Raw genomic sequence first — 53,427 nt, 5'->3', positions numbered from 1 at the left:
GTGGTAGCAGTTTCTTTTTAAAGTGTTTTTTACTTAGAAATATATCAAAATAATTTTTTTTTATTTTTTAAAAATTATTTTTGATATAAGTACATCGAAATAATATGAAAACACTAAAAATATATATTAATTTAAAACAAATAAAAATAAATTTTTTTATTTTTTTTTAAAAAATATTTTTAAAAGGTGGTGACAACCAGTCAATACAACGAGACTACCAAACTACTAACGCAGCTGCTAACAAGTCAACTTTGCAGGTGCCAGCTAGCCTTATTTAATGGGTTGGTCCTATGGAGTTTGCTTAATTGCAGAGAAGTCCTCGCAACTCTACTATAAAGTAGGTGATCATTTCTTGCTTATAGCATCCAGTTTTAAGACAAGAATAGAGAGAAAAACAACATTGAAATCTTGTATCTTTTTAGGTGTTTTTTCTTAAAGAAAGATGGAGAGAGATTGAGTCATTTATAATTTGCGCTCCTCCATGATGAAATATCCTTACCATCTTCCTTGTGGAAGTTCAACCATGTAAATCTTTGTGTTGCTTTTTGTGCATGCCCCTTTCTTTCCTTTGTCCCTTTCTTCTTTGTTTGTTACCTGTTTTCTTGTTGTGACTCCACATGATCCAATGTCAAGCTCCATAACACCAACCCAACACGCAGAAAAAAAAATGCATGTTGCCGTCTTTGCATTCCCTTTTGGTTCTCATCCTCTCTCTCTCATTGATCTAGTGCTCAAGTTAGCGAGGGTTGCCCAGGAAACGAGGTTTTCCTTTTTTAACACCGAAAAATCCAACAATTCGATCTTCTTAGCATCAAGAACCAACCTACCTGATAACATTAAAGCCTACAATATAGCGGATGGCGTGCCGCTGAATCATGTTTTCTCTGGAGATCCAATAGAAAGAGTCGAGCTATTCATAAAGGAGACGCCGGAGAATTTTCAGACGGCATTGGACATGGCAGTGGCGGAAACTGGCCAAAAAATAAGTTGCTTGCTAACAGACGCGTTCTTGTCCTTTGCTGGATCAATCGCTGAGAATTTGAGCATTCCTTGGATTCCTGTTTGGGCCCCCGTGCCTCATTCCTTCTCAGCACATATTTATACTGATATGATTCGCCAACGCTACGCCCATTCTCTGATTCATGATGGCAGCAATAGTGGCAGAGACGGCAACGATGTAGAGCTTGAAGAACAAACTTTGGAAGTTCCAGGATTATCTGAATTTCACTTTGCAGATCTGCCTGCTGAAGTGTTACCAAGAGATGCACAGGAAACACTCTTTTCTTGCATGTTAGGTCAAATTAGACACATGGTGCCAAAAGTAGATACTCTAGTTCTGAACTTTTACCAGGAGCTCTACTCTGAACCCCTCTTAAACGATCTCAAATCCAAGTTTTCGAACTTGCTTAATGTCGGCTTTATTAGCCTATCCATGCCACCACCACCGTTGCCACCTTCAACTGAAGATGCCACAGGTTGTCTATCATGGTTGGATAGTCAAAAGGCTAAGTCTGTGGCGTTTATCAGCTTTGGAACTGTAGTGAATATCCCTAATAGTGAGATAGAAGAGCTAGCAGAGGCTCTTGAAGTCTGTAGAATTCCATTCCTTTGGTCTCTTAGGGACAACATGAGGGATTGCTTGCCGAATGGGTTCCTAGACAGGAGTATCACGCATGGAAAGGTGGTTCCATGGGCACCTCAGATTCATGTATTGGGACATAGCTCAATTGGCGTGTTTATGACACATTGTGGAGCTAATTCTGTGTATGAGAGTATTGCAAATGGGGTTCCAATGATCTGTAGACCATTCTTTGCGGATCATAAGTTGACGGCAAGATTAGTAGGGGACGATTGGAGAGTTGGTGTGAGAATTGACGGGGGTGTTTTCACAAAGACTGGAGTTGCCAAGAGCTTGGACCTCATCTTGGAACGTGAACAAGGGAGAACAATTCGGAGCAGAGTCCAGGCCCTTAAAGAGCTTGTATTGAAGGCATCTGCACCTGGTGGCCGTGCTACACAAGATTTCAAGATTTTGGTGGAAAAGATCACATCGGTGTAACGCATCTTGTATGGTAAATTTGAAAACATTGTGGAAGGCATCTGAGAGTTTCAATAATGATGATCATATCATGAATATCCTTCCATGATGAAAGTGTTAAATGTAATTTGTAATGTTGAATGTCTTTTATTATTAGCTTTTATGGCTCTTGTTCTATTGGTCTTCTTTAGATTATGAAAGTCTAAGTGTTTCTAAACTTCATTAATTTAGTTCTTGTTATGTAATCTTTTCCTCTTCTGTATTTTGTAAGTGAAAAACCAGAACAAAAGAGTAATAAGATTATTTCTGGTATTGAGCTGTAACTCTACCATTTATCCTTTAAATCCTCTTTCTTCTCCGTTTCCACTTTTATTTCCAACATAAAGAACATTTGATCATTAGAATAAGTGGATTGAATTTTGAAATATCCAACCTGCCAACAATGAAAAAAGACAAAATTATTATCGGGAAATGATAAAATTTGTTCCGGATTTGTGTTTATTAGAGACCACATCAGCAGGGTCTCTTGCATCTGAAACCAACGCAACAAATAAAGAGCATGGCCAGCATCACGTTGTGTGGAGTTAGAGGTAAGTTGGTGCTGGCGTTCTTGTTGTTGAATGATAGAGAAAACTCGAGTAATTGTGGGGATGGGATCGAGCAACATGATTTGATCCCGTATGGGAGAATAAGAGTCGCTTAAACCCATCAGAAATTGGAAAACACAGTCACGTTAATAGCGTTCAGATATAGTCTTCATGGTGCCACAACTACAAGATGGTATGGGATCATAAATCAATGTTTCATCCCAAAGGGTTTTGAGCTTGCCATAGTAAACACTCACAGGATCAGTATCTTGTGAGAGGTTAGCTAAACTCTTTCGTAGCTGGTAAATACGTGGACCATTTTGATGAGCGAATCTGTCTTGTAGGTCAAGCCAAATGTCTTGAGCACTATCGACAAATGCTATACTAGACTTAATAGAATTGCTGATAGAATTCTGGAGCCATGAAACCACCATATCATTACATCGCTCAAACAAATAAAAAAGGGGATCTTCTTGATCAGTTGGCTGGCTGATAGCTCCTGTGATGAATGCTAATTTATTTGTTCTTGGCACGAAGAGCTCTTCGCATTGCACGAGACCAGGTTGCATAGTTGTCGCCAGTGAGTGAGTAAATCTGTGACCAGAATTGTTGCTGGATTGTCACTGGTATCTAACCGAAAAGGATTGCTGTGACTGTGAAGATTCAAATACTGATCAGTATTTGGTGTATGGTTGGTGTTTGGGTTATGTAGTGTGTTTGGGGAAGATTGATCTTCTAATGAAGTATCCATGAAGAAAGCTCTTTATAGCTCTGATATCATGTAACAGTTTGAAGGAGAAAATAAATGATTAAGAGAGCTTTTCACGAAGAGATTTAGCTGTATTATTCACATTCAGCTTAATGCATAATAGTCATGTACAGTATTGCTTATATACAATTTTACTTAACAAACTATTTTGTCTCTTCTGATAATTAATCAAAACAGAATTTACTCATAATTAATCAACACAGAATCCATTCGGTTGCAGCACGTTTATGCTACTGGTAGTCAGTTTGTTTGTTGCTTGGTTTGCGTTGCACGGCACACTGCATGGCATGTTGTTGGTGATGTTTGTTGCTGCTGTTAATCTGCTGGTGTGATGCTGGCCATGCTCTTTATTTGTTGCGTTGGTTTCAGATGCAGGAGACCCTGCTGATGTGGTCTCTACACTACATCCCATCCTCTTCCTTGGATCATCGACACAGGTGCAACAGACCATATGGTCTGCTGCCCCTCCCTTTTTACTACCATTATTTCTACTATCTCACATCCTGTTGCTTTGCCAAACGGAACACATGTTCCTGCTACACACATTGGCACCATCCAATTAACTCCATCTATTTTCCTCACACAAGTTTTGTGTGTTCCTTCTTTTAATTTTAATTTGATCTCTGTAAAAAGGCTTACGACTACTCTTACCTGTTCCATCATATTTCTCTCTAATCTCTGTGTTATTCAGGACCTTTTCTCTTGGACAACGATTGGGAAGGGTGAAGTGAGGAATGAACTCTATCATTTTGTCAACACCAACGTCCCCCTTTCTCTCCTGGCCAGCACATTATCTCATTTTTCTAAAGAATCTGTTGCAGCTTCTGTTTCACATCACCATACTACTGCCAATTTATGGCACTGTCGTCTAGGACATCCATCATCTCCTGTTATGTCTTTAATTCTAGATCCTGTAGTCAAGACCAACATTTCAAATAACAGTCAACAACCTTGTTATGTTTGTCCCTTAGCAAAATTTCATCGCTTGCCTTTTTCCTATAGCACGCAGCATGCTTCTCATCCTTTTAAAATTGTGCATTGTGATCTTTGGGGACCCTGCTCCATGTCTTCATACGATGGTTTCAAATACTTTCTCACCTTGGTCGATTGCTTCACTCGCAGCACATGGCTTTATCTCCTTCCTACTAAAGCTGACACGAAACATAACATAGAGTCTTTTGCCAACCTGGTTGAAAACCAATTCAATTACAAGATTAAAATTCTGCGTAATGATAATGGGGGGGAATTTCACATGAAAGAGTTCTTCCATACCAAAGGCATCATTCACCAAACTAGTTGTGTCGAAACTCCTCAACAAAATGGGATTGTAGAACGAAAACACCAGCACCTCCTTAATGTTGCCCGAGCTTTAAGATTTCAGGCCAATCTCCCTCTTCAATATTGGAGTGACTGTGTCTTGACTGCCATATACCTCATTAATCGCACACCTAGCCCTTTGCTTAAAAACAAAACACCATTTGAACTCCTATTCAACAAATCACCCTCCTATACACACTTAAGAGTTTTTGGTTCTCTTTGTTTTGCTTCCATTCTCTCCCGCCAGAGAACTAAATTTGATTCTCGTGGTCGCATTTCTATTTTTCTTGGCTATCCTTTTGGCATAAAAGGTTACAAATTGCTTGATCTCCAAACCAACACCACTTTTATATCTAGGGATGTCAGCTTCCATGAATCCACTTTTCCTTTTCAATCTTTACCTCACCTCTCCAATAATACATCTGACAGCACAACCTGTGTTTTTACTAAGCCTTTACCTGACACTTTAGATTTTCCTGTCATTCCTCCTCCACTTACACCAAATAATATACCTGTGTCGCTCCCCAACACAAACTCACCAGATATAAACGATTTTGTAATCTCCACCTCTGACCCCTCATCTACTTCTCCATCATGCACTCCTGCTATTTTGCCTGATGGCAACCCTCGCAGAACTACAAGGGTCCATCGAGCACCACAATATCTACATGACTTTCATTGCAATCAGTCCTCACTTACTATGCCTTCTCAATCATTGTCCAAGTCTGAGCCTCCTGCCACTGGTAATCTCTATTCCTTGGCCAACTTTATTTCTTATAAACAATGTTCTCCATCATTCACTGCATTTTCTAGTTCCATCTCCATTCATGTTGACCCTATCACATACAACCAAGCCATACAACATCCTGGCTGGTGCAGAGCTATGAGTGATGAATTATTAGCCTTGGAACAAAATCACACCTGGATTGTCACGGACCTACCTCCTAGAAAATCAGCCATTGATTGCAAGTATGTTTACAAATCTAAATTCCATGCTGATGGCACTATTGAGAGATTAAAAGCCAGACTCGTTGCCAAGGGTTTCACACAGAAGGCAGGTATTGATTACACAGAAACCTTTTCCCCTGTCGCCAAGCTTGTTACTATCAGGGTCTTACTCTCCATTGCAGCAATCAAAGGATGGTTTCTCTTACAATTTGACGTCAAAAACACATTTCTTCATGGTGACTTGAACGAAGAAATATACATGCGCAAACCGCCTGGTTATTCTGTAGGTCGGGCCACTCAAGTCTGCAAACTTCTCAAAAGTTTATATGGCCTCAAGCAAGCCTCACGCCAGTGGTATTCTAAATTCTCTCTTTCTCTCATTGCTTTTGGTTTTACACAATCCAAAGCTGATTACAGCCTATTTACTAAAGTGGATAACAATTCGTTTACTGCACTACTCATTTATGTTGATGATATCATTGTTACTGGAAACTGTTCGGTCTCTATCTCCTCCCTTAAAACCTTCCTGCATCAGCAGTTTAAAATCAAAGACCTTGGCTGCTTACGCTACTTCCTTGGCTTAGAAGTTGCTCGATCATCCAAAGGTATTCATTTATGTCAGAGGAAGTATGCCTTGGATATTTTGGCTGATTCAGGAACTTTAGCCATCAAACCCCTCAAGTTGCCTCTCGAACAGAACTTTAAACTTAACAAAACCTCTGGCACTCCTTTATCAGATCCCAGCTCGTATCGTCGTCTTATTGGATGCCTTTTATACCTCACTATCACTAGGCCTGACATTTGTTATCCTGTCCAAATCCTTAGCCAATATATGGATACACCTACCAACATCCATCTCGCCACAGCCCATCGTGTTCTTCGATACATTAAAACTGCACCTGGCCAAGGTATTTTCTTGCCTTCTTCCTCACAGTTTCAGCTTCAAGCCTTCTGTGACTCTGATTGGCTTCCTGCCCTGACACTAGAAGATCAGTCACGAGTTATTGCATATTTCTTGGCGACTCTCTCATTTCTTGGAAATCCAAGAAGCAATCTGTTGTCTCCCGCTCATCAGCTGAGGCAGAATACCGCTCTATGGCTTCCACTTGCTCAGAATTAACTTGGCTGCATTATCTTCTTCAGGATCTCTCTCTTTCACATCCCCAAGCTGCTCAACTTTACTGTGATAACCAAGCGGCTCTTCACATTACTGTCAATCCAGTCTTTTACGAACGGACAAAGCATATTGAACTAGACTGCCATCTTATTCGTGACAAGATACAAGCTGGTCTCATCACCACTGCTCATGTTGCTTCCCAACGACAACTAGCAGACATTTTTACCAAAGCTCTTCCTGCTTCAGTTCTACAACAACATCTTTCCAATATGGGAATAGTTAATCTCTATTCTCCATCTTGTGGGGGGATATTAGAGACCACATCAGCAGGGTCTCCTGCATCTGAAACCAACGCAACAAATAAAGAGCATGGCCAGCATCACACCAGCAGATTAACAGCAGCAACAAACATCACCAACAACATGCCATGCAGTGTGCCGTGCAACGCAAACCAAGCAACAAACAAACTGACTACCAGTAGCATAAACGTGCTGCAACCAAATGGATTTTGTCTTGATTAATTATGAGTAAATTCTGTTTTGATTAATTATCAGAAGAGACAAAATAGTTTGTTAAGTAAAATTGTATATAAGCAATACTGTACATGACTATTATGCATTAAGCTGAATGTGAATAATACAGCTAAATCTCTTCGTGAAAAGCTCTCTTAATCATTTATTTTCTCCTTCAAATTGTTACAGTGTTACGGTTAAAGAAGGTGTATATGGAAATTTCATAGGGACTCTGCGTGTATAGAAAGTGTGTACGGAAACTCTATAAATCATTTTGGAAAAAGCATTTTGAAATCAATGCCTTCAAAAGTATCCAAAGGCCAACATGACATTGGGTGTTATTCCAAAGTCGCGTGGGTGTTTGATGTTCTTACAGGAATTTTGAGGAGTTAGTTCAAGTACTCGATGAAACACTTGAATGCATTGATACTGATACCTACGAGCTTGATGGATCTACCATAGACCCAAAAGCCACATGTCGCCGTTGATCTATTGCCTTCTGCAGTAGAATTAATTCCATGCTACTGCATGAAGTAATTGTTGTATGAATTTCTAACAAATTCGTGTAAGAAGTGAGAAGCTACGAATTAATGAACAGTCAAATAACATCACAGTAGCTAGCTAAAAGAAAACCCACTCTAACTTTTCACTGCTCTACCCTCCCTTCTAGTGGACACTGCGTCATTGCTCAGGGAATGGTAGTTTTTTTTTCTTTATTATTAATATATATTTTCATCATCGAGTTTTATTTTTATTTTTATTTTTTTACTATTTGATGCTCACAAGTTATGTTTGCATGGATTTTTATGTTAGTTTTTTTTTTTTTTTTTGCATGTTCTTCAATGTGTAAAGTGTTTAAAAAATATTCTTGTATTAAATTAAAAATCAATATTATAAAATAAAATTTTAAGTTATATTTTAAATCAATACTCGAGAAGGATCAACTGATCTTACATTTATTACAAAGAGTGACATGTTCGCAAATCCAGTTGCATCAAACAAACACCAATTAATTACCTCTGCGGACGTGCATTTTTCCTTATTGTATGGAACTGATGATGTCTGGAACTGGTAAGGACATGGAACGTGGCAAGATGAGTTTTAATTAATAATCGTCTCGTAAATCTAGAGATTTACTCCAAATAAACTATGATATCTATGATAAATCATAAATATTTAATTAAACTATGTAGAGTTTCATCGAGTAAAGTATTTACTAGAGTAAGAGAAAATGTTAAATTGTATGTTAAAAAAACAATTAAATAAATTAAAAGTTGATAAAGAAAACATGTAACAAGTTAACACACGTGGAAGCCTGAAATGCTATGATCATTAACAAAAAAATCTAGATTGCGATAAGATACCGAAGCTTCTCTTCCACGAGATCCAACAACTTCATTATTTAATTAAATCTAAATATAATCACAATCATTCTCTAATCCATCACAAATCCTTAAAACATAAAAATACCTCATATAAAAAAAAATGAATTTATCACATGGTAACCACATTATTATTTAAGAAAGGTTGAGAGTATGATATTAATTATTTTTAAAAATATTTTTTATTAGAAAATATATTAATATATTTTTATTTTTTAAAAAATAATTTTGATATAGTACGTTAAAAATATAAAAATAATAAAAAATTTTAAATTAAAATAATATAGTCAAAGCCATGTATGTTTTTGCATTTTAAAAATATTTTTGAAAAAATTTGAATTTTTTTACTTTAATTGAATATATTTTTTTATATTTTTAGATCATTTTAATGTTCTGATGTCAAAAATAATTTTTTTAAAAATAAAAAAAATATTATTTTAATAAATTTTTAAATAAAAAAATATTTTAAAAAACAATAATAACTCCACTCTCAAACACCTATAACTAGTTAAAGGTGTGTTTGAAAGTGTGGCGTAGTAGTTATTTTTCAAAGTATTTTTTACTCAGAAATAAATTAAAATAAAGTTTTTTTTTATTTTTTAAAAATTATTTTTGATATTAGTACATTAAAATAATCTTAAAACACTAAAAAATATATTAATTTAAAGCAAATAAAAATAAAATTTTTTAATTTTTTTTTAAAAATATTTTTAAAAGGTGGTGCCAACCAGTCAATACAACGAGACTCCCAAACTACTAACGCAGCTGCTAACAAGTCAACTTTGCAGGTGCCAGCTAGCCTTATTTAATGGGTTGGTCCTATGAAGTTTGCTTAATTGCAGAGAAGTCCTCGCAACTCTACTATAAAGAAGGCGATCATTTCTTGCTTATAGCATCCAGTTTTAAGACAAGAATAGAGAGAAAAACAACATTGAAATCTTGTATCTTTTTAGGTGTTTTTTCTTAAAGAAAGATGGAGAGAGATTGAGTCATTTATAATTTGCGCTCCTCCATGATGAAATATCCTTACCATCTTCCTTGTGGAAGTTCAACCATGTAAATCTTTGTGTTGCTTTTTGTGCATGCCCCTTTCTTTCCATTGTCCCTTTCTTCCTTGTTTGTGACCTGTTTTCTTGTTGTGACTCCACATGATCCAATGTCAAGCTCCATAACACCAACCCAACACGCAGAAAACAAAATGCATGTTGCCGTCTTTGCATTCCCTTTTGGTTCTCATCCTCTCTCTCTCATTGATCTAGTGCTCAAGTTAGCGAGGGTTGCCCAGGAAACGAGGTTTTCCTTTTTTAACACCGAAAAATCCAACAATTCGATCTTCTTAGCATCAAGAACCAACCTACCTGATAACGTTAAAGCCTACAATGTAGCGGATGGCGTGCCGCTGAATCATGTTTTCTCTGGAGATCCAAAAGAAAGAGTCGAGCTATTCATAAAGGAGACGCCGGAGAATTTTCAGACGGCATTGGACATGGCAGTGGCGGAAACTGGCCAAAAAATAAGTTGCTTGCTAACAGACGCGTTCTTGTCCTTTGCTGGATCAATCGCTGAGAATTTGAGCATTCCTTGGATTCCTGTTTGGACCCCGGTGCCTCATTCCCTCTCCGCACATATTTATACTGATATGATTCGCCAACGCTACGCCCATTCTCTCATTCATGATGGCAGCAATAGTGGCAGAGACGGCAACGATGTAGAGCTTGAAGACCAAACTTTGGAAGTTCCAGGATTATCTGAATTTCACTTTGCAGATCTGCCTGCTGAAGTGTTACCAAGAGATGCACAAGAAACACTCTTTTCTTGCATGTTAGGTCAAATTAGACACATGGTGCCAAAAGTAGATACTCTAGTTCTGAACTTTTACCGGGAGCTCTACTCTGAACCCCTCTAAAACGATCTCAAATCCAAGTTTTCGAACTTGCTTAATGTCGGCTTTATCAGCCTATCCATGCCGCCGCCACCGTTGCCACCTTCAACTGAAGATGCCACGGGTTGTCTATCATGGTTGGATAGTCAAAAGGCCAAGTCAGTGGCGTTTATCGGCTTTGGAACTGTAGTGAATATCCCTAATAGTGAGATAGAAGAGCTAGCAGAGGCTCTTGAAGTCTGTAGAATTCCATTCCTTTGGTCTCTTAGGGACAACATGAGGGATTGCTTGCCGAATGGGTTCCTAGACAGGACTATCACGCATGGAAAGGTGGTTCCATGGGCACCTCAGATTCAAGTATTGGGACATAGCTCAATTGGCGTGCATATGACACATTGTGGAGCTAATTCTGTGTATGAGAGTATTGCAAATGGGGTTCCAATGATCTGTAGACCATTCTTTGCGGATAATAAGTTGAATGCAAGATTAATAGCGGACGAGTGGAGAGTTGGTGTGAGAATTGACGGGGGTGTTTTCACAAAGACTGGAGTTGCCAAGAGCTTGGACCTCATCTTGGAACGTGAACAAGGGAGAACAATTCGGAGCAGAGTCCAGGCCCTTAAAGAGCTTGTATTGAAGGCATCTGCACCTGGTGGCCGTGCTACACAAGATTTCAAGATTTTGGTGGAAAAGATCACATCGGTGTAACGCATCTTGTATGGTAAATTTGAAAACATTGTGGAAGGCACCTGAGAGTTTCAATAATGCATGATCATATCATGAATATCCTTCCATGATGAAAGTGTTGAATGTAATTTGTAATGGTCAATGTCTTTTATTATTAGCTTTTGTGGCTCTTGTTCTGTTGGTCTTCTTTAGATTATGGAAGTCTAAGTGTTTCTAAGCTTCATTAATTCAGCCCTTGTTGTGTAATCTTTTCCTCTTCTCTGTATTTTGTAAGTGAAAAAACAAAACAAAAAAAATAATAAAATCGCTTCTTGTATTTAGCTACAGCTCTACCATTTATCCTTCAAATTCTCTTTCTTATCTGTTTTGGCTATTGTTTCCAACAAAAAGAACATTTAATCATTAGAATCGTTGGGTTCAGTTTTGAAATATCCAATCAGCCAATAATGAAAAAATACAAAATTATTATTGGAAAATGACAACATTTGTTCCGGACTCGTGTTACTGTTAAAAAAGGTATGGAAATTTCATAGGAACTCTGCGTTTATAGAAAGTGTACACGTAAACTCTATAAATCATTTTGGAAAAAGCATTTTGAGATCAACGCCTTCAAAATCATCCAAAGGCCAACATGACATTGGTTGTTATTCCTCGGTGTAGCTATTTTTTTTTAACTAAGAATTAATTGTTGTATGATTAAGTAATCATGCTATTTAGATGGGAAAAAAAAAAACAAAAACAAAAACAAAAACTTGACCGGCTACAATCACCATTTAAACATCGAACATGAAAGATGAAACTTCCACTGCCCGTAACGAGCACCAATCCTCACCATCTGATATTTTATGCAGCAAATTAACTTACCAAATATATTTGTTTCAGCGTTTCTAGTAGCGGTCTCGGTTGTTTTCTCTTCTACCTTTTATTGGCGCCCAGTAACACAGCCACCAAACCCGAATTCAAAGTCATATCTTTCTCAGTCATTGAGATGCATATGCTGCCAGCCTATATGAATACGACTGCTAACTGGAAAGCCAAGTTCCACGTCCATAACCCTAGCACAAAATACAAACTTCTTTACTCGAGAATTGAAGGATCAACTTTATTACAAAGAGTGACATGTTCACAAGGTCACAGATCCAGTTGCATCAACAAAACACACCAAGAATGTTAATTATCTTATTGTTGATTCTCATGTAAGCGGGCTGGTGATGTATGGAGCTGGAAAGGGCAAAGAACATGGCAAGATGGGTTTTAATGACATTGAATGCCGGGGTGCATTATAAGCTGGCTGGTGTGATTCGGCCATGGGACTGGTTAATTAGGGTTTCCTGCGGTAATTAACATTGAGGTTGGGCTTTCAGGGAGTGGTGATCAATCTGGGAACTTGATTGGTGGAGTTAAGGAATGTGAAGGGTTTTGGGTTGGAAATACTTTTAGTGATGATATATGAATATAAATTTCATGTTGATATGCTTTATTAATTGATTAATTTGAAATATTATTTTTAGACTTCGAGAATTGGAAATGTTTTAATAGGAAAGATAGTGTGTTAACTTTTTTAGTATTTTTTTTTTTCAATTTTCAATCATGTCATATTTGATTTCTGAAAAATAATTTCTAACTTTATTTCTCTTTCTTTATCTGTTAAGAATTGTGTTCTCGTATTTTGTGCAAGTGAAGGAATGCACAATCAAGAACAACAATGCTAGGTATTGAAGAACATGAACTACGCATAAGATGTTTGATAAAATATCTCAGATATTATTTTATTAACTGCATGTCTTTAAATATATGAGAAAACTTAACAAATTTTTCTAGTTAACAGCCACTAACTATAGTGAACAATGTATTGCTACTAACTCAGCAATAATTTTAAAAAAACAAAGAATTTATTTTAATGAGATCAAAACAGAAATTAAAGGAAAAAAAAAACAGACAATACTTGATTAAATAATAATTAAACAAAATAAAAAACTAGAGTTAAAATGTAAATTTTCTAACACTATCACATATTTATAATTTAAAATATTTATTCTATGCATCAACAATTTCAACATGAATCACAAATCCAAATGGCCATGCTGACATGGGTGAGAATTATGACAGTGGTGGTGTCATTTACGGGTGATTTTCCCCTTCCATCAAACCTAGGGTAATTGAAATCAAAGTGATGGGCAAAGCACATCATCATTTCTTTAGCCAATCTTGGACGTCATTATAGGCTAAAGATAGAGGTAATTGCGAGGATAAAAGCTCCTCCACATGGTAGAAATTATATGGAGTTGGGTGCCTGAGAATGATTTGAGTTTGTTGTGGCTGTGGCCCATGACATCAATTCTCTTCTTAATTAATTTGTAGCCCCTAGGTTCCATGGTGCTGAACCTTTATAGAGGTGGTCATTGAGACTTGGGTCTTTACGTGATTATGCCTGTGCTCTTGGGAACCCAGAAATCACTGCCTGCCAAAGTTGATAGAAATCTGAAATCGCAACTTACATCCACCATGGCAATTAGCATGGCTGGTTAAGAGCAAATATCTCATCTTCTTCTTCATCAAGACGATAATTAATTGTTTTAAAAGAGAGTTATTTAACAAGTACTTAGCATGCCCAAGACCACCACTCGCAGAGTACTGTCATCTGTCTTCGTCGAGGTGGTGTCGTCACATCTTCATCAAACTATTAACAATCATGTTTTTAGTTCTTATCACCTCTATGCGTTTTTATCTGCATGTTTTGTTTCCATGGCTTTTGCCCTTTTCTCTGGCTCCTTCAAATCAAGTCAAAAGGAGTTCACGCTATTATTACCTCATGTTCTATCGGACAAGTACTGCCTACCTACAAAATCCGATGAGATACGGGGAGTCAAGCGATGGGATGGCGTCTTAACCATCTATCTATACAAGTATATACATGTAGAAATTAACCTCGTATCTAAACTGAAGTCAGGTTGAAATTAATTTAAATGGATTAGAAAATAATATAAGTTATATTTTTAAATTTTATATAATAATTTAAATTGTTTTACTTGAACTCAGTCTATCAAACCTTAATTTTAATGCAAATACAAATGTATTAAATTAATCATGAACTCACAACTGTCACGCTGTTTTAGTGGAAGTAGAAGTAGTGTTAAGGCATCTTATAATCACACTAATTTATGGCTTTATCTGCCCTTTCCATGTTAAAAGAGATTGGATCCAAAGGTTCTTGTCGTCAAATTTATGAGCACCCACATGACACGTAAGTGTTATTACAATTTAGAACATCAACTTACATTAGTGCCAAAAATCTGAAACATGAAGGTAGACAAGTTACAACAAGAAATTAAAGCACGTCGGGCTGGAGTTATTAAATAAGGTAAGATGGCAGTACATAATTTAGCTAATCCAAATCATATTTATTTGGCTCGGTCCCTAATCAAATCAAACCCCATCTCAGTTGGGTCGGTTGCTTGGAGTTCATAGTGGATGCCTTCAAGCACTCTCCTTAATCCATCCTTGGAAGTTGCATAAAGCATTTTTGCTCTGATTCTTGATGCTGTTGGAGCCCTGAAATTAATCCAAATTAGCTAGATTCGTTAGCAACCCAATAATTGTTAGTGTGAATAGAGAAAAGTATACATAGTGGGATGTTTCATATCATTACATATACTATGCTTCCAAAAAAACCAACCCTTTTGTCTACATGTGAGACTCAAGTCACCATTGACAACATACCTAAATATTTTAATTGTCGAAAAACATGTGGAGGAGACGTTGATCATCAACCCACTTGCTTCTAAAACTCTGAAAGCTCCCTACTGATTAATCAAAATCAAAATAATTGTCCCTCCTATAGCTAGTATTATTGCCAACATTGACTTGCCACATTTGTCTACATTCAAATTTGAGAATATTGATCCACGGTACTCATTGTTAATCATTTCTTAACATGGCGAGGCAACAAATCAGATCCAAGCCTCGTTCTTTTTTCTTAATAATTGGTATATATATGCTCATAGTTGAATTCTTTTCTGACATAAAATGGGGACCCATTGTTACCTATTTGTGTGCGAGGAGGAAGCAAGACTCTTAAAATACTCAGTAATTGGTTGTGTGTGTGATTGAAAAGGGGCAAAAAAGTGGCTCATGTCGATCCTATAGTGATGATAATTCATAAAGAAAGAGTCTACAAAAGGAGGGGACGGACCATGCAATGAAGAAGATCTTGCTCTTCCGGCAATTATCAACAGTGACAAAATCGAAATCAAAGACAGCATATCTGCAATCATCATCCGGTAATGAAGCAGCAAGATCATCATAGCTCTCACCAGGGCCACCAACCTTGTCCACGGTGACCAACCTTGACTTCTCATCAATCTTGAACACTATGTACCTATGAACTCTCTTCCATTTCATTTGATGGAATGAATTCTTGCACTCATCAGTCACCCACATGCCTGTTGTTGCCTGTCATTACCATATATGTATACAAAACAAAGACACGGATATATGTTAGGAACATTGACATCTTACGGTGAGGAATAGAAGGAGGAGGAGATGTTGCTATACCATCTTGAAAGCCATCGCCATTGCTGCTGAACTGGAGGAGAAGTGCGAGTATTGTTTTCTCTAGCAAGACTAATTGATGGTGGTATGGGTTTAAGCATGGGGGCATTGGTCTTTATATAAAGATGTTGCTATTGAATTGCCACTAGTGTTTGCAAATATTACAACTCTATCCATATACTAGATCTATATATATGTTCGATGACCAAATTACTCTATCCATATTTTTTTTAATGAGTAATTATTTTTAATTTAACCGTTTTTATTTCATTTTACTTAGACTATGGAATTAGAATTATATAAAAAAATGTGCTTTTAAAATCTTTTGAAAATGAGATTTAATCTTAGTTAACCTTATAAATTAATCTAAAAATATACATGAAGAAAATTCATTTCATTTGTTTATCCCACATTTTAACCGGGAGTTACTTGGATAATAATCCAAAACCTTCATTTAATAAAAAATTTTAAAAATAAAAAATTTATATTTGCTAATATATTTTGTAAAATAAAAATTATTGGATCCGCTTAAAAAAAACTCCAAGTATAAAATGAAAATTTTTCAAGGTCTTATTTATCAGATATACATAACAAAATATTTCTTAAATATTTTAAAATATTTTATTTATAGTTTTGTTCAAGACTTTTATTTACCTTAAACCAACTCTGCACTATATATTAGTTGAAATGATTTGGAATTGTAAAAAAAAAAAATCACTTATTTCTTTAAAAAACAAAAAACAAAAAATCTTACCCTACGTTTGTATTTTAGACAAGTTTTAGTTATTCTCTTAATATATTAGAGATAAGATAATATATTTTCATATAATACATGTTTTAAAATAATAAAGATTCATTCAAAAATTATTTAGATGCAGATTTATTTTATATTTTTATTTTTTTTCTCTTCAACAAAAAATGTTTTTATCCTTATTATCTTTGTTTGTTTGTTTTTTAATTTGAAACATTAACAAAACACTATCTTAATATAATATAAAACAGTTTTCTCTTTAAAAAAAAAAAAAAAATAGCATGAAATAGTTACAATTTAGTTCATGTCTTGCTACCGGTATTGTAATCAAGTCCCTTGTTTACCTTATATAAAAATAAGGATGATGCAACTAGAAATGTGAAAAGAGATTACTTATAGAACATTTATATATAGAAATCAGATTAATTCGAAAAGAGATTAATTACTTATATTTCATCAATGGAATAATCAAATAATTGCCTCGAGCAAAGTTGGTTTTACATCTCACGCTAATGCGAAAATTGAGAGGAGAACTTATTATGTATTCCGTCAAATGAGAGATCCAACGCTTGTTTTACGTGAAAATCGTTTATGGATCTCATCACTGTGAAGACATTTTATTTGGTAATTGAATAATTATTTTTTTCTTGATGTGCGGTGGAGGGCACAGCTACTGGACTGGCTTGGGACTGATTTTAAGAGAATTGTTTGGATTATTACATCAACTGGGATTAATTGTTATTATTATTATTTTAGAGTTGATGTAACCATTTGAAACGAGTTTGTCAATCAAGTTTGATCTTCTTCTTTCTTTATTCAACTGAAAATCCTATTAGAATCTGAATTTAGATTATGATCGGACTAGGCTGATTAAACATCTGTGGTGAAGGGATTATTTGGCAAAAGAATTGAAAATTTTGACCTTCGTTAGGCTTGCTGTAAAAGTGAAGTAGCATAGCTACAATTTGCATTGTTCACCAACTTGCTCAATTACATGACCGGTTACATAAACTAAGAAAGTACTTCTATTTCATTTTATTTTTGTTGAAATAGGGTCTTAAAGCCCAAAATTCATTAAAACGAGGATAAATAAACCATATCAGATCATAATATAACATCGAAAAAACCCACAAACATGTCATTAATTAATTAATAAAAAATCTCAGTTCAAAATTTTTTTCATCAAACTAAAATTAGCTAACCGGTTCGCTGGCGATTTAGCCTGCAAAAATACATGAGATATCGTTACTTCTACTATGCTTTACTGCATATGAACATAAGCTATGCAAACAATACGGTGGTCCCAATCTCGGATCACACACCCACATCCCCTTCTCCCTATCTTCGTGTTCCTCAAACTCTAGTCTTTGCGTGAAAGCAAAGGAGCGAAGAGGATGGAGGAAAAGAACCACAGAAAAGACTCTGAAAACTAAAGAGTAAAAGCTTTTTGGTGCGAATGAAAGCGTGAAACCATTGACCCTCGGAGGGTTTTCTAACTTGTCTGGTAATTAAATAATAATAGTTCCAAGTTATCATCGATCTACGTTGTAATTTAATCTAACAGGTATTTGTTTAAGATCCGATCAGAGAGAGGTTTATGGGCAAATTCTAACCCAAGAGTAGCATGAACATTGATTGAAAGTTTTTTTTTTTGGTGGTGAAAACTGTGTATGCAAGTTGAAGATTTCATCTCTCCAAGATTTTGAGTTTTTCCACAAGCTTGTCTAACAAAAGTATGGCAGATATGATCAACATTCCAACAAATCATCCCATCAAATAGTATAAGCGTATGCTTATCCAAGATTCCAGATAAAGATGGCTAGTTTGGTATTCGAGACAGTACAAACACTAAAATCTTCCAAAACCGCAAGCAAAAGAAGAAACGGACGTTCAAAGGGAGACATGCCCCTCATGGTGTGGCCCTCTTCTGTGGAAATTAGTAACTCTTCACATGTCCCATAACCAGTAGCCATGAGTTATTTGTTCATAGAATGTCTAGTCATTACTGCTTACAAATATGGGGAGGGCACGGTGTGGTTATGGAATGGTTACTAGCTGTTCCAGCCCCATGAATCCCTCGCTTAGTTCCTGGCTTCTTCTTAATGGAACTACTCAATTTGGCGGAGCACCTAAATCCTAGCACAGGGTTATGAATTCGGCGAATCTCGCAGCCACCCCTGAAAAAGATGATGGCCACGCCTGGTGAAATAGAAGATGGACGTGAGTGATTTGGAGGTGTTTAATGTGATTGGCAAGGCCATTTAAACATCAATGCCTGATGGAAAATATCGAGAAGATGGACGTGAGTGAATGATATAGATTGCTAAGGTAAAGGAGCTAATCTGATATCTCAATTAATTAACTTATAATTCTCACATCCAGAATAAACCTTTTGTCTATCTTTTATGCATCTGGCAGGAAAATCACTAATGGCTCATTTCTTGGATGTGATTGGACTAACAAAGAAAAAAAACTAGCAGTTTCTGTAGAGGCTTAAAGCCGATAACAGCTCTGCCTCCAGTCTTGCTAACAGTGGCAATGCCTCTTCCCATACAAATTCTGAACAGGGCAATCTGGCTTGTGCTATTGTTTACCCTCTGTCAAAGAGGGATCCGGGCAGACTCTCACCAGATTATTTACCTGGCCGGTGACATTATTTCACACAATCAGGATAGGGGGAGGGAAACGAATAGGCAAGATACAAGTCAGTGTGACATATATGAAAATGACATAAAGCAGTTTCAATCTTGACATTAAGCCCTTGTTTCCTTCCCAATCAGCAACCATAAAGTGCGCCGCAGTACACGATACCAATTCTATTGCATAACGTTAAAAAGCATAATGACAGCAATTCTAACATCCTACTCCAATATCCAGCCTATTCAAGTGACAATCATTAGAATTGGAAAACCAGTAGTAAATTCAACATGTGTTTCTATCAAGTCTGCTTTTCATTCATTCTCATCAGTGCAATGTGGTTTGTGTCACCAGCACAGAAGCTTTCTTTCATGAAGACATGTCAAGCACGTTTCACTTGTCATCACTTGGTGGCTTATCTTCATCCTTCTTTTGTCCGGACTGGTAGCAACGAATAAAAAGTCAGACACATGCATTGCAAATGTTTGACATAATGAACAGGCTAAATAAAAAGCATTGCTCAATTGAAATGCAGGTTATGTTGTCTGAATTTCATGAACACACCTCAGATTGGCCTTGGAAAGATGCTAGCAGCTCCTTCACTGAGGGATCGTTAGGGTCAACTCCTGGAAGCTGTTAAGAGGAATTAAATGTCAGAAAGAAAACAACATGCGCTGAATGTGATTCATCAAGGAGTTCTTTATAGGCAGGTTCAAAGAATACTTACTGATGCAAGGACAGATGACACAAAAGACTGATCCTCCAGTGCCTTGCTCATGTCTGACTGACTTGATGAATCTTTTGCGGTTTCCTGAATGGACATCTGAAGAGCTGCATGCAAGAGATATTCAGTGGATCAAAGCAGGTTCACCAATTAAATTTAAAAATCATGGCATCGGAACAAAGTTGACAAGTGTTTGAGCACTGGCACACAGCATGGCAAGGCTAAAGAAATGTTTAATGTCAATTTCCCTGTAACTAGGTCAAAAATGATGTGTTTACCTATAAATTCGGAGCCTGAAAAAGAAAAATCAATGAACAATCATAAAAAAAAAAAAAATCATAACTACACAAATACCAGGAGAAGTTCCAGAAGAAATGGAATAATTGCATATATTTTGGGTGCATTGAAACTTGCTAGTTGATTCAACATTGAATTGCATGCAAATCCCATAATTGTTGGTTTTTTAATAACACATTCTCCTTCCTGAATTCTCTTACCCGCAATACAAGTGAAAAAGAATCATGAAATACTGAAGTAATATAAAAATCAATGTCAATATATCATACAAGAATCAGTCGGAAATCAAATTTAGCTTTGAGCTCCCACCCAAGTGTTCATGTAGCAAATAATACATAGGAGCACTTTTGTATATATGAATTTAGAGAAGCCATAAGCAGAGAGAAATTTGACGCATCAGCAGGCCTTTTAAATGGAACAGAACCTACCCATAGCCAAATCTTGATCATCATTAGTTGCCTCTCCCATTTCAGAATCACGGACAGAGGGATCGGATACAGGGTTTTCCATTGACAGTGCAATAGCCTGCTGAAGCAATGCATTCACTTCATCCTATCACCACAACAGTTAATTGTCAAAGCTAAATCGAGAAACCAGAGAGATGCACCCAAACAGAAAGCATAGAGCAAGCTTTGTCCAACAGGAGTGCTGACACACAAATACAAAAGGTATGCGTCAAAATGAAACCAACCATTGGATCAGCAGCACTGTTAGTTGCTTCAGCAGCCTTGTCAACCATTGTTGTATCCTGTGATTTGGATGATGGTTCTTCTCCTTTTTCTTGTCTAGCAGCTTCATCGGCAGCCCTTTTTGCAGCAGCTTCTTGCCTAGCTCTCTCCTCTTCCATAGAAACTCTAAGGGCAAGAGCAAGCTCTGGATCTAAATTAGGATCTACGCCAAAATCAAAGTCACCACCACCAGCTGCAGCTGCTGCAGCCGCTGCAGCAAAGCCACTTCCTCCTTCCCCGTCTCCAGTGAATACAGGTGTGCTGCCAACGTAGGAACAAAAAAATCATATCACTCGAACTACATTGTAAATGAAGTAAAATATTATTGATCGGTCCAATATCTTGCGTATCATTATGAGATGAGAAATATCTGATCTAATCATATACAATTCAGTTGCTTATTATCACAAGTAAACAAATTGTGAGCAGCTCTTCAATTATATGTGAATTACTTCAGTTCTCCATATCAAATCCACAGTTATAACACATAACATGTCTATTGTAACAGATCACCGTTTCAAATCAGTATATTCTGAACCATTCTGGTAAGGAAACAATAATAAATTTGCACACTTATAACTGTAGCCTCAACTAGTAAAGAAAGGAAGCTAGAGTATCATACTTCATCAGAGCATCAGAAATAGCAGTTCCACCAGGCGGAATGTGAACTATATGGCTACTGTCATTGCTATTGACAGCAGCGAAGAGAGCCTCCAACTTCTCCGGCTTCCCATCCTCTTCTTCGCCAAAATCAACAATATCTAGAGATACATTGTTCTTCTTTAATTTCTTCCCTATGGTCTCCAACATTTTCTTGTCATATTTGATAGGACTAGAAAAACATTTAGCAAATAAGAAAACTTAGATCATAAACATAAAAGAACAAGCTAATCGCAGCAAACCAACTAACAAGCTTACCTTCCGGCAAAAACTATTATTCTTTGCTGCTGATTTTTGTTTTGACGATGCTTAAGAGCTAGTTGTGCAACCTGAATTCCTGCTGATAGATTCATCTCACCACCCACTTCAAGACCTAGATAAAAATGAAATTGAACAGAGAGACTTTAATATCAAATAATTGGTGAAAAATGCAAGAGAATGCTTGTGAATTCAACTGAAAAATTATCACCACCAACATTCTTTAGAGTTGGTTTAAGGTGTTTTTCATATTTAGAAAGAAGCTTTGCTATTCTTTGTCTCCTATACACAGTTCTAATCGGTGCAATCTATCACGTTAGCTATAAAATTCTAAACTTTTACCATCACAATAAAAATAAATCAGAATTAGATCATCTCCAATAACCATAAAAGACTCATAATTATCAAAACACGTTTACAAAGTAGTGATCTTTTCCATTCACAGTGCATAAAAATTTCGAACTCGATAATACCCAGTAAACATAAAAAGTCTAAATTATCAAAACAAAGTAAAACCCACCAATAATTCAATCTAAGAAACAAATCTAAATCCACAATAATTTCAAATAAAAATTGAAGGATAATGGGGCATGGTATAAAATAAACGCACCGTGCATACAAGACAAAATCTTGCCCAGATCACTAGTAAGAGTAGTCAAAACCCGAACTTGTTTGCCGGCCATTGTTAATATCCCGACTGTATTCTCTGGATTCGACTTCAATTACCCAAAAAATCCCAGAGAAATCAAAACCAGATTTATCAAACAAAAAAACAAATGAAACCCAAAAAGAAAATCGTTAAATTACTTGGGTTTTAGCGCCGCATAAGAGATTAACAGCATCAGCTTGAGCTTGAAAGCGAGAAGGAGAGTAATCGCCGTTTCGCATCCATTCTGAGTTGTCGATGCATATCATAGTCGCCTAAACATCGTCAAAACCAAACAAAAAAAAAAAAAAGCAAAATTATTTGTCATGTTGAACATGATAATTGTTAGATTAACAACAAATGACTACTTTTTTAGGGTTTCAACCAGTTTATTACCTCGAGAACCATGGTTTTTGTTACTCTCTGTGCTGTGCTTGCGCGAGAAGAAAAATCGGAAGAAAAAGCTCTTTTTTATTTTCGTTTGTTTTCTTGCTCACAAGAACTTTAAAATAAATTTGATGTTTTTCCACTTTATTCTCCCTGAAGCCTTTGTCTAAGAGAAGACGGGATGCAGAGTAGGCCCAAAGGCCTAAAGTTGCATTTGATCGGTCGAAATTCAAACTATTCGTTAGGCTAAAAGGCCCATTCATAAGGGCCCGATAGACTAGAGAAGGCATATCTAGCTACTAGTTTGGGCACATTAAAAAGTTATTAACCCGACCGTAGGCTGATGCAGGAATCAGCCCCCGGTCTAGTGTTTTTTTTTTTAATAATTTATAATTAACTTGGTTTTACATGGTTAATCAAGTTAAAATTTTGATTTAATTTTTATTAAAAAAATAAAAAAATATATTGTTTTAATTTTAAAAAAATAAAATTAAATAGCCCAAGTTAATTCGTTACAGAGTTGTGTCATACCAGATTTTAATAATTTGATACAAAACCCTTTTTTTTATTGAATCCACATTGTTGGAAAAAAAAACTCGAAATTCTAATTTTAATTGAGAAGAAGACTAAAGTAACATTTTGTTAGGTGAAATTTAATTGAATTCATGCCCGGAGGACTACCAACATTTCTAGCGGGATCATAGTAGACAATTTGAACTTTGTCAGGATTTGTCCAGAGCTAGATTTTAGTCAATACGCTGTTAGGTGGGATCGACGAGACATGTTTTGTACCTACCTCTTTTTGCTTAGAGTCTAGAATAACTTGTGTACGAGGAGGACAAATCATGGTGGATTTATGAAAACTCCCACCATTTATCCTGGAAATTCTTACCTGTTCTTCACGCCCCTTTCTCGTAACTTGCTCTATGTGCCCTAGAAGCTAAGGCAGGAAGAAACCCCAGATCTCTTTTCTGAATTAAAGGAGCCATGGAAATATGTTGCTTAAGGCCTTTGTGAGTCTGACCATACGGAGAGCATAATTCTGCATGTATAAGATTAGCGAAGACATGGAACAGCGTTTCCCATTATGAACAAGGAATAAGGAGCAAACAGACCTGAAGAACGTTCCTTTTTTCTTACAACGCTATCACCAGGCATTGGGTGCCCTGTGTTTCTCAGAACAAACATAAGAATAGATAGAAGCATCAGACAAATGCATGGTACAAGTCCACGGTTGAAAACCATGGCTACCGATTGCCTTCAGGACCACTAGAGCCATGCACAGTCTAAAAGCATCAGAGAGAGCACTTATCATGAGCTTACACCCCAGTTCGAATGAAACATGCCACCATAACATGCTTTATGAAACCACATTAAGACCAGGTCATAGGGCATATTAACATCTTTGCACTTTGACTTGCCTGGAAAATCCAGCTCTTTATTAAACAAAGTTCATAGCAAATGGAAGTTATGCACAATCTGCCAGGTGGCAGTTATCAAATCATACAGACAACAAATGACACACCAAAAATCATGAAAGATTAGACAAGGATATTTTGTTATACAACAGGAGCAATGGGAGCAATAGGCGGCCTATGATTTCTACTAATAGGCAGCTGACTGTAAACCTCATGGACCTCTGTTCTGTAAACCTCTCCTCTATCCCTATCTATGGCATAGCATACATAAACAGTCTCGATCAAATTGTCCAGCACATGAACAAAGAAACCCAGCACAATAATCAGGAGTGCCCATGCGAGAACTGCTACAACGTATGAATAAACCCCCATACTGCTTGCACCTTTCAGGATAGCGCAGACCTGTTTACAAATTCAGAATTACAAAAAAAAAAAAAAAAAAACAATTGCATTAGACCATTAGATCAAATCATCTTGATATAAAAGGTCAGCCTTTTCTTTCAGCAGCAAAACAAAAGATAACTTCAACATGCAAGCACATGGTAAATTACTGGTATGGACATACATGCAGAACCTACTCATGGTAAATCACCATCAACTAGGAACTCTGGAATACAACAGGAGCAAAAGGTTAGAATAACTACTCACCACAATTGCATATATTGCTGAGAGTACGAATGTAATTCCAGCCAGCAAACGAGTGGAGACGGTTTCGACAAAAACAGCTGATAGCAGATTACGTTTTAATAGTTCATATGTCATCCTTGCAGAAGTGCAGTAGGCTTCACCGGTTATAGCCACGAAGTTGATTGTGAACTTGTTAAGAAAATCTACTGCTGAAAGTAATGCTTTGACACAACACCGCAAGACAAGGTTCACCATCCCAGGAACATCCTCTTGTCTTGCACTATCGACAATGGCACGCACAAAGCGAACAACACAAATAAGCAGTCCAGATAAACATACAGTGCCTGACGAGGGACCAAAGGCATGTCTGCAAAATTTTAAACACAAAGGTCAAAACAATAATCATGTCATGATGATGATTATAAATCTCTAACAAACTTTCATCTTGAGCATGTTAGGAAATGTGCCCTGAGATACTAGTATTGAGGACAATAAGAGGATATTGCAAACAATTATAAATTTATAGAGATTAATTGGAATGCGAAATCTTTATCTAGTTGGAGGTACAGAATTCCGGCCAACAAAAGAAAATCTTCAAGCTGTCCTATACTCCTATTAGCTAGGTGCAGGATCAACAATCAAGACATTCAAGTCATCGAAATCATTGACAACCACCACTAACAGGTGCCTGGCTCAATAAGGACTCCTAAGAGGACTCCTTGAAATGAGAATCATTCCAAAAAATTATAACCTATTGGCATATCCCAGAGTCCAAAAATTCAAAATGAGAATAAAGAGAACCGTTTGTAATATAAACCACATTCCAAAAACACATGCAATGTTCACGTAATAAGTGTAACAAAAGAATAAGTAGCAACAGATCACCTCAAAGAACTTCTTATACTTCTTCTAGGTTTTGCATCCTCCTTCGTGAAGTACCACTGTGCAACAGTTCCACTTATAACATAAACCTGAGCTTCAACCATAATAGTCAAAGACCACAACATTGTAAGAATTGCCAATGTGTAGTATGCTGGCACCCAACTATCCTGCTTCCAAACACACTTATATTCTCCATTTGATTCCTTAGGCACAATTTTCCCATTCAATCTCGCAAACACTAAAAATACCACTATTGGCGCATAATAAACCACTAATCCAAGCGTTAACAACGGGATCACCACAAACAAACCCAAATTCTTAGACAAAGCATCAGAGGCAACCCCAATTATCTTCACTGTTAATTCAATTCTATGCCAATTAGCTACAAAAATCCACACAATGATCCCAATAATCAAGAACACGAAAACCAAGACCAAAATCCTATAAACTAAAGGGAATGCATCACTGCAAGAAGAGCTAACAGTACAAGCAACAAACCAGTACACGTTAAAGAAGATAGGTATGACAACAAAAAAAGGAAGTGACACATAAACAATCTGCTTAGTGTAATGTTTAAGCGAAAGAAGCAAAAGAAAACAAATGGGCACACTCAAAATCAAAGTAACTACGAGGGTCCATATCAAAGACTTCAAAAAAACTGAACCTGATGAACTCAAAGCATAAAAATCAAATCTTGACTCGTAAAAACCATTAAAGGTCGAATTTCTTACACAAGAATTAGAATTCAAATCATATTTATAAGAAGATAGATTGGAGTAATTAGAATTTTTGTGAAAAACAGAGAAGATACCGAACCCAAAAGTACAAAGAACAACAAAAACAAAAAAGATTACAAAAGGAAGGTCTTTAAAAGGTCTAGGACCATAATTGTAGGAGATCTGGAGGTACTGGGTCGGGTCAGATTCAGGTTCGTCAGGTTGGTTTGGCTCTTCAATTGAAGGAGGTTTCAAGAGCAGAGGTTGTGATTGTGAAGAGGAATCATAAAGTGAGGCCGGTTTGTTGGCTTCTTCACTGCTACCCATTAGAGAGAGGAGGAGTGGTGGTGTTAGTGGACGGTGGTTAAGGTGGTGGTAGCGATAGGCAAGAGAGCATACTTCTTTTTGGGTTTGTTTGTCGTTGACTGTCTGTATGCATTGTGTGGGGGACTGGTGGATATGGTCTGTACAGTCTGGAATCTGGATGGTGACTTTTAGGTGGTGATGGCATTTGCAATGGCAAAATCAATATGACAGAGCCAAATTATTATAGTGTTTTAAATAATATAATTTTTTTTCATATGATATTTCAATATAAAAATGCATTTTAATAACTCATTTTATATTTTATATAGAAGGAGGAAAAAAAAAGGAAGTTTAAAGATAAAAAAATAGTTAAAATCTTCCCTCTATTTTATGCATTTCTTGAAAAATATACATGAACAACTCTTTATTTTAACAAAAAAAGATTTTAACATTCTATATGGTTATCCCTTTAAAGATTTAAAATCAATAAATAAAGAGTTATTTTAATACCATGCAGTTTCTTCATCGGAGATTCCTAAGTGATTAAACTATGGTGACCAGATAGTTATTTTTTACTGTCCATTTCTGGCAACTATTATGTGTCAACTGTCAGGAGGTAAGTGATTAAGCTATTTAAGATGAGAGCTTTCATCCTATAACAATTTTGGCTACTATGCTGTGTCTAGTAATACTGCTCACATTACACCAGTACCGCATAATGTCTTGTTTTTGTGTGGAAATCACATATATTATGCTTGGGATTTGCTTTCATGGTAGATGGGTTTGTTGTTCTTGCTACTTTTCTGCTTCGAATCCAAAGAAGCATTACTGGAAAGAATTTTGCAAGAAAAATAGATGATAAAAATTTGTCATGGGCGATAACACGGGGGGGGGGGGGGGGGACAGAGTCTTCGATGGGCAAATGCGGGTACCAAAATAGCCCTAAATGCTAAAACAGAAGAAGAAAGTTGTCTACATGACAAGCACAAAGTCGTAGACAAACACGAAATTCGAAAGCAACAGCAATATCCATGAGATCTTTCAGATAACCTTGAATATTTATCATGTCTTCTTGTCAGTCCTTGTGATTATTTATGTTCAAGTCTAACCTTCATGTGAGGTAGAAGCTTATTGGCCCCGTCCGGCCGTCCTTGTATATATAAATATTTCACTGATCTACTTTCCCTTGTCGCCATGTCCCGATGCTTATGTAGCTGATAGAGAATAAGAATAATTTCCACTGTTCGGAAATGAAATAACAGGTCTCTGTTTCTCTATATTTATCTTATCAGGGTCTAAGCATTCAAATAAAGCATCAGTAAGACCGTAAGGAATTAAACCTTGAGGGAGTCTCCAGGACACGAGAACAAATCTCTACGGTTGCAAGATGGTAATCAATTGAATAAAAATTGAAGTGAATTTAATAATCTGGAAATGAAAAGGAGATGAGAACAGATCAATATGGTTGCTAAGAAAATGAAATGATACTATTAATAACAGTTATCGAATACAACAGAGTGATGAAATATATCCAGTAAAGCATAAGACTCTGGATCCAAAACATGACAGGTGGTAGCTCAATATATATGCAACTAAACAATTATCTAATCACAGATTAGCAAATTCAAGAGTACAAAAACTTGCTGGTGTTAACGGAGCTTCATCTTTCCTCATCCCACTTGTCCTTGGGTATCTCTCCCGAGTCGGCAATAATTACTTTCTTTCTGGGTTTTCCACTATAGGTTCCTGCTCCCCCTTCAATTGCATAAACAATATCCATGCCTTGGATAACCTTTCCAAAAACAACATGCTCTCCATCCAACCTGCATAAGTTGACATGTGCATCCAGAGATCAGTCTAGCATAGATTTAGTTTCATGCATCATCATCATTATGCAGACTTTCTGCACAATTACTTTGTCAATGGCAAATCCTCGGAGAACTAGCTAAACCATAGTGATAAAACAGCATTAGTGTGGAAGCAGCTAGCTTCATTCAGAGACAGATTTGCTGTGGGTGGTGAAGAGAACTTATCCCATAGCTTGAAATGCTTCACAACTAGATAGTCTAAAATGGACAAGACATGGTCAGACACAGGTCTTGCTATGTTGCCAGAAACCAGCAATTTTGACCAGGCCTGCTCCTTATATTATCTATATTTCACAATAACTTACCAGCTAGTCTTGATGGTGGTGATGAAAAACTGAGAACCATTGGAATTTGGTCCTGAATTCACCATGGAAACAACTCCTGCAGAAATGGAACAAACAAAGTGAGAGAAATGATGATAGTAATGAGAAGCCTTCAAACTCAAGAATAACTTGCAGCTTCAACTATTTATATTCATGACTGGTGGCCATAAAGAGCAATCAGCATAATGATATGAACTAAATTACCTGCATGTGAATGTTTTATCTTAAAATTTTCATCTGGAAAAACACTGCCATAAATAGAATCACTTCCCCTCCCATCACCGTAAACCACGTCACCGCCTTGAATCATGAAGCCAGATATTATACGGTGAAAAGGTATTCCCTTATAATGGAGGGCTTTCCCACTTGCACCCTTATGTTTTTTCCCTGAAAGGGAATAGAAATAATTATATCAATACATAAATTATAGAAATGGCTTCTATCACTGACAGTGGAAGCAAAAGGATTCATAGCATGAGAAATTAATAAAAAGATGACGGTGGAAAATACCTGTGCATAAAGCCCTGAAATTTTCTGGAAAAGAAGAAAAAATCAATTAGTAGACACATTTTTGCAAATGGTTTAACAAATGAAGGTCAGTTTCAAAGGCACAATCTGGCTTTCCAAATAAATCGTGATAAAGTAAAATTTCTTCCCTTTGGTTTAAGTTGCTTGTTAAACCTAGCACAGCTTGAATGATATATACTATGTCTAGATTTATACTTGTCTAGACTGGTTCAAGGGTAAACTCAGTTCCAGTATATACTTATTTGAAAAGTGAACCAAGAACATCAGACACAACAGTCACAGAACAATCAAAATTGTGATCAATGCTAGAAAATGATTATCTTGAATTATGATTACTTAATTCATAATGCCAAGAACATAAAGAAAGAGTGAGCAAATGGAAATATATAATATATCAGACAATAGAGAGTAGAAGTGAAAGAGCCTCTAGAAAAGCATATACTGTCTGGATGATCTTACATACATGAACAGGAACTAGGAGATGTTAACTAAGTTATCCAGAGCTTTTAAATAAGCAACTGCAACTATGACATTGTTTTTTCCATTTTTCGAGCAAGCAAGAAAAGGAGAAACACATTGGTTGTTTGTGGAGACTGAAGGAAGTTTCACAAGAAGTTTAAAGGTTAGATCAACTATTCAACCATCTAAAATATAAATGTACTAAACTAATATAGTTCATCATGGGAATACTGATTATCTCCGAGTTTGGATTTCGCAAATTGAAGGTAGATTGTCCATCACATTTATGGTTTATCAAAAACATACCTACAGTTTTTGGTACAACCTTGCCATATAATCCAATAACAATTCTACCTGCAGAAATCCAGACATATAATCAAAATTAATAAGTGATAAAAAGGAAACCAGCTTATGGGACATCAATCTGATACACAACCACCAATAGAATCAGCGTACTTTAGAAAATTGTTTTTTCTTTCTGATGCTTCTTAAGGAAAAGAAGAGAGAAGATTTTCCAAAATATTAGTTCTTATTACAAGTTCTTCAATAGTGCAGATTAAAGAGCTGTACCCTGACGTTGCCCATCAATATCAATATCCAAGTATACTCTATGTGTTATCTCATAGTCCAGTTCTTCTTCCTTCACTTCATCCTAAGCAACAAAATAAAAACAGTAACTTAGCACTTCATAAACACAAAACAAGAAGCAATGCAGCATTTTTGAAACTGAAAGAAATATTAAACAAATAAACCAGCACTGAACCAAAAGGGAGGAAAAAATTTAGCATGACAACTAACAAAATCGATCCGGCTTGTCATCATAACTGCTAATTGGAGACTGTGGATCATTTATAAAGATTCATAAAATACAGTGACACGCTTAGGCTAACCTGTCAATTTACGTAAAAACTTAGCCACTGGAAACTGAAGGCTCAAACAAGAGGCTAACATCTGAAAACCTTTGATACACAATGCAAAAGCAGAACCACAATAACACATAACTACTGCCTTTATCCAAAACTAATCCACTCAATTTTCAATGAATTCACAACAACCACTGACAAAACAATAATAATCAAACTCAACAACCAAACCCAAATCACAAAAAATCAAGCAAAACCCACAAGTCTGGATCCAAATTATTCTGAGAAAAACTAAAGTTAAGAAAAAATAACAAACTTTAACAAAGAGAGGTACCTGCTTAGGATTGGTAAAAGCGAAGATGAGAAAAATAACCAGGACAGTGAAGAGAAGGAGGCACTTAGGTTGAAACATACATGCTGGAAAAACTCTAACCATAGTTTTGATTTTGCTTAATATCTCATTGATTTACTTGATTCTCTTTCATGGGTCACAGCATAAAAAGATCCCACCTCGATTGCCTGAGAGGGATTATTTCGGGTCTAGAAGCTGAAGAGTGTCCAGAAAAATCAAAGCAGTGATTGCTAAGAATTGAAACTGTTTTTTTGCTATTATTTTTTCCTTTGCAAGAAGTTGAAACAACGAGAACAACGTTGTTGATTCTTAGAGGATGGCATCTGGGCACGGTATGTGGTGGAGATTAAGGTGAAGGCGGGCAACGTCAATTGACAGGCCACTTATTGCCTGTTTCTTAATCCCGATAGGATTAACCCAAAGAACAAATTTCTTGAAAGATTTGGGCTGTACAGTGCTGGTTTGAGTTGGGTTTTGTAATGTTTTAATTGGGACTACTCCCCCATGTTTTGATGTTTAATTGAGTTGAGAAACGGAGAAACACGAACCCAACCTCTTGAAATTTTGGCAAGGTCTATATATATAACTAACAATTTAAGCCGTGATTAGCCACGGGTCATAAAATGTTTTTTTTTTAAAAAAAATTGAGTAAATTGATCATTTTAAAGTATTTTTTATATAAAAACATTTAAAACGTAAATCAAAAAAATTATGCATATATTTAATTAAATAAAATTAAAAATTATTTATATAAATAAAACAACCATTCATAGTAACTAAAATAAACCTAGAAAAAATAGAAGATGGATGTAAATTAATATATTTGACTTCGTAAAATAAAACATTTGCTCGGTTTTGTTTGATAAATTTATTTATTAAAATTAATAAAAAATAATAAAAATAGAAATCCATATAAAAATGGTTGAATAAGATTAAAAAAAATATGCAAGGCCAATATATCAAAAAAATTATTTTTTATTTTAAAAAAATAAGGTCATTTTTATACAATAAAAAAATATATAGATAAATCATAATGATATCTTCAAAAAAATTAATACAAACAAAAAAAAAATTGAAAAAAAAAATTTTACAAACTCGTAGCCCAGGTCATGAGACCGAGATAAAATAAATTAAAGATGATCATAAAATAAATCTTTAAAAAATAATATAAAATGATAATATAGGGAAAAAATGAAAATAAAAAACAATATTGAACAACGTAAACTTTTTAAATTTATGACCTACATCATTCAATCATAAGTATTATAAAAAAAATCACAAAGCATAATTTCTAGCAAATCAAATATAAAAGGATAAAATAAAATAAAAAATAATTCCACAAAATGATCTAAAATAATATATATATATATATAATTAAAAGGACAAGGATGAAAATGAAAATAAAAAATAAATGAGAGGTTAACAAAAAGTTTCCAATTAAAGGGATGAATTAAAAAAAATAAAACAACAAATAAAATTGAAATTAAAAATCAAGAAATTTTTTATAAAAAACAAAAAACCAAAAATGAAATAAAAATGAAATTAGCAATCATCTCATCACTCGCGCGTTTAAGCGTGAATCAATCCGTTGCTGGCTCGAGTTTAGCTACGTACTGTGATATTTCTCCCACTGTCAAAGAAGCAGAGGAGGGACCAGCCTGTGATAATTCCATCACCTTACATATTTGCATGCATGTCTGTGGGTCCTCGATCGACAAGAAAATCTAAATAAATTTCAAGTTAGAAAGATTCACTGTTAAAGGAACTTGCTTCCATGGGAAAAACATGTGCTGTTGTATTGTAGCTCCTGTCAAAGCATTATCTCTTGGATAATTTACTATCTTTAAAATTAATTGAAATATATATAAGAATAATAATTTTAAAAGATTCAATTTAATTTACTAGGTTTTAAATTTACTTTTTAAATATTATTAGTTCGAGTCTCACAAACTTCAAAATCACTGAAAACTTATATAATCATTAATTTCAGAATTCGTAAAATTAATCGAGATACATACATGAATACTCATGTTAATATATATATATATATATATATATATATCTTAGATAGCTGGGTAGAGTCTCCAGGGAGAGTCCAATTTCATGTTTTTTTTTTTTCTTCTTCTTTTTTAATCATTTCTTTTCCAAAACTTTCTTTTTTCTTTTAGCAGAGAAATAATATAATATATCTGCAAATTAGTTTTTTCTTATTAAAAACAAGTTCTTTCTATATAGATTTTATAGAATCCATTCACGGTGGCTCATTTATAAGAAAGATTGTTTTTCATCAACCAATATTTATGATAAAATATAGGTACGTACCAATTGCTTAGAAAGTTCTGAGTTCTCAAACCACCAATTCAGACCATTAGATTACAGGAGACATTATCAACCCACAGACAAAAGAAAGTTATTTGATAAATGCCATTTGGATCGATGCGTTACTTTGAAGGGGTTGGGGTTATTAATTATTTGAAGGCAGAGACGGGGTAGACAAAGTAGGTCCACGCCTTCATATGTTGCCGAATTCAAACAGTCTCATGGTTAATTTTCCTTTTAAAAAAAATAACCACACAATTCGAATGATAATTGTATTAAAATTTGTTATAAATAGTGAACACTATTTCAAAAAAAAAATTCTATATTAAAAAAACACAGCTTACTTTTTATAAATATAGTGTGTCTATATATATATATATATAGAGCTTTTATCTTATATTAAAAAGAATAATGAGTTAGATTGTTTGTAAGGTTGAGCAAGCCGAGCAAAACATAAAATCTCTAATTGACTCCTGCGTTAGATTGCAAATACCACATTCCTACATGACAATCAGGGATGCCGATGCTCCTCAGACTTGAGAAAAACCACTGTTTTAAGATTCATTATCATTGAGGAGGAGGGGGGGGGGGGGAGGTTGTGTTCTTCAAAAAAAAAAAATCATATATGGATCACATATTCAACTTAACAGATTAAGATTCTTTCATGTTTCTAAAAAATTATGATCGTTATATTCGTTAAATTTAGATTATTAATCAATTAAAATATACAATGTCTGGCATGGATGGTATCGACACCCAGTTTTGTTTGAAATGGCCACAACAAAACTGCTCTGATCAGATAAAAATGAAGGATTCAGTACATCGCAAACATCCCATCAAACGGTATATCAAGGAGTAATTTATTACAACTTTATGATGATTATTAATTAAAATAAAATAACTAAAAATTTCAATATCAGTAAGCATTTTTCGTGTATTTTCCTCGTCCTGCTGACCTTAATTTTTAGCACGAGTTGATAATATTTTTGGTATACTATATTCTACATGTCATGTAAATATATAGCAGCCTGCATTTCTCCATGCTTCTAGGTGAATGTTATTTGCTCAGACGCATCAAGAATATTCGTGGAACAAACCCTTTGTAGTTGCATTTGCCTAGTCAAAGTGCACAAGTTATTCAAAAACATGGGTGAAGGTAGCAGACTGAAATGAGTTGAATATCGACAACTTTACAATTAAGTAATGTCGGCTATCAAAACAAGAAAATTATTTGCACAGGACAAATTAAGAATCCATGCACGAAAAGTTGATAGAATTTAAATTTTGAATTGGAAAAACGTGAAGATTATGAATGATTGCTGACTGAAGCTATCGATTATCCGGAGAAACAGAATTTATAGATCAATCTGACAGGCTTCCATTTCAGATTACTGTTTCAACTCTAGCTGATAAGCAGCCAACGAAGAACAGATGCAGGCCGTCTGCAACTAGTGGTCCATATGCTTCTGAGGTGATATGTGAAAAGGAATCATGATATCGCTAAGCTCTGAAAGTTCTATCTTCAACACTGCGTGTCCCTTTCCTTGCATCAATACAGGCAAGACTAGTTTAAAGAGGATTTTTCAAGATATTGAATAAGCTTAGAGGCCATGTCTGAAGAAAACCCTGAGGCAGCCAGGGCGATGCCCTCTCTAGCACAAAAATATTCACTTGGCAATTGGCATCCCATGCATTTTGTACATCAAATGGTTTCTTTTCCATCAAATAGTCAAGATCTCGTGGGGCCAAAAATCTTGCATCGCCATTCAAACAAGAAAATTAAACGATGAGCTTTCTATCAATGGCCAGAACCATATTTAAAATATATTATTCTGCAAACCTAACACAGCTGACAGGTGTGGTTTCATGACATGACAAGATGTAGGAAAAAAAAAACACTAACAGAGACTTTAGGGATGCATGAACATGTTCTTTTCGAGAATTTCTTGCACGTAATTTCCCCACAGGGCTGCAAGGTGGGTTGCCAGAGCAGGGATGAAGACAAGTTTGTCTCTGTTTACCAAAGCAGGCTATAACAGTAACATGTATATAGAGCACCGTACGTATATTCCACTCGTAATCATCTAATCAAGATTTCTGATGAGCAAGATGTCATTGTAATAGAGATTAAAGAAATTGTCAATTCTATGTCGAGTAGTTTTGTGGTGGATCCGTGTGCCTTGATCGATGCTCATCACAATCAATATTGAAAATCTGTCGGTTTTGAAGGGACCCGTCTGCTTTTAATTAATTCGTGAATTATTTTTTACATTTTTTTTAATTGTTTTAATATAATTTTTAAAAATAAAAAATATTATTTTAATATATTTCCAAAAAAAAAAATATTTTAAAAAAAAATATCATCAAACTTTCAAATAAAAAATATCTTGCCAGGGAAGACTGTTGTTAAATATGATGTAAGTTCACGGATTGATCCTCCCTTTGTTTTTTTAATTAATGTGGGTATTCAGACCAGCTTGTGTATATTTTAATTAATTTTATAAATTCTGAAATTAATAATCATATAAACCTTTAATAACTCTGAAAAAACTCAAAACTTAATGAACATTAAATAACAAATCTAAAATTTAAAGAGTTAAATTACCCCTCCCGATTCCCTCACTTTGGTCCTTCAGCATGGGATGTAGATTTTATTGGTGAAAGTAAATTCTTGTTAAACAACAGCTACCAGTCATTTAAGCCTTGGCTTCTGAGCACAAGATCCCACAGGGTGAAACCTGTTAATTTTGTCCAATATATACTTTATTTGAATTCCTTCCACTGATTATTCCTCTAGATATAAATCTTCAACTCTGTTTCGATTTTATCAGAAATAATTGGGGGATGGTATATAGTTTTTTATTTATTTATTTTAAAGGAATGACAAAATTGATGGTCAACTTGTAATTAACAAGAAAACAAGACGTCTAATAAAGCAAAAAGTCAGCCACGCCTTCAAACGTGATCAGTCCACTTTCTTATCTAGGCATTTTTTTTTTTTTTTTGGAGAATATTCTCTCTTTCACCTTCAACTCGGCTTGAAACTGGCCGGCAGCTATACCTGTTAAAAGATTAGCAAAACCATGGCTGTACGATTCGTACCAGAAGAGAGACCAATACGGCATCGCATTCTCTCGATAAATTAGCCCTGTTTCGTAGCGAGTAAATATTAACTGAGAATGTTCGCCTGAAATCTCCATTTTCACAAGTAATGGTCTTGAGTTTATAAATGGTTGAATAAAATCCCAGTTTTCACTTGGAAAAATAATAAAAAGTTTGTTTCTCAAATTATATTTCTGAATTTGGATTTTATGAAGAACCATGGATTAAAATCCTCGTGATTGTCTTGTCCCAATATTCTGTCTAAAATCAATGTTATAAAATTTAATCCAGCGAATTAATACAGTAATCTGCTGATTTATATATATGTATATATAAATAAAAAAATTCCTTGTCCCAGCTGTACGGACCGTGAGAAAACGTCCAAGCCTCCAAGGGAAAGGATTTTCTACCCACGCGTTTGACTATACTTCATTTGCACATCATGCCCGCAAAACGAGCCGTCACTCGTGTGACTGGTCGGGGGAGGATTTTCACGACGAAATTGCTTTCTGACTAAAATCACGAAACAATTGATCCATTGGGGATTTATCCAAGGAATTTTAATTTTTCTTCTTTTATTTTCACGACGAAATTGCCTTTTGACTAAAATCACGAAAAAATTGATCCATTCGGGATTTTTCTTCTTTTATTTCCCCGAAAAGTACTTGCCTTTCCCGGTTGATAATTACGCTATCGATTGGATTGCGGTTGAAATAGAGACCGGATAAAATTCAATGTTTTTTTTGTTTGAAATTATTACTTTTTATTTTTAGATTATTTTAATATATTAATATTAAAAATAAATTTTTAAAAAATATTATTTTAATACTCCCAGGCTCCCAGCTACCAGTTATCTAAGCATCTTCCACCGAGCACTTTTAACAGAGTGAATAAATGATCCTATAAGAAATTAACTTTGTATGATGAATATGGGTGTAGGTAATTAATTGCATAAGATCTGAAAAAATAAAATAATCTTGACACACGTGAAAAATATTCCAATCATAAAAAAGAAATGTACAGTTTCTGTATTCGATGCGCATTTGTATTTTTTGACAAGCTTAGAATACATATCCACTTGTCTCAATGATTTCCAAGATGGAAAACGAGTTGTGACCCCCGAGGGCTAGCGTAGCTTTCAGTCTCCTTAATTCGCTGCCTTTCTAGACTGGAGGGCAATACTTTTTTCACCAAAATTGAATAACTCTGCAGAAAGAAAAAGTTTCCGAGAAGATTACGTCAAAATCTCCCATGGAGTTATTTGAAACGATTACCTTTCCTCGTGCTTTAGCTAAAAGCTAATTTCATAATTTATTTGGTTTAGCTTAGTGATTAAGGAATTCAAGAAGAAACACCTCTCAAGATGCATGAACAGTCATTAAAAGTAAGAGCATGTTCTGGTGATTTAAAAATATATAAACGATGATAAACAGTGTTCCGAAAATAAATAAATAAATAAACTAAATTATCAGGAATGCACTAATTGCCAATTAACACAAAAAAAAAAAAAAAAAACAAAACCAATCCTAGCTGTATTGAACTGGAATTTACTAGGCAGTCAGGCCTCCCGCATCAAGAACAACGAAGATGCATGAACAACCATATGTTTTTTTCGAATAAAATTAAAATACACGAGAAAGGCCCACTAAATCATACAACGCCAATTTTTTTTTGTCAGGACTATACAAAATTTCAAATGAAATTAATACACAAATCTTACTTAAAATCAGAATCTTAACTTCATTTTAATACTTCTAAATCCAAGTTAGGATGATGATGAGCATGTTAAACAATCCAAATTAAACAAAAAGAAATACAAAAATAAAAGAGAATGGAGGCTAAAGGTGTTAGGCTTATTTTGTGTGCCAATTAACGTGTAGAATTCGGTCAGAGATGGTTGGACGAGACTAGGGGCGAAGGCCCCTTTACTGTGGATGGGAATCCCCTGCATTAGGTTTAGGGGGTCCGACCGGTAGGCGCTTCCAGGCACCCAGCGCTTGGGCCGAGCCGAAGTGCAAGAGTTTTTTTCTTAAAATAGTGTACCGTCAGAATGCCATCCCTCGAGAAAATCCACGTTAAAAAAAAAACCCTAACCTCTGTCAACGATTATTAGGGCACGCTAAACATTGAAATCGAAAGAACAGAGACGTTTCCTCGCAAAACTCCAAATTATAGCCGCCCGCATTCATTAACCAATAAAACCCAGAAAAAAACGTATATTTAGATGTACACGCCCAAAAATCAAACGCAGCCAAAAGTGTATAAGAATTATCCAAGATTCAACAAGGGAAGAGACGAAATTAGAATATCCAAACGGTTTTAATAAAATGCATATGATCCTGTTTAGCAACGCGCGGCCAGCCGCTTGTTTGTTAAGAGTTTGATTTTTTATATATATATTTAGAATATTTTGATCTTTTAATATTAAAAATAAATTTTTAAAAATAAAAAATATTATTTTCATTTAATTTTAAATAAAAAACACTTTCAAAAACAACAATTATTTCAATAACAGCACACAAAGCCTCTTACAGTTTTCACAATAACCACGAGGCAGCCTTCCATGATGCCACATTAGAACAAGCTGCACCGTACGTGTCCCTGTAACGACTACGTACTGTCATCACTTGAAAAGAAGGAGAAGGAGAAGGAGAAGAAGTGTATATATATACCCCTTGGTGTCCGAACTTGAAAGCAAAGCACTACCTTCTGTCTTTTTTTTCTTGGTAAAGACCGGTAGATAGATTAGATTGATGGGTTATCTTCAAACCTCTTCAACTTCTTTCAAAGCTACAAAATGGCTAGGCTTTGTAACTGCTGTTTGGGTCCAAGCTATTTCAGGCAACAATTACACCTTCTCAAACTATTCTGATGCACTTAAAACACTTATGAATTTGACCCAACTTGAACTCAACAATTTGTCTGTTGCTAAAGATGTTGGCAAGGCCTTTGGTTTGCTTGCTGGTCTTGCTTCTGATCGTTTGCCCACTCCTGTTATTCTTCTTATTGGTTCAATTGAAGGTCTTATTGGTTATGGTACTCAATGGCTTGTTGTTAGTAGGAGAATTCAACCCCTCTCTTACTGGCAGGTAAAACTTCACATCACCCTTAATCCCTACTTATCAAATAGTGCAATTTAGAACCCTTTATCATATGATGGGGTTTGGTGCTTTAGTTATGGCATTGATTATATAATTACTTTCAGTTCTAATGGGATCATATGCATTAGTGTTGTTATGATCGTACCGAGTAACTATTTCTCCAATGTTTGAATGCAGATGTGCATATTCCTATGTCTAGGAGGCAACAGCACCACATGGATGAACACGGCGGTTTTAGTAACCTGCATCCGCAACTTCCGCCGCAACCGCGGCCCTGTCTCTGGAATCTTGAAGGGTTATGTAGGTCTAAGCACCGCCATATTCACCGACCTATGCGCAGCTCTATTTGCGGATGACCCTGCAAAGTTCCTTCTAATGCTTGCAGTCATCCCCTTTGCTGTCTGCCTCGCCGCCATCGTCTTCCTCCGCGAAACCCCACCTGCCGCCACTATAGAGGAAGAAAAGGAAGAAAGCAAATACTTCAATTTATTCAACGTTGTTGCTGTTATTGTTGCTGTTTACTTGTTGGCATACAGTTTTATTCCAAATCCTAGCCATGTTCTTTCTTCGGTGTTTTCACTTATATTACTAGTTCTTTTAGCTTCTCCATTAGCAGTTCCAGCTCATGCTTTTATTAATAGCTGGAATCTGAACCGGTTCAAGAACCAAGAAGATGTTGAAAGACAAATTCAAGAACCTTTATTGAGAGAAGATAAAACCCAGGAGAAGATTCAAGAAAAGCCAGCGGAGGAGGCTGCAAAAGCAGTGGTGGAGCGAACACGAGCTGTAGAGGAGGAGAAGGCAGTGGAGGTGGTGAAGAGGAGGCCGGTTATTGGAGAGGATCATACAATTTTTGAGGCAATGTCGACTGTTGATTTTTGGATTCTGTTTCTGTCTTTCCTTTGTGGGGTTGGCACAGGTTTGGCTGTGATGAATAATATGGGACAGATTGGTTTGGCCCTTGGATATGCTGATGTTTCTCTCTTTGTTTCCATGACAAGTATATGGGGATTCTTTGGAAGGATTATTTCTGGTACTGTGTCTGAGTACTACATCAAGTAAGTTTCTTGATTCTCTGTTTAATCTTGATTTGTTTCTTTATTAGCTTAATTAATTAGGATTTGCTGTTCCTGGTGTTTATTAGTTCACTTCTGTCCTTACTTTGGATCTGTGGGTTACCATTTCTTAACCCTTCAAGGCCATGTTGGTGTCAACTGTTTCTAAACTCGGTTGCCTTTTTTTTATATATATATATTTTTCTTTTCCTATATTTTACAGGCAATGAGATGCCATCGCTTACTTCTTTTTTTGGGAGTTTTGATTAATTGATCCAAAATCAGTTCCCAGTTTGAAATCACGTTGTGAAATTGAAACAAAGTTTAGGCTAGTTATCACATGGCTGCTGGTTGGACCAACCCCACTTGCCTCAGTTCCCAATAAATTTTGCTTTAAGCAATATCCGTCCAATTCTTGACTTCTTGGATGGTGTGGATGTTGCGTTCGTCACATTTGAGTTTGGATTTATATCTGGGGCTGTTTAGCGTCCCTATCGAATAAAGAGCGACCTTTACTGCATATGTTGAATCTGTATCAAGAGAGTTAAATTTTATACCATTGAGTTGAGATTTCTGTGGTGCAGCTTTCATCAGAGAAAAGATGGTTGAATGAATGAATGTCAGCCCCTGTCTAAGTAAGGTCTTTTATGTTTTAACAGAGACATTCTGATCTTTTCTCTTTTTAATTTTTGCAGGAAAGCGGGGACACCAAGGCCTCTTTGGAATGCAGCATCTCAGATTTTAATGGCTGTTGGCTACATCCTCATGGCTGTGGCTTTGCCTGGATCCTTATACATTGGTTCAATTGTTGTTGGCGTCTGCTACGGAGTTCGTTTAGCTGTCTCAGTCCCAACTGCCTCTGAACTATTTGGTCTCAAGTACTTTGGTCTAATTTACAACATCTTAATCCTCAACCTTCCTCTTGGTTCCTTCCTCTTTTCTGGTCTCCTTGCCGGATTTTTATACGACGCACAAGCCACCCCAACACCAGGAGGTGGCAACACTTGTGTTGGTGCCCATTGTTATAGACTTGTGTTCATTATCATGGCCGTTGCATGTGTCATTGGGTTTGGTTTGGATGTTCTATTGGGAATCAGAACCAAGAAGATTTATACCAAGATTTACATGAGCAGAAGATCAAAGAAATTGGATTCAGCATCCAATCTACAGTGATATGAACTTCACGAGGAACTCCGAGATAAAAAAAAAAAAAAATGGTGGGATTGAAGGGCTTCTGCCTAGTGACATCCCTTAACTCGTCATCAGAGGATCGATCCTTTTTTTTTTTTTAATTTTTAGTAAAAAGCAAATTGGAAATATTACTACATGGTCTGATTTGCAATCTGCCAATGCTATTATTTGATTTGGTTGTATTCTAAGCAGACAAGTATGCAAGTAATTTTGTTTCGAAGATCATAATTTTTTTTTTCTGATTTACAAAGAGAGGTGTGAGTCATGCAATAAAGTCCGCCATTGCTTGGAAAATTGGACTCCATGTCAGTGGCATAATTGGACCGAAGGCTGCAGCATTAATAGATGACGAGTAGTAAGTTTTATTGACCTGTAATAAATTGGGTGGTTATCATCTTGGGTTCAAAAGGTAGCGAAGGCTATGAGAAAATTCTCTTGTGAATAAACTAATTAGGTGTACACAGAAAATAATAATAAAAAAAAAAGTTGCAAATTATGGCTGTAATGAATCCTGAAGGAATACTTCTCGACTTCACACTAGCCAAAGCTAATCCAGATCCAGTTTGGAACGAGCGCCATTTTCTCCCTGTGCTTCGATTATTTTTTTGTGGTCCTCTCAATAATTTAGATATTGGAGAAGGAAAACTTTTTTTTTCTTTATGTGTTTCATATCTTTGAGATAGTGTTTGGTTACATTAGATTTAAATTGGAAAACTTATTTTATATTGATGATCATTTAACGATTATACATGTGCCCAAGATCCTATGAAGGCAAAGGAGATTAGAGATTAGGCAAGGATCAGGAAAGTCAGATGATAATGGAAATATTAATATCCACCCCACGTACGCTATTAGGGACTCGATTCTAAGCCAGATATGATCATAAAACGAACATTCAGCAAAGATGAGTATTGAAGAAAGATCCAAAACAGATACAAAATCGACTGTTTAATGGAGGGATATTCAAAGATCAAGCTCCACCTACCCAGATCAGAATTAGTGATTTTTCAGATGGTTTTCATACACCAGCTTTGATACTGCACAATCCCACTCAAGGCATCAATTATTGTTTTTCCAGTTGAGTGATCATTTCTTGATTGCATTTTCCGAGTATACTCATCAAAGGCCAAGCTTCACACATTTATGCAAACATTGATGCTGTGTACTGTATAAGCTATCAGGAAACATTTTTCCACATCATTTTTTGAGTTCTATAATGTGGGATGCTCCCTGAGGTGTGTGCGATTTCGGTGCAAGGCAGTTTGGGTCAAGATACATGGTGCAGATTCAACTCTAGTAACTGCAAGCCTAATGGCAGATAATAATTCCACATCTGATTGCGTGGGGACTGTTTTGCCAAGAATGGATGCTGGTCATTTCTCAAGGGAGGATCCACTCTTGATGCACCTTCAAGTTTATCAATACTATACCTTCTGGTAAACTCAAAACCTTGTTATATGATTAGTTAATTGTCTGGATTAGTATGACTCTAATGTTGGGTTGTCCTAACATTAAACAATCATGTAAAATGTAGATACCTCTGCTACCTAATTAGAGACATTGTTTTCTGTTTTTGTATTGGGTACGCAGGGAACTCCTGACAAAAGTATCAACATTACAATTGCAAGTGCTTCATTACAATCATTTACTGAGCAGCAATGGAGAACAAATCAGCAAGACATAACCAACACTGCAAGAACTGGTATCACCTGATGTTTTCATGAACGAACATGATTTGTTTTTCTAATCCTAGTCTGCCTACATTACGATAGATCAAATCTCAAAAGATTTCCCATTTGGATCAGCAATAGCAAGTACCATTCTTGGAAATTTACCCTACCAGGTAAGTTCAATCCTCATATTAGTCTTACAGAAGATTGGAAATCGAATAAATTGTAAAGAGTGCTACTTTCTGATTAGAAGACTGACTAGAAAACAATTGTTCTAATTGTTTCAGAACTGGTTTGTTTAGAGATTCAATGCAGCAGTCTTTGAAAACGAACTTAAGTGGTGTGCGACAACGCGAACAAGTGAAAGTCAACTATACCATAGCAGACCAAACGCGGGAACTCGTTCGAGCCAACCAAAATAACTGCTAGAGGCCATAATATTTTCTGGGAAGACCCCAGATAAAATCTGGAATGGGTTCGTAATCTTTCAGATTCTGCAATAAAATCAGCAGTCAACTCACGGATTCAAAGCCTAATGAGCAAATACAAAGAAGGTTTTATACACTGGGATGTTAGCAACGAAACGTTACACTTTGATTTTTGTAAAGGATTGATCATGATGCCACCTTACATTTCAATCAGACAGGACACGAAGCAGACCCCTTAGGAACTTTTTTTTTTTCTTAATGAATTTAATTAATGTGCTGGAAACTTGTACTGATGTGAAGGCAACAGTTGATATCTACATTTCAAAGATACGAGGACTTGAACGCGGAGGAGCATCAATAAATGGAATTGGCCTAGAGAGTCACTTTTCTATGTAAGCTATTCTAGACAAGTTGGCTACACTTAAACTTTCCATTTGGCTTACAGAAGTAGATATCAGCAATAAATTTGATACAGAAACTCAGGAGCACCAGAGTGTTCTTCTTTGTTTATTATCTATTTATCAAGAATTTAAAATGGATATTTGAATTCTAACATTACCAGCTCGTGGTGTCAACTTTGCAGGCTATTTATCTAGAACAAGTTTTAAGAGAAGGCTTCTCCTATCCTGCTGTGGATGGGGATCATGCCATGGACTGCACTCCATCCTAATGGGTGCTATCAAATGTGCCTTACAGATTATAATCTTCAAAACCTACTCGCTGGTGATGTGGTTGACAAGCTGCTAAAAGAATGGAAAAGTGGGGAGATAATTGGTCGCACGGATGATCATGGATCATACAACTTCTTCGGCTTCTTGGGTGAATATAAAGTAAGTTTGCAATATGGAAACCGAACTGCAAATTCAACATTGTCACTCTGTGTAAGTGATGAAACGAAACATTTTAACATTCAATTGTGACAAACCTCGCTGTCACAGCATTATCACCATATGAGGAACAACCGAGGCCGATTGAAAGAAATTTTTTTATAAATTAAAAATATTGGTTATGGCTCACTGCTCATGAACTGACATGGAATTTCTAACGATGTTGGAGTATAGTAATCTGATGTTTTGCCAAGTGTTTGGGCCTCAGCCTTGAGCTAACGAACATGTTTTACTGTTTCGATTCTTTCAGAAAAGGCCATCAAAGAAGTTCAAAGGTTGGGCTTATGGCTGGCCACACCTGTCCTGTCAACGAAGAGTACATTTTATGAGCCCAATGTCACTGCAGATTCTTATTACAACGCTACAACCACCAATTTACAACGTTGAGCAGTTCGTTCAGGTGGCAGGAGATTTTCATTAATACATCACTTTTGGGGTGAATGTTCTTCCTTTAATCTGATTGAGACTGTCTCTATGCTAAAAGAAACCTAAAAATGCCCAAATGGTTAAAAAAAACATGAAGCAATGATTGATACCTAAAAAAATGGATGAAAATATTTATCACGTTTCTATAACTTCAGCAAGAAGATCGGTTTAATTTCTTCTTCTTTTTCTTTTGTTAGTGTTAGTGACGTAAGTATCTGAATCAGCTTGCGTATATTTTAATTAATCCTACGAGCTTTAAAATTAGCAATTATATAAACTTCTATTGATCGTGAAGTTTGCGAGACTCGAATTAATAATTTTTATAAAGTAAACTTAAAATCTAACTACTTAAAACGACCATATATGTTTCTAATAATCATGAGATTTGTGGTATTTAAATTGATAATTTTTAAAGAGTAAATCTATAATTAATTAGTAATTGAATAATATCATTAAGAATTATGTAAAAAGAAAAATGAAAGCGGGTGGATACTAATTGGTGCCCTTCACGCCGTTCGACAAACACTTAATAAATTAAAAGCAGAATGCATCCGCTAATAGGCCTTTAGCAGGCAGCTTGTGGCTCACTTTTCCGCCTCTTCAGCAGCTTTTTATGTAACAAGTCCCCTCTTAGCTTTAAGCCGGCTCAAGTTTCACATTTAAATTCTTCAAGAACAAATCGCTTTCTAGTTTCTTGAAAATTTTACTCGGACAGTTGAATTTATAATCTTGAACTCTGTAACGGCTACAAATAATTCAAGGCTGTGTTGAAAAACTTATCCAGGTAACATGAAGGGTCAGCAAATACGATGACAGTCACTATGGAAGGACCCAGAAGACAAATAAATTAGTCCCTTCACTGTACAAAATTTATTCTCAAGATTGGTGCTTGTTTTCCGATAATTTAGTATACAAAATGAGATCAACCTGTGGAATACTAACCTCCCATTATAAATTGGTGAAAGTTAAATGATTTTATTGCACATTTAGTTTCTGCTAATCATTATACTGAATCTTTCACCATCACAATACAATGAAGATCCATATCCAGTATTTGCTAACCAACAGCTTCTGGTCCATGGGTGAAGGTTATATCTGTTAAAATTGTGAGGCTTGGTTACTGTCAACAAAACGTTCCATTATTGAACGACACCTATGATAACAAGTTTTGCACGCATCAGAGTGTAACTTCATTTGAAACTGAAACCCTTCAGACAGGTTCAGGTTTCCCCAGCTCGGTTAGGCATGGAACATGCTTGATTCATAAAATTTTCAGGCAAAAAAGTCTTAGGGCGGTAACATCACCTTTTAAAACCACAGCTGGTGCAGACACTATCAATTAAGAATACCACTGTGCTGCACTTTATCTGCCTCTTATGTCAACAAAAAGATGAGATTCGCATTTGGCTTTTGCCCCACTTGACAATTTATACATCTTGACATCCTACTGAATACGAATGATACCATGATGACGCATTGGTCCTCAAAGAAATCCACTTCAATCAGAAACAAAAGACAAAAAAGCTAAGCCAAAAACTTGCGATTCCAGCAAAGAGATCCTATTCTTCTTAGACAACAGCCAGCAATCTCATTCACGTATTCACACAATACACCACATTTTAATACAAACCTAAATTCTTTCTTTCTTTACAATCCCTTGGACACGAGAATTGAAGAGCAAAAACAAAATTGCAGACCAAAACCAGGAACTTGTCCTTGATTTTAAATGGCAGCTTTAACTCTCAAAAAAAGAGAATAAACATATGAAAGCAAAAGGAGAACCTAATAATCCTCAAGTAATATAATTGAAAAACCAACACTTTCTACGTATATAACATTTAAAATTTAAAAGTAGAAGATAATCTTGGAAGTGGGTGGTTTACAATCTGGATGAGAGAATCTGTCAGCCTTCCTGACAAAGGCAAAATACAAGCACCCATAAGGCTGCAAATCTGGAAAGAATTTTCATTCAAGAGCAGGAGCCATGAAACAGAGAGAAAGGTCCTAGTGCTACAAGAAAACAAAGGAAACAATAAGGACTAGAGATGTGGTAAAAGCCATTATTGTTGATTGTACAGCAGAAGGAGAAGCAGTTTTATATGAGTCTCCCATGGCTAAACCAGCTAACCATGACCCGTCTGCTAGCATGGTTTCTCCTCCAGATCCAGTTTCCCGCCCCAGATTCAGTACCTGAACCAGTGCCCGCGTACTCCAGCCCGGATCCTGTACCAGACCCCTGTGATGTTGTTGTTCCTTCCGTCGTTGGTGTTGAGTAGCTTGAAGATTTCTGACTGCAACACCACATGTCAAGGAAAGCTATTATTAAGATCATAACAGGAATAATTATTATTTTTCAGATTCTTTGGTATAAATTAAAAGCCAGCATTGATTGCAACCCAACAACCTCCATTAATCCTAGATAACTAAAACAATTAACATACAACCTAAACTAATAATTCAAAATGGAATCTTTCACGTTGCCAGTGTGCTGGTAGTTGTTTCCATTTTGCTTTCCACGAAATTGTTAACAAACAGAAAACGATTATATTCACTTTCCAGAACACAGATGCTACAGAAAACAAAATGTGAAAGAGCACCAAGACAACTAGCCCGCAACACCTAATTGGATAACATCATTGTGATTTCACCCAAAATTATTGTCAAGGCAAACAAAACAAGGGATTTCCCAAGGACAGCCGCAGCTATATGCAGTAAAAAACCCTAACCGTGAGAGGGTTAGACTAACTTTTATCTTTAAAACATCATAACAAGGAATAACTTCCAACTAAAACCAAAAATCAAACATCTGCAAGTCTATAAAAACAACACGAGAGCCAAGAGAAAAACTTTTACCTTGGAGAGGAGGGGCAAAAGGTCACTGTATAATCAGCGCCACTACAAGTAAAAGTGCTAGTAGCATCATCATAAGCGTAGCTGTAAGATTTAGGGCAAGCAGCCTTAAACATCTCTGAATAAACAGAAGGTTTACAAGTGGCAGGCGTATTAAACGCGCCACTACAACAGTACTCAGGGCTCCCAAAAGCTTCACACGCGCTCTTACACGCATCACCTTCACCACTTCTCAGTTCTTGTGGACACTGTCTATTAAGATCCGAAACACAACCCGTTGAAGCACACATACCCGACCCGCCACTACCTTCAATAACCATTGGTAAATTGTACCCATCTACAAGACTAACATCATAAAAGTCTTGCCCACCCGACCCGAGTGTGAACTCTGCTAATGTTGCAGGTGGAGAAGCTCCAAGGCCGTTACATTCAACTTGACCTGATCCGCAGTCACCAGTTGAGCATGACCCGGTTCCGGACTCGTCAAAATTACAGCCGGTTCGAGCCCAGAAACGACCAGACCAGCCTGTTGGGGCTATAAAAGAACGAGAAGAGTCTTTTAGGAGTTCAAATCCAGTGCTGTCAAGTCTAGGACTGCCAGCATTGGCAAGAATTCCAGGCCAAACTGCGTACTCACATTTGTTTACAAATGTGAAAGTAGCAGCTAGGACGCCACCTGTATAAACATGGTAAGTCACATTAGTTGGTAGCTGCTAGCAGAAAATGCATAAACCTTCAAGGAAAATAGAAACCACAGACAGTTGGCTCCTAAAAAAATAGCTCTTTAGGTCGTTCTCAGAGAAAGATTGTGACTTGAAGAGAATGGGAACAAAGTATTAATTAGTAACTAAATATAAACATGAAACTATCCAAAATGCTGTTGAGATTTGGTTTCTTAAGAGTAAAGATAGAGATTTTTTATACAAGACCAAGCCTAACAAGGAAAATGGTTAACTTAACCAGAAAATGAAATTAGTAAAAAAGGAGTAGTTTTGTTTATGTTAATAAAAATGTGAGAGAGACTGGCTAGTGACAATGGAGAGAGCATTCTTGTGGGATCATTACCTTTATAACTCACGAGAAAGAGAAGAACGAGGGTGGAAATGAGGCTGGAGAAGCAGCAAGATAAGTGATCCATGAAGGTTTCTTTCTTTGCCTCTCTTTTTTTTTATTCCCTTTGAGTAACTCTTTTTACTTTGATCAGTGGTTTAGTTGGTAGTTGCAATGGAGAAGAAGACAATGCAGGGACTGATGATGCCCCTGAAAGGAAGCAGCAGCAGTGAGGAGTTAAGTGTATAGAAAGAGTGTGTATTCAATGTCCATAAACAGACAAAGAGTTTCTGGGAAGAACCAGAGAGGAAGAGAAAAAAACAGGAAGGACAGTGAATGAGCTGTGAGAGAAAGCCCAAATTAGCTCCACACGTATAATAAAACCTCTCTCTCTCTCTCGGACAGACTGGCCCTATCTATCTCCTAGATGTCACTGTTACCAGAGACCTTGTAAAAAGTGATTGGAGCTCAGGTCTCGATTTTCTGTCATCAACTCACAGAATTGTTAAATGATCTTGTTTTGCTTTTCTAAGAGCCCAGTAATGGAGAGATATTTGCGAAGACAATGAGTCGCGTTGCTCTCTTCTTCTACCCTTTTTGTTTTATGTAATTACAGAAGTATCCACTAAAGTTTGGAAAATTGAAGTTTCCGCTCTAGTTTAGAAAATTGCAGTTGCTTCTGATGCGGTTAAATTAATAAGATATATATTTTATATATGTAAATTAATAATATATTTGGTCCTTGTAATTTTTATATTTTTTAGTGAAGCCCCTCTAGTGCTTTCTATTTATTTGATTCCTCTATTCAAGCAAATTTTTTAATGTGGTTCTTCGGTCTAATTTTCTCCAATTTACAATTGAGTCTTGACAATATAGGAGAGTAACAGTAAATTGAATGGAAATTAGATAGTGGGAGTGGCTAAATAAATAAATATATGGACCGTATTAGGAGAAAAAAAAGAATTAACAGGACCAAATACATAATTAGTCCGATTTGGATGATAAACCTTACTTTTTGTTATAAATCATACTTTAGTCCTCTTAGATTCCAAAATGTTCTATTCAAGCTCTTTTAAATTAAAATTATTCAATATTACCTTATATTTTTTCCAAAAGTTTCAAATTGACCTTGTGCTGTTAAACAACAAACACGGCTAAGGAACAATAATTTTCACTTTTTTCTCATGTTTTCCCTTTTATATTAGATTCAAGCACTCAATTAAAATAGTTTATGATTGAATACCACAAAAAATAGTACTGTTTCTTTTCACTCTCAAAATAATAATATTATGGAGCTTTAATCATTGTATATTTTATTTTTTCCTCTTTAAATCCCTGAGAAAATTGTGTATTGAGCTAGAAAATGCAAATCGTCAACTCCCTAAGATATTATGTAGAATTTCAACCTCGTGCAAGAATATTTTTTCATTAGTTCATAAAATAAATTCACAATCTTGAGAAAATAGCTTTCTGGTACGTGAATCCCCATAGCTAGAATGATGTTGATTCATATACAAAAAAAGAGTGGGTAAAAAAAGCAGACTGTGTTTGTTTTTTACTTTAAAAAAGTATTTGTGAAGAAGAAGAATTCATTAATTTTTTTTCCTAATTTTGTATTTTAATATATTAATAATTAAAAATAAATTTTAAAATAAAAAATATTTTAAAAACACCAATCATCAACTTGTAAACCTTTTGCAGTCACTTTATTTGTCACATCAGCAACTTTAATAAAACCAGGAGGAAAAAAAAAAAGTTGATTCTGTACCACGGAGCTCTGACAAGGCTGAGATGGAGACTATTTAGATGTGGGACCAGCCAAATTACAGCTCTTATATTGCCACGTCAGAATAATATGACCGTTGATTTATGCCACGAGGGAGGCCGAGTGTGGGGCTTCTTGCCTGCAGTGCAGTGTAATAATGGCTATGGCATAGGATTCGCGTATTCCCTCTTCTTTGGATGATTTACTGTAGATTCTCTGGAAGCTGAAAATATTGACTTAAATAATTAAAAAAAAACAAGGGAGAATTAATTGAAATTATTTAAAAAATACACTGACAATTTACTGATACCATGCAAGAGTTCTGGTCAGAGTTATTGAATTCAAGCTCAGGGACGTGGATTTCACCTCCGAACCCACCTGAATAGAATATAGATACGAAATATTTAGATCCGATTGGGTTCTTGAAAAATTTACAGGTAGAAAATCGAGTTTTGGATTGGTTATTGATACTGCTTTATCCAGAACACTGGCTCAGTCTAACTTTAAATAAATAAATAATTTGAAATTAAAAAAAACTATATATAAATCAAGTTAATTATAACTAGATAATTTAAAATTATAACATTTAAATTTCAAGTTAGAGTGGAGGTTCATCTTTAGATTTGGATTACAAATAGCTTATAAATACTCAAATCCATCTGATCGAGTTCAAGTATAAAGAACTTTATATTGGATTATACTGACTTGCTTTAATTCAGATATATATTAATAATGCAACACCTGATCCAAATGTATCCATGACCATCCATATTTAAGCTAGTCAAGTTTGTTTTTTTTTTTTTTTTCAGATAAAAGAGCATGGTGTAGGGATGGAGAAGAGATTGATGGGGTGGAGGTTGTATATTCCAGGCAAGTTTCAAATAAATGTCTTTGAAGGTGATCATCTCTTTTAAACTCCAGGCAAGTTTTGTAGACTCAGCCCTTGTTTGTAGCCCAGCTCAAGCAACTCGGTGGAGTACAGAGCTACAGGTGCAGATTTGAGTAAAGAGATTGAAGGGTTCAAGAGAAAGTAACACCTAATCTTGGAGGGACACTGGTTGAAAAGAAGTGGGTCTCGGCATAATCAGTGTAACTTGTAAATAACCATGATTCCACCTTCTTTTTACTCCTCTACAGCACCTTGAGCTCTGTGGAACGTTGTAAAAACTTGCATCATTTAGAGGTCCACAATCCACATCACACGACCGTGAAGGCCATTCAAACCACTCTCGATGAGAAAAATAGTGTACAGTTTTATTGCTCCCGCTCCTCGTAAGAATAATAATGGGGGGAATAAACATAATAAAAGATAAATTGAGTGATTTCTGCTTTTGTCGTTATATGTTCTTGTCTGAGTTTACCTCTCGAAGATAAAGTTTTAACTTTCAAGGATCATGAGTAGAATATTTGATGCCAGTTCATGCGGATGTACGGGTTGCGATCTGTTATAGCTTTATGCGTTGCATGCTTTAAAAAATGTTCCTGGATTGATTTGGAACAGGCAAGATCGTGGAGAGTGCTGAGCATCGGAAGTTGTCTGTTTACATGTGATATTTCTTTTCTCCCATGATACAAAAGCTCTAGCTATTGATATTTATTTAATAAAAATTATATAAATAGCAGGGACAAAATTATTTTTTCTTGATTGATTGAAAAGATTGCACCTTGCTATATGGGACACATATAATACAAAAGCCTAAATTTAAAAGAAAAAAAAAATCCTCTTGAAACTCAACCTCAATTATGCTCAGACAAGTTTAACAACTAACATTCTGGAACTTAGCTATATTTTTTACTCTACTTTTTTTATACTTATTAGTTATATAAAAGTACTTATAATATCTTTATTAATATTAGTGTTTCGTGAAAAATAATGTGTAGATTTAAAGAATCCATCGTATTTTCATAAATATATATATATATATCAAGAATAATTCTTCTTGTTAAATGTTAATACATATATTACAGATATTTTTAATTAACATTAATACTTGTGTTATGAATATATTTTTTTTAATATTATCATAATAATATTAAGCTTTAGTCTATTTTCTCCATAAAAAAAACTCATGAACCATAAATTCTTTAAATAAAAGATTAAGAATTTTCATTCTTTACTTTATATCTATTTTCAGGGTATTTTTTGTGATATTATTATATTTTCTCTTAAAAAAATCTTTGACTTAATTATCATAAAATCCTTAAATTCATAAAAAAAAATAAAAATTGTAGGTATTAGGTACCCGTTTCTAGCCATATATGTAATGTTACATGTGTGTGTGTGATTTGAATTTGTTCCAAATCAACAAGTCTCTCCATCAAAACATATCCGTCGTGTGCTAGTCTTGTAGAAGTTGTTTTCT

General features: G+C 35.7%; 8 protein-coding genes and 2 pseudogenes across 8 annotated transcripts; 5 read left to right on the top strand and 5 right to left on the bottom strand.

Annotated features, from left to right (window-relative positions):
* The first annotated feature begins 369 nt into the window (after positions 1 to 369).
* Positions 370 to 2,382, top strand: LOC118058806 (anthocyanidin 3-O-glucosyltransferase 7). Its single transcript, XM_035071559.2, has one exon. It carries the CDS (start codon positions 626 to 628, stop codon positions 2,057 to 2,059), a length of 1,434 nt encoding a protein of 477 aa, XP_034927450.1. The 5' UTR covers positions 370 to 625; the 3' UTR covers positions 2,060 to 2,382.
* A 7,192-nt stretch (positions 2,383 to 9,574) lies between these two features.
* Positions 9,575 to 11,414, top strand: LOC118058805 (anthocyanidin 3-O-glucosyltransferase 7-like). The gene has a single exon (XM_073411562.1). It carries the CDS (start codon positions 10,634 to 10,636, stop codon positions 11,258 to 11,260), a length of 627 nt encoding a protein of 208 aa, XP_073267663.1. The 5' UTR covers positions 9,575 to 10,633; the 3' UTR covers positions 11,261 to 11,414.
* Positions 9,869 to 10,576, top strand: LOC140955966 (flavonol 3-O-glucosyltransferase F3GT2-like). The gene has a single exon (XM_073411462.1). It carries the CDS (start codon positions 9,869 to 9,871, stop codon positions 10,574 to 10,576), a length of 708 nt encoding a protein of 235 aa, XP_073267563.1.
* Positions 11,415 to 14,434: 3,020 nt separating the features above from the next.
* On the bottom strand, positions 14,435 to 15,925 carry LOC118058804 (actin-depolymerizing factor 5). The gene is made up of 3 exons (XM_035071558.2): positions 15,794 to 15,925; positions 15,432 to 15,691; positions 14,435 to 14,791 (listed from the first exon to the last, which is right to left on the bottom strand). Exons 1-3 carry the CDS (start codon positions 15,812 to 15,814, stop codon positions 14,641 to 14,643), a joined length of 432 nt encoding a protein of 143 aa, XP_034927449.1. The 5' UTR covers positions 15,815 to 15,925; the 3' UTR covers positions 14,435 to 14,640.
* Positions 15,926 to 19,252: 3,327 nt separating this feature from the next.
* Positions 19,253 to 23,020, bottom strand: LOC118058803 (26S proteasome non-ATPase regulatory subunit 4 homolog). Its single transcript, XM_035071557.2, has 10 exons — positions 22,888 to 23,020; positions 22,653 to 22,766; positions 22,456 to 22,561; positions 21,846 to 21,960; positions 21,550 to 21,759; positions 20,891 to 21,188; positions 20,628 to 20,751; positions 19,906 to 20,009; positions 19,743 to 19,811; positions 19,253 to 19,619 (listed from the first exon to the last, which is right to left on the bottom strand). The coding sequence occupies exons 1-10, from the start codon at positions 22,897 to 22,899 to the stop codon at positions 19,572 to 19,574; spliced, it is 1,200 nt and encodes a 399-aa protein (XP_034927448.1). The 5' UTR covers positions 22,900 to 23,020; the 3' UTR covers positions 19,253 to 19,571.
* A 1,275-nt stretch (positions 23,021 to 24,295) lies between these two features.
* LOC118058802 (uncharacterized) lies at positions 24,296 to 27,039 on the bottom strand. Its single transcript, XM_035071556.2, has 3 exons — positions 25,809 to 27,039; positions 24,945 to 25,290; positions 24,296 to 24,698 (listed from the first exon to the last, which is right to left on the bottom strand). The coding sequence occupies exons 1-3, from the start codon at positions 26,846 to 26,848 to the stop codon at positions 24,438 to 24,440; spliced, it is 1,647 nt and encodes a 548-aa protein (XP_034927447.1). The 5' UTR covers positions 26,849 to 27,039; the 3' UTR covers positions 24,296 to 24,437.
* Positions 27,040 to 28,289: 1,250 nt separating this feature from the next.
* LOC118058800 (peptidyl-prolyl cis-trans isomerase CYP21-1) lies at positions 28,290 to 31,766 on the bottom strand. The gene is made up of 7 exons (XM_035071555.2): positions 31,203 to 31,766; positions 30,576 to 30,657; positions 30,312 to 30,359; positions 29,529 to 29,552; positions 29,223 to 29,405; positions 29,001 to 29,076; positions 28,290 to 28,650 (listed from the first exon to the last, which is right to left on the bottom strand). Exons 1-7 carry the CDS (start codon positions 31,302 to 31,304, stop codon positions 28,488 to 28,490), a joined length of 678 nt encoding a protein of 225 aa, XP_034927446.1. The 5' UTR covers positions 31,305 to 31,766; the 3' UTR covers positions 28,290 to 28,487.
* A 7,484-nt stretch (positions 31,767 to 39,250) lies between these two features.
* Positions 39,251 to 42,224, top strand: LOC118058799 (protein NUCLEAR FUSION DEFECTIVE 4). Its single transcript, XM_035071554.2, has 3 exons — positions 39,251 to 39,730; positions 39,920 to 40,800; positions 41,493 to 42,224. Exons 1-3 carry the CDS (start codon positions 39,395 to 39,397, stop codon positions 41,968 to 41,970), a joined length of 1,695 nt encoding a protein of 564 aa, XP_034927445.1. The 5' UTR covers positions 39,251 to 39,394; the 3' UTR covers positions 41,971 to 42,224.
* Positions 42,225 to 42,483: 259 nt separating this feature from the next.
* Positions 42,484 to 45,050, top strand: LOC118059036 (endo-1,4-beta-xylanase 5-like; annotated as a pseudogene).
* A 2,151-nt stretch (positions 45,051 to 47,201) lies between these two features.
* LOC118058798 (thaumatin-like protein 1) lies at positions 47,202 to 49,854 on the bottom strand (annotated as a pseudogene).
* Positions 49,855 to 53,427: the final 3,573 nt, after the last annotated feature.

The sequence above is a fragment of the Populus alba genome, chromosome 9 (assembly GCF_005239225.2).
Source record: "Populus alba chromosome 9, ASM523922v2, whole genome shotgun sequence".
In the NCBI taxonomy this organism is placed as follows: domain Eukaryota; kingdom Viridiplantae; phylum Streptophyta; class Magnoliopsida; order Malpighiales; family Salicaceae; genus Populus; species Populus alba.
The sequence above is the reverse complement of the archived record's forward strand: the minus strand, read 5'-3'. Positions and strand labels throughout refer to the sequence as shown.

Excerpts from the sequence above, each read along its gene's own strand:
- LOC118058806 (XM_035071559.2), top strand. The coding sequence starts at position 626 with ATGTCAAGCTCCATAACACCAACCCAACACGCAGAAAAAAAAATGCAT.
- LOC140955966 (XM_073411462.1), top strand. The coding sequence starts at position 9,869 with ATGCATGTTGCCGTCTTTGCATTCCCTTTTGGTTCTCATCCTCTCTCT.
- LOC118058805 (XM_073411562.1), top strand. The coding sequence starts at position 10,634 with ATGCCGCCGCCACCGTTGCCACCTTCAACTGAAGATGCCACGGGTTGT.
- LOC118058804 (XM_035071558.2), bottom strand. The coding sequence starts at position 15,814 with ATGGCGATGGCTTTCAAGATG. Across the intron at positions 15,692-15,793 it reads TGGCGATGGCTTTCAAGATG|GCAACAACAGGCATGTGGGT; the intron begins GTATAGCAACAT and ends TGGTAATGACAG. Across the intron at positions 14,792-15,431 it reads AAGATCTTCTTCATTGCATG|GGCTCCAACAGCATCAAGAA; the intron begins GTCCGTCCCCTC and ends GATTAATTTCAG.
- LOC118058803 (XM_035071557.2), bottom strand. Across the intron at positions 19,812-19,905 it reads TGTCATCTGTCCTTGCATCA|CTTCCAGGAGTTGACCCTAA; the intron begins GTAAGTATTCTT and ends TCCTCTTAACAG. Across the intron at positions 19,620-19,742 it reads CTTTCCAAGGCCAATCTGAG|TCCGGACAAAAGAAGGATGA; the intron begins GTGTGTTCATGA and ends CGTTGCTACCAG.
- LOC118058802 (XM_035071556.2), bottom strand. The coding sequence starts at position 26,848 with ATGGGTAGCAGTGAAGAAGCCAACAAACCGGCCTCACTTTATGATTCC. Across the intron at positions 25,291-25,808 it reads AGTATAAGAAGTTCTTTGAG|ACATGCCTTTGGTCCCTCGT; the intron begins GTGATCTGTTGC and ends AAAATTTTGCAG. Across the intron at positions 24,699-24,944 it reads CAGCAATATATGCAATTGTG|GTCTGCGCTATCCTGAAAGG; the intron begins GTGAGTAGTTAT and ends ATTTGTAAACAG.
- LOC118058800 (XM_035071555.2), bottom strand. The coding sequence starts at position 31,304 with ATGGTTAGAGTTTTTCCAGCATGTATGTTTCAACCTAAGTGCCTCCTT. Across the intron at positions 30,658-31,202 it reads CTTTTACCAATCCTAAGCAG|GATGAAGTGAAGGAAGAAGA; the intron begins GTACCTCTCTTT and ends TTTGTTGCTTAG. Across the intron at positions 28,651-29,000 it reads ACCACCATCAAGACTAGCTG|GTTGGATGGAGAGCATGTTG; the intron begins GTAAGTTATTGT and ends CAACTTATGCAG.
- LOC118058799 (XM_035071554.2), top strand. The coding sequence starts at position 39,395 with ATGGGTTATCTTCAAACCTCTTCAACTTCTTTCAAAGCTACAAAATGG. Across the intron at positions 39,731-39,919 it reads AACCCCTCTCTTACTGGCAG|ATGTGCATATTCCTATGTCT; the intron begins GTAAAACTTCAC and ends GTTTGAATGCAG. Across the intron at positions 40,801-41,492 it reads GTGTCTGAGTACTACATCAA|GAAAGCGGGGACACCAAGGC; the intron begins GTAAGTTTCTTG and ends TAATTTTTGCAG.